At 44.3% G+C, this 71615-nt stretch overlaps 4 protein-coding genes and 1 long non-coding RNA gene across 7 annotated transcripts; 1 reads left to right on the plus strand and 4 right to left on the minus strand.

Moving 5' to 3' along the window:
- Positions 1-25003: 25003 nt before the first annotated feature.
- Positions 25004-25954, minus strand: LOC123110825 (uncharacterized). The gene is made up of 2 exons (XR_006453710.1): positions 25482-25954; positions 25004-25339 (listed from the first exon to the last, which is right to left on the minus strand). It is a non-coding gene; the product is annotated as an uncharacterized lncRNA (long non-coding RNA).
- Positions 25955-26035: 81 nt separating this feature from the next.
- LOC123110816 (uncharacterized) lies at positions 26036-27586 on the plus strand. The gene is made up of 2 exons (XM_044531435.1): positions 26036-27145; positions 27218-27586. Exons 1-2 carry the CDS (start codon positions 26275-26277, stop codon positions 27277-27279), a joined length of 933 nt encoding a protein of 310 aa, XP_044387370.1. The 5' UTR covers positions 26036-26274; the 3' UTR covers positions 27280-27586.
- Positions 27587-29796: 2210 nt separating this feature from the next.
- LOC123110829 (uncharacterized) lies at positions 29797-34210 on the minus strand. The gene is made up of 6 exons (XM_044531452.1): positions 33920-34210; positions 32780-33051; positions 31970-32621; positions 31678-31877; positions 31361-31605; positions 29797-31253 (listed from the first exon to the last, which is right to left on the minus strand). The coding sequence occupies exons 2-6, from the start codon at positions 33049-33051 to the stop codon at positions 30166-30168; spliced, it is 2457 nt and encodes an 818-aa protein (XP_044387387.1). The 5' UTR covers positions 33920-34210; the 3' UTR covers positions 29797-30165.
- Positions 34211-35147: 937 nt separating this feature from the next.
- Positions 35148-38170, minus strand: LOC123110836 (peptide chain release factor 1, mitochondrial). Of its 3 annotated transcripts, XM_044531462.1 has the most exons (11): positions 37944-38170; positions 37567-37667; positions 37295-37393; positions 37036-37219; positions 36876-36924; positions 36707-36785; positions 36504-36578; positions 36333-36410; positions 36058-36216; positions 35692-35787; positions 35148-35620 (listed from the first exon to the last, which is right to left on the minus strand). In XM_044531462.1, exons 1-11 carry the CDS (start codon positions 38089-38091, stop codon positions 35432-35434), a joined length of 1257 nt encoding a protein of 418 aa, XP_044387397.1. In that variant the 5' UTR covers positions 38092-38170; the 3' UTR covers positions 35148-35431. The 3 variants fall into 3 exon arrangements, with proteins under 3 accessions (XP_044387397.1, XP_044387396.1, XP_044387406.1); XM_044531461.1 differs by having other exon boundaries at positions 36707-36924; XM_044531471.1 differs by having other exon boundaries at positions 36707-36924; positions 37567-37779; positions 37944-38117.
- A 2374-nt stretch (positions 38171-40544) lies between these two features.
- LOC123087728 (BTB/POZ and MATH domain-containing protein 1-like) lies at positions 40545-42181 on the minus strand. The gene is made up of 2 exons (XM_044509828.1): positions 41924-42181; positions 40545-41823 (listed from the first exon to the last, which is right to left on the minus strand). Exons 1-2 carry the CDS (start codon positions 42106-42108, stop codon positions 40683-40685), a joined length of 1326 nt encoding a protein of 441 aa, XP_044365763.1. The 5' UTR covers positions 42109-42181; the 3' UTR covers positions 40545-40682.
- Between the last annotated feature and the right edge of the window lie 29434 nt (positions 42182-71615).

Here is a 71615-nt window from a genome sequence, read left to right on the forward strand (position 1 = left end):
TAACCATCTTTGATTAACGAGCTAGTCAAGTAGAGGCATACTAGTGACACTCTGTTTGTCTATGTATTCACACATGTATTATGTTTCCGGAAAATACAATTCTAGCATGAATAATAAACATTTATCATGATTATAAGGAAATAAATAATAACTTTATTATTGCCTCTAGGGCATATTTCCTTCAGTCTCCCACTTGCACTAGAGTCAATAATCTAGATTACACTGTAATGAATCTAACACCCATGGAGCTTTGGTGCTGATCATGTTTTGCTCGTGGAAGAGGCTTAGTCAACGGGTCTGCAACATTCAGATCCGTATGTATCTTGCAAAGCTCTATGTCTCCCACCTGGACTAGATCCCGGATGGAGTTGAAGCGTCTCTTGATGTGTTTGGTCCTTTTGTGAAATCTGGATTCCTTTGCCAAGGCAATTGCACCAGTATTGTCACAAAAGATTTTCATTGGACCCGATGCACTAGGTATGACACCTAGATCGGATATGAACTCCTTCATCCAGACTCCTTCATTTGCTGCTTCCGAAGCAGCTATGTATTCCGCTTCACATGTAGATCCCGCTACGACGCTTTGTTTAGAACTGCACCAACTGACAGCTCCACCGTTTAATGTAAACACGTATCCGGTTTGCGATTTAGAATCGTCCGGATCAGTGTCAAAGCTTGCATCAACGTAACCTTTTACGATGAGCTCTTTGTCACTTCCATATACGAGAAACATATCCTTAGTCCTTTTCAGGTATTTCAGGATGTTCTTGACCGCTGTCCAGTGATCCATTCCTGGATTACTTTGGTACCTCCCTGCTAAACTTATAGCAAGGCACACATCAGGTCCGGTACACAGCATTGCATACATGATAGAGCCTATGGCTGATGCATAGGGAACATCTTTCATATTCTCTCTATCTTCTGCAGTGGTCGGGCTTTGAGTCTTACTCAATTTCACACCTTGTAACACAGGCAAGAACCCTTTCTTTGCTTGATCCATTTTGAATTTCTTCAAAATTTTGTCAAGGTATGTGCTCTGTGAAAGTCCAATTAAGCGTCTTGATCTGTCTCTATAGATCTTAATGCCTAATATGTAAGCAGCTTCACCGAGGTCTTTCATTGAAAAACTTTTATTCAAGTATCCCTTTATGCTATCCAGAAATTCTATATCATTTCCAATCAGTAATATGTCATCCACATATAATATCAGAAATGCTACAGAGCTCCCACTCACCCTTTTGTAAATACAGGCTTCTCCGAAAGTCTGTATAAAACCAAATGCTTTGATCACACTATCAAAACGTTTATTCCAACTCCGAGAGGCTTGCACCAGTCCATAAATGGATCGCTGGAGCTTGCACACTTTGTTAGCTCCCTTTGGATCGACAAAACCTTCTGGTTGCATCATATACAACTCTTCTTCCAGGAATCCATTCAGGAATGCAGTTTTGACATCCATTTGCCAAATTTCATAATCATAAAATGCGGCAATTGCTAACATGATTCGGACGGACTTAAGCATCGCTACGGGTGAGAAGGTCTCATCGTAGTCAATTCCTTGAACTTGCCGAAAACCTTTTGCGACAAGTCGAGCTTTGTAGACAGTAACATTACCATCAGCGTCAGTCTTCTTCTTAAAGATCCATTTATTCTCAATCGCTTGCCGATCATCGGGCAAGTCAACCAAAGTCCATACTTTGTTCTCATACATGGATCCCATCTCAGATTTCATGGCTTCTAGCCACTTTGCGGAATCTGGGCTCATCATCGCTTCTTCATAGTTCGTAGGTTCATCATGATCTAGTAGCATGACCTCCAGAACAGGATTACCGTACCACTCTGGTGCGGATCTTACTCTGGTTGATCTACGAAGTTCAGTAGTATCTTGATCTGAAGTTTCATGATCATTATCATTGGCTTCCTCACTAAATGGTGTAGGTGTCACTGAAACAGTTTTCTGTGATGAACTACTTTCCAGTAAGGGAGCAGGTACAGTTACCTCGTCAAGTTCTACTTTCCTCCCACTCACTTCTTTCAAGAGAAACTCCTTCTCTAGAAATGATCCATTCTTAGCAACGAATGTTTTGCCTTCGGATCTGTGATAGAAGGTGTACCCAACAGTTTCCTTTGGGTATCCTATGAAGACACATTTCTCCGATTTGGGTTCGAGCTTATCAGGTTGAAGTTTTTTCACATAAGCATCGCAGCCCCAAACTTTAAGAAATGACAACTTTGGTTTCTTGCCAAACCACAGTTCATAAGGCGTCGTCTCAACGGATTTTGATGGTGCCCTATTTAACGTGAATGCGGCCGTCTCTAAAGCATAACCCCAAAATGATAGCGGTAAATCGGTAAGAGACATCATAGATCGCACCATATCTAGTAAAGTACGATTACGACGTTCGGACACACCATTATGTTGTGGTGTTCCGGGTGGCGTGAGTTGCGAAACTATTCCACAATTTTTCAAATGTACACCAAACTCGTAACTCAAATATTCTCCTCCACGATCAGATCGTAGAAATTTTATTTTCTTGTTACGATGATTTTCAACTTCACTCTGAAATTCTTTGAACTTTTCAAATGTTTCAGACTTATGTTTTATTAAGTAAATATACCCATATCTGCTTAAATCATCTGTGAAGGTGAGAAAATAACGATATCCGCCACGAGCCTCAATATTCATCGGGCCACATACATCGGTATGTATGATTTCCAACAAATCTGTTGCTCTCTCCATAGTACCAGAGAACGGTGTTTTAGTCATCTTGCCCATGAGGCACGGTTCGCAAGTACCAAGTGATTCATAATCAAGTGGTTCCAAAAGTCCATTAGTATGGAGTTTCTTCATGTGTTTTACACCGATATGACCTAAACGACAGTGCCACAAATAAGTTGCACTTTCATTATCAACTCTGCATCTTTTGGTTTCAACATTATGAATATGTGTATTACTACTATCGAGATTCAATAAGAATAGACCACTCTTCAAGGGTGCATGACCATAAAAGATATTACTCATATAAATAGAACAACCATTATTCTCTGATTTAAATGAATAACCGTCTCGCATTAAACAAGATCCAGATATAATGTTCATGCTCAACGCTGGCACCAAATAACAATTATTTAGGTCTAATATTAATCCCGAAGGTAGATGTAGAGGTAGCGTGCCGACTGCGATCACATCGACTTTGGAACCGTTTCCCACGCGCATCGTCACCTCGTCCTTAGCCAATCTTCGCTTAATCCGTAGCCCCTGTTTCGAGTTGCAAATATTAGCAACAGAACCAGTATCAAATACCCAGGTGCTACTGCGAGCATTGGTAAGGTACACATCAATAACATGTATATCACATATACCTTTGTTCACCTTGCCATCCTTCTTATCCGCCAAATACTTGGGGCAGTTCCGCTTCCAATGACCAGTCTGCTTGTAGTAGAAGCACTCAGTTTCAGGCTTAGGTCTAGACTTGGGTTTCTTCTCTTGAGCAGCAACTTGCTTGCCGTTCTTTTTGAAGTTCCCCTTTTTCTTCCCTTTGCCCTTTTTCTTGAAACTAGTGGTCTTGTTAACCATCAACACTTGATGCTCCTTCTTGATTTCTACCTCCGCAGCTTTCAGCATTGCGAAGAGCTCGGGAATAGTCTTGTTCATCCCTTGCATATTATAGTTCATCACGAAGCTCTTGTAGCTTGGTGGCAGTGATTGGAGAATTCTGTCAATGACGCAATCATCCGGAAGATTAACTCCCAATTGAATCAAGTGATTATTATACCCAGACATTTTGAGTATATGCTCACTGACAGAACTGTTCTCCTCCATCTTGCAGCTATAGAACTTATTGGAGACTTCATATCTCTCAATCCGGGCATTTGCTTGAAATATTAACTTCAACTCCTGGAACATCTCATATGCTCCATGACGTTCAAAACGTCGTTGAAGTCCCGATTCTAAGCCGTAAAGCATGGCACACTGAACTATCGAGTAGTCATCAGCTTTGCTCTGCCAGACGTTCATAACATCTGGTGTTGCTCCAGCAGCAGGCCTGGCACCCAGCGGTGCTCCCAGGACGTAATTCTTCTGTGCAGCAATGAGGATAATCCTCAAGTTACGGACCCAGTCCGTGTAATTGCTACCATCATCTTTCAACTTTGCTTTCTCAAGGAACGCATTAAAATTCAACGGAACAACAGCACGAGCCATCTATCTACAATCAACATAAACAAGCAAGATACTATCAGGGACTAAGTTCATGATAAATTTTAAGTTCAATTAATCATATTATTAAAGAACTCCCACTTAGATAGACATCCCTCTAATCCTCTAAGTGATCACGTGATCCAAATCAACTAAACCATATCCGATCATCACGTGAGATGGAGTAGTTTCATCGGTGAACATCATTATGTTGATCATATCTACTATATGATTCACGCTCGACCTTTCGGTCTCCGTGTTCCGAGGCCATATCTGCATATGCTAGGCTCGTCAAGTTTAACCTGAGTATTCTGCGTGCGCAACTGTTTTGCACCCGTTGTATTTGAACGTAGAGCCTATCACACCCGATCATCACGTGGTGTCTCAGCACGAAGAACTTTTGCAACGGTGCATACTCAGGGAGAACACTTCTTGATAATTTAGTGAGAGATCATCTTATAATGCTACCGTCAATCAAAGCAAGATAAGATGCATAAAAAGATAAACATCACATGCAATCAATATAAGTGATATGATATGGCCATCATCATCTTGTGCTTGTGATCTCCATCTCCGAAGCACCGTCATGATCACCATCGTCACCGGCGCGACACCTTGATCTCCATCGTAGCATCGTTGTCGACTCGCCAATCTTATGCTTCCACGACTATCACTACCGTTTAGTAATAAAGTAAAGCATTACATCGCGATTGCATTGCATACAATAAAGCGACAACCATATGGCTCCTGCCAGTTGCCGATAACTCGGTTACAAAACATGATCATCTCATACAATAAAATTCAGCATCATGCTTTGACCATATCACATCACAACATGCCCTGCAAAAACAAGTTAGACGTCCTCTACTTTGTTGTTGCATGTTTTACGTGGCTGCTACGGGCTTAAGTAAGAACCAATCTCACCTACGCATCAAAACCACAACGATAGTTTGTCAAATAGACTCCGTTTTAACCTTCGCAAGGACCGGGCGTAGCCATACTTGGTTCAACTAAAGTTGGAGAGGCAGTCGCCCGCAAGCCATCTCTGTGCAAAGCACGTCGAGGGAACCGGTCTCGCGTAAGCGTACGCGTAAGGTTGGTCCGGGTCGTCTCGTCCAACAATACCGCCGAACCAAAATATGACATGCTGGTAGGCAGTATGACTTGTATCATCCACAACTCACTTGTGTTCTACTCGTGCATATAACATCAACATCAATAACCAGGCTCGGATGCCACTGTTGGGTTTCGTAGTAATTTCAAAAATTTTCCTACGCGCACACAGGATCATGTGATGCATAGCAACGAGGGGAGAGTGTTGTCTACGTACCCAACGCAGACCGACTGCGGAAGCGATGACACGACATAGAGGAAGTAGTCGTACGTCTTCACGATCCAACCGATCAAGCACCGAAACTACGGCACCTCCGAGTTCGAGCACACGTTCAGCTCGATGACGATCCCCGGACTCCGATCCAGCAAAGTGTCGGGGAAGAGTTCCGTCAGCACGACGGCGTGGTGACGATCTTGATGAACTACAGCAGCAGGGCTTCGCCTAAACTCCGCTACAGTATTATCGAGGAATATGGTGGCAGGGGGCACCGCACACGGCTAAGGAATCGATCACGAGGATCAACTTGTGTCAACTTGCGTGTTTAGAGGTGCCCCTGCCTCCGTATATAAAGGAGGAGAGGAGGGGAGGCTGGCCGGCCAAAGAGGGAGGCGCAGGAGAGTCCTACTCCCTCTGGGAGTAGGATTCCTCCTCCAATCCTAGTCCAACTAGGATTCCTCGGAGGGGAAGGGAGAGAGGGGGCCGGCCACCTTCTCCTAGTCCTAATAGGACTAGGGGAGGGGGAAGAGGCGCAGCCACCTTGGGCTGCCCCTTTCTCCTTTCCACTAAGGCCCATGAAGGCCCATATGGCTCCCGGGGGGTTCCGGTAACCTCCCGGTAACCCGGTAAAATCCCGATTTCACCTGGAACACTTCCGATGTCCAAACATAGGCTTCCAATATATCAATCTTTACGTCTCGACCATTTCGAGACTCCTCGTCATGTCCGTGATCACATCCGGGACTCCGAACAACCTTCGGTGCATCAAAATGCATAAACTCATAATATAACTGTCATCGTAACCTTAAGCGTGCGGACCCTACGGGTTCGAGAACAATGTAGACATGACCGAGACACGTCTCTGGTCAATAACCAATAGCGGGACCTGGATGCCCATATTGGCTCCTACATATTCTACGAAGATCTTTATCGGTCAGACCGCATAACAACATACGTTGTTCCCTTTGTCATCGGTATGTTACTTGCCCGAGATTCGACCGTCGGTATCCAATACCTAGTTCAATCTCGTTACCGGCAAGTCTCTTTACTCGTTCCGTAATACATCATCTCACAACTAACATATTAGTTGTAATGCTTGCAAGGCTTATGTGATGTGTATTACCGAGAGGGCCCAGAGATACCTCTCCGACAATCGGAGTGACAAATCCTAATCTCGAAATACGCCAACCCAACATCGACCATTGGAGACACCTGTAGTACTCCTTTATAATCACCCATTTACGTTGTGACGTTTGGTAGTACCCAAAGTGTTCCTCCGGTAAACGGGAGTTGCATAATCTCATAGTCATAGGAACATGTATAAGTCATGAAGAAAGCAATAGCAACATACTAAACGATCAGGTGCTAAGCTAATGGAATGGGTCATGTCAATCAGATCATTCTACTAATGATGTGACCTCGTTAATCAAATAACAACTCATTGTTCATGGTTAGGAAACATAACCATCTTTGATTAACGAGCTAGTCAAGTAGAGGCATACTAGTGACACTCTGTTTGTCTATGTATTCACACATGTATTATGTTTCCGGAAAATACAATTCTAGCATGAATAATAAACATTTATCATGATTATAAGGAAATAAATAATAACTTTATTATTACCTCTAGGGCATATTTCCTTCACTGACGTGGATCATATTTGAATCAGCGTCATTAATCAACTCTTATGGTCACTTGGGGGCTTCCTGTTCACACATGGGTCGTATTCGAACCAAAGAGAACATAGCTGTCAATACCCACCTGATCGGCATTGCCAAAGCCACTGGGGGCTATATGATCGCATCCGAATCTTAGCTTAACCCCTTTGGAACGGTTTACTGATCGTATTCGAATCAGAAGCATGTTAGTTATTATCCATTATAAGCATAAATTATTTTGACTATCCCGAGACCTTGTGAAAGGCATTATGAGATGTTTTTTGTCTTTCCGGTTTAATATTGGTCACACCAGGTTGTTAAGTACCAGGTGAGCATCATATCAGCAGGAAAGATTATCAAGGGGATCACATGTATGTTATCATGGTTATGTTTAACAACCGTAGTCGTAAACCGGCTCGTATATGGTATCTTTGGTTGGTATTCCAGGTTGTCACTACTTTATGGGACCCCCGGTGCAATAAACCGCCAAGGGAATTTTTGCTTGTTTTTATGTGCAGGACAAGGTAAGCAAATTTAAAACGCCAAGGGCATAAACGATCAACATAAGCCAAAGGTATATAGGAACGGCGGCTTACGAAAATGTTAAGCGCTAGGAATATGCGTGAAGGCATGACAAACATTGAGAAGTTTTTCTACCCTATTACAAGACTCCCTGAGTCTGAACAAATGAAGCGTTGTTTTTTGTAAAACACATGACGCTTTACTCCTTCGGTGGGCTTGAAGACTCCGAGTTATCCTTCTCCGCCTCTCCGTCGGCTGTTTTGTCCTGGAAAGTTGACGAGGCCCAGTCAATGTCGCTCAAAGCTTCAAACTCAGCTTCATCATCTATAAAATTGGCTGGGTCCACTTCAGGAGCAAAGGTATGCTTACGAGTAGGAGGGATCAGGCTGACTTCATCATATGGAACATTTGGAATTCTCCGGTTCTCACTGTCATAGCCCGGAGAATACTTGGTGAGGTCGGTATCGTTCCCAATAAGGGTTGCCACGGGACGTATAACTTTGGCACAGGCGATGAAGTCATGATCATCAAATACAGTGCCGTCCTCCTTCCGACTGGGATATCCAAGAGCAAGGTCGGCCGGGTCTAGCTCTGGAAGCCATGCTTTGGCCCGGCTCAATGCGGCTACGGCTCCGGCTCTGGCGGATGCCCGCCTTAAATCCTGAATTCGCTGAGGTAGCACAACGAGATGCTTCAGCATGTCTTGCAAAAGGCGGGGAGTGGTGTTTGATAAGGCTACAACAGCCAAGGCACGTTGTGACCCGGAGTACAGCTGTTCCACTAGGGTGTAAACCGCCTTAAGCTTGATCAGCATGTTTTGCTTAAGGATGGTACTCCTGGGGCCTGTGTGTGCACAAGCATAGCAGTAAGCCGGAGGTAACTATTACAATAGTCATTGGAAGATCACAATGTTTGAGGTTTTGCACAGCAACTTACCGAAGATGGCTAAGACCATTTGAGATATCTGCCGTTTTAAGTCGGACAACTCGGTTGTTGCCTCTACAAGAGATGTTTCTGCCGTCTTGGCCTGAGTCACCAGAGAAGCCTTCTCATCAGCCCAGGCTTTCTTCTCTGATTCAAGACTTTTCTTCAACTTCTCATTTTCAGAGACAGTGAATTCAAATTTGGAATTGGCCTTTTGAGTTTCAAGTTCTTGAGTTTCCAACCGGCTCTTCAGGACAACAAGCTCTGACTCAAATTGACTTATAGTGGCCTGCATCGATACCGGGTTATGGTAAGACTCATGGTAAGATTATATTTAAAGTCCCAAGTACTTTTCAAGCAAAGGTTCTTGACACTTGGGGGCTAATGTATGCTGAAGAATTTTTCAAACCTCCCATGTCGGGTCATACATATTAAGTCTCAAGCACTTTACAAGTAAAGATACTTGACACTTGGGGGATAATGTGTATTGTAAATTTAAGCTATCATTTCACAACCGGTTAAATATATTCTCTTTCAAACCGAGCAAACTAACAGTGAAGCAGATGTCCAAGTCTACAGCATATTTATTCATAAGCAATAGACTTGGGGGCTGGTAGTAAATAAGATTCAGGAAAAAAGCATAAGTTATACCTCTGATTTGTGCTGTATTTGTTTTACCATATCAATTTACAGGTCACGGCTATTATGCACTTGATTCAGATAGCCCGAGACTACATCACCAATGCTTAAGTGAGTATAATCGGTAATATCCTGCTTGGCCTTTCGGCGTTTGACAAGTTCTTCTTTGGCAGAACATTTGGCGAGGACAGTAGGCCGCCCAGGTTCAACAAACTGACTTTTCACAAACTCAACTTCTGGTTCAGACGTCTTGACCGGGCTAGGAGCTTCCGGGTTATCGGAGCTATTGAGAGTATCTTCGACAGGCGGGTTAGAAGTTGGCACTGGAATGTTAAAGGCCGGTTCAGGCGGCTGATGGGTAGAGCTATCTGGAGCAGACGTACTAATCACCGGTTCAGTTACAATCGGGTCTTGGGACGGCTTATTCTTCTTTGCCCTCTTGCTGGGTTTCACTTGCATGCTGTTAACAAAGGCAGAAGGATGAATACTAAAGCATGGGTAAAGTAAAGCTCAGGGTACATAAGGTTACATTACCCGGGAGCAGTTTTGAAAGCCGGCATGTTTGATTGCATGGATTCGCCGGAAGAAGGAGAGGTATCCTGATAATTGGAGTCAGACGAATTGAGAGGTTGATGAATTAAGGCCGCTAAAGGTAAAACAGAACGTAAATCGGAGATAACCTCAGTCCGACGCTTCCTGGTTACGTCAGGTAAGCCGGAGGAGAGTTCTGCATCCTTGTTGTTCTGGGTCTGCCTCCGGTTCTCAAGCTGTTGTTGCTTCAAAAGAAATTGAGGATCTTGATAAGCAAGAGGATGTGAAAATCTTACTTTTCGGGTCACCCTTCGGATCTTTTGCTTTGGCAAAGGCTCTGAGTCGGAGGAGATTATAGTTACCTCTTCATCAGCTGCTTGACTGTTCCCCGTATCCTCCTGAAGGGATAGAATGTCAGTCAGGTAATGACAAGGGAATTAAGAAAATTTAAAGATTACCTCTTCATCATCCGAAGAATAATCATCCAATTTGAGTAAGTCGGAGGCGCTGGGTTTGTTCTTCTTTGAGGTTCCCGTCTTGGCGGCTTTCCTTTCGGTTTTCTTGGTCGTCCTGGCTTGTTTGGTAGCCTCATGATCATATTTGGCCTTCCAGAAGTTATCATCGGCATGTGGAAAAGGATAAGGAATTATGAGTACAAAAAAAGGGGGTATAACATAGCAAGGAGTATTTATTAAGATTGATAACTTACTACAGGGGCCGGATTATTCTAGCAAAAGGGGAGTAAGCCGAAGGCGTTACTAGTTACAGTGCCCTCCTTCAGCAGCGACTGGGTCGTAGCATCCACCACATCATCTGGTAAGTCGTCAGGACTATGGCGTAGCAGGTCATCCTTTTCGCCTGTGTAAGTGCACATTAAGCCGGAGCGGCGGCTTAATGGAAGTACTCGCCAAGTGACCCAGACTCGGACCAAATCGATGCCGTTTAAACCGTTTCCCAAGAGAGCTTTGATCTTCTTGATGGTGGGATTGAGAGGCAGACACTCAATGGCCGTCAGTTTGTCCGCTAGCGGATGGTTAGACTCAAGGCGCGGGGCACGGAAGCCAGGCAGAGGGCTCTCATCGGCTGGTGAAGTATCCTGACAATAGAACCACGTCTGGTTCCAATCTTTGGGATGACTCGGTAGCTCAGCATAAGGAAAAAGACAATCTCTTCGCCGCTGAATTGAAATACCGCCAAGCTCAAGACTAGGCCCGTTGGCAGGCTCATTCTGCCGGTTCAAGTAGAAAAGTTCCCTGAACAATAGCAGACTTGGCTCCTCTCTCAGTTACACCTCACAGAAGACTTGGAAATTGCAAATATTTGACACGGAATTGGGTCCAATGTCTTGAGGTCTAAGATCAAAGAAATTCAAAACCTCCCTGAAGAATTTTGAGCTGGGAGGAGAAAATCCCCGGTTCATATGATCCGTAAAAATTATTACCTCCCCTTCTTTGGGGTGAGGCCTCTCTTCAGAAGGGCCAGGGGCACGATAAGACATGACCTCCTTTTTTGGCAGATGGCTGGACTTTACAAATTCAGATAGTTTACTATTGGTGACTATGGATGGAACCCAATTGCAGGTCACAGGGGCCTTGGTTGCCTTAGGTGCCATGACAACAGTTGGCCTACGACAAAATTAGAAGTTCCGGTTCAATTTTAACCCGGGAGAAATATCTTAATTATTTAAGGTGGAGGCTTAATAAGGGGCCTAATGATATAAGGATAACTACGCAACGGTATTTAAGCCACCACAAATATCAAAAGCGGTTCCAACTTCTTAAAGTCATGAGAAGCAAGCAAGGTTCATAGTTCAGTGTCATTTATTTAAGCCGGCTACATGGACAGTTGTGTGGAAGAGTATTTGACAAAAGTAGTCTTCCGGGTGATACAAACAGGTTTTATAATCTGCTATTGATATTTGAGATCAAAAGGTGACACTGACAAGAAATTTTTCTAGACCTAAAACTGATGAAGATGAAGTGCAAGAGCTCGAATGGGGCCTCTGTGTAACAGAAAGGGATCTATCTACGTCCAAAGTAGGTGCGGAAAATCTACCATATCAGTTTCTACCATCTCTAAAGATCAAGAAAAGCGGGGTAATGGAATCTATGAAGGGGAACTGCTAAACATCGAAGAACGCAAGAACTCAAAGATCTTAATGTGGATCTAAGAGGCGGGAAAGAGGAGACTTACGGATGCAGGGTTGCAGCGGAGGCTCATCGCGTTTCTCTGGTCAAACCAGGTTGATGCAGCGGCCAGAGTTGGTGAAGACGAGATCTGCGACGGCGGCGGCGGCAGAGCTCGAGCGACAGCGAAGCAGCGAGAGGAAGGAGACGACTAGAAGGAGGAGAATGGGAAGACCTAGGTCGCGCCTATTTATAAGGAAAGGAAGACTGAGATGGTGCGAGAAACGAGGAGATAAGAATTATTATCCCACGGCCCCGACGCCTCGGTCTTCGGAGAAGTCAATAAAGACAGAGATCCGTTGAAGGATATGGTGGAATAAAAAAAGAGAGGGGAATTTAAGAAAAGATGACGTCACGACGGGTTAACACGGATCCAAAAGATGACGTCAGGGCAAGTTAAAGGAAGCCTTTTGCATAGTTAGAGGACTGAAGATTTATGTTTTAAGGTATTTTAAGATTGACATGAACAGGTTCAAATCAATCTGGGGCCTAATGTTGGGGATGTAACTATTTGAGTAAGCCGCCCAGGAGGGGCCGGGTTACGCAAAGAAGACTTACCAGAAGGAAGCCCAAAACCAAGCATGAAGACGGCGGTTCAATAAAGGGCTTAAGCCCACAGGCGACTTAAGGCCCGTTGTAGTAAACCGCCATAATGACATGACTTGTATCATAAGGCAGATTTAACTAGTCACCGAGTCGGACACTGTTTATAAGCCGGTCGGGACTCTGTAAGCCAGAGGGCGTCAACCCGTGTATATAAGGGGACGACCTGCTGGTGGTTTAGGGAAAGGAACAACTCATCGAGAGCCAGGCATAGCGTATCTCGCTCCCTGGTCATCGAGACATCAATACCAACCCAACTAGACGTAGGCCTTACATTCACCGTAAGGGGCCGAACTAGTATAAAAACCTCTCGTGTCCCTTGTCCTGATTAACCCCTTCAAGCTTCCTAGTTGCGATGGCTCCACAACTAAGTCCTTTCACGAGGACATCTGACGTGACAATTCCACGACAGGAGCCAAAGAATATTCTTGAGTATTAGCAGTTGAGTTGTCAATTCAACCACACCTGGATAACTTAGTATCTGCAGCAAGGTATTTAGTAGAAAAGTAATATGATAGTAATGGTAACAGTGGTAAAGATAAAGATAGCAAAAGTAATATTTTTGGGTTTTGTAGTGATTGTAACAGTAGCAACTGAAAAGTAAATAAGTGGAGCACAAGATGTGAAAAGCTCGTAGGCAATGGATCAGTGATGGATAATTATGTCGAATGCGATTCCTCATGTAATAGCTATAACATAGGGTGACACAGAACTAGCTCCAATTCGTCAATGTAATGTAGGCATGTATTTCGAATATAGTCATACGTGCTTATGGAAAAGAACTTGCATGACATCTTTTGTCCTACCCTCCCGTGCTGCGGGGTCCTAGTGGAAACTAAGGGATATTAAGGCCTCCTTTTAATAGAGAACCGGACCAAAGCATTAACACATAGTGAATACATGAACTCCTCAAACTACGGTCATCACCGAGAAGTATCCCGATTATTGTCACTTCGGGGTTGTTGGATCATAACACATAATAGGTGACTATAGACTTGCAAGATAGGATCAAGAACACACATATATTCATGAAAAGATAATAGGTTCAGATCTGAAATCATGGCACTCGGGCCCTAGTGACAAGCATTAAGCATAGCAAAGTCATAGCAACATCAATCTCAGAACATAGTGGATACTAGGGATCAAACCCTAACAAAACTAACTTGATTACATGGTAAATCTCATCCAACCCATCACCGTCCAGCAAGCCTACGATGGAATTACTCACGCACGGCGGTGAGCATCATGAAATTGGTGATGGAGGATGGTTGATGATGACGACGGTGACAAATCCCCCTCTCCGGAGCCCCGAACGGACTCCAGATCAGCCCTCCCGAGAGAGATTAAGGCTTGGCGGCGGCTCCGTATCGTAAAACACAATGAAACTTCCTCTCTGATTTTTTTCTCCGCGAGACGGAATATATGGAGTTGGAGTTGAGGTCGGCGGAGCTGTAGGGGGCCCACGAGATAGGGGGCACGCCCAGAGGGGGTGGGCGCGCCCCCTCCCTCGTGGACAGGGTGTGGGCCCCCTGGTCTTGATTCTTTCGCCAGCATTTTTTATATTTTCTGAAACTTGTCTCCGAGGATTTTCAGGTCATTCCGAGAACTTTTGTTTTCTACACATGAAACACCATCATGGTAATTCTGTTGAAAACAGCGTCAGTCCGGGTTAGTTTTATTCAAATCATGCAAGTTAGAGTCCAAAACAAGGGCAAACGTGTTTGGAAAAGTAGTTACGTTGGAGACGTATCAACTCCCCCAAGCTTAAACCTTTGCTTGTCCTCAAGCAATTCAGTTGATAAACTGAAAGTGATAAAGAAAAACTTTTACAAACTCTGTTTGCTCTTGTTGTTGTAAACATGTAAAGCCAGCATTCAGGTTTCAACAATATTATAAACTAACCATACTCACAATAACACCTCAGTCTCACAATTACTCATATCAATAGCATAATCAGCTAGCGAGCGATAATAATAAAACTCGGATGACAACACTTTCTCAAAACAATCATAACATGATATAACAAAATGGTATCTCGCTAGCCCTTTCTGAGACCGCAAAACATAAATGCAGAGCACCTTTAAAGATCAAGGACTGACTAAACATTGTAATTCATGGTAAAAGAGATCCAGTCAAGTCATACCCAATATAAACCAATAATAATGAATGCAAATGACAGTGTGCTCTCCAGCGGGTGCTTTTTAATAAGAAGGTGATGACTCAACATAAAAGTAAATAGATAGGCCCTTCGTAGAGGGAAGCATGGATTTGTAGAGGTGCCAGAGCTTGATTTTAAAATAGAGATTGAATAACATTTTGGGCGGCATACTTTCACTGTCAACGCAAGAACTATGAGATGGATGTATCTTCCATACTACATGCATTATAGGCAGTTCCCACGCAGAATGGTAAAAGTTTATACTCCTCCACCACCCACAAGCATCAATCCATGGCTTGCTCGAAACAATGAGTGACTCCAACTAACAACAATCCTGGGGGAGTTTTGTTTAATTATATTGACTTGCTTTGATCTTTTTGGATCATGGGACTGGGCATCCCGGTTACCGGCCCTTTCTCGTGAATGAGGAGCGGAGTCCACTCCTCTTGAGAATAACCCACCTAGCATGGAAGATATATGCAGCCCTAGTGGAAACATGAGCTGCTCGAGCATACAAAACAGAATTTCATTTGAAGGTTTGGAGTTTGGCACATACAAATTTACTTGGAACGACAGGTAGATACCGCATATAGGAAGGTATGGTGGACTCATTGGAATAACTTTGGGGTTTAAGGAGTTTGGATGCACAAGAAGTATTCCCGCTTAGTACAGGTGAAGGCTAGCAAAAGACTGGGAAGCGACCAACTGAGAGAGCGACAACAGTCATAAACATGCATTAAAACTAATTCACACCGAATACAAACATGAGTAGGATATAATCCACCATGAAAATAAATATCGTGAAGGCTATGTTGATTTTGTTTCAACTACATGCGTGAACATGTGCCAAGTCGAGTCACTCAATTCATTCAAAGGAGGATATCATCCCATCATACCACGTCATAATCATTCTAATAGCATGTTGGCATACAAGGTAAACCATTATAACTCATAGCTAATCAAACATGGCGCAAGCAACTATAATCTCTAAATGTTATTGCAAATATGTTTACTTCATAATAAGCTGAATCAGGAATGATGAACTCATCATATTTACAAAAACAAGAGAGGTCGAGTTCATACCAGCTTCTCTCATCACAATCAGTCCATCATATATCGTCATTATTGCCTTTCACTTGCACGACCGAACGATGTGTATAATAATGATAGTGCACGTGCATTGGACTAAGCTGGAATCTGCAAGCATTCAACTCAAGAGAGAAGACAAAATAATATGGCTCTAAATTAAATAAACAATCATGCATATGAGAGCCACTAAACATTTTCAGTATGGTCTTCTACTCTCAACCCCTCAAAGGAAAGAAAATAAAATAAAACTATTTACACGGGAAAGCTCCCAACAAGTAAAAAGAAGAACAAGAAATCTTTTTGGGTGTTCATTTTAATTTCTACTACAGGCATGGGAATTAAAGTGACTATTTTTTTGTTTTTTCTTAAGGTTTATCAAACTCACAAGAAGAAAACTAGAAAAAGAAAATTAAACTAGCATGGATAATACAATGAAAGAGTATGAGCACCGACGACTAGGATAGTGTGTGAACATGAATGTAAAGTCGGTGAGAAATACATACTCCCCCAAGATTAGGCTTTTGGCCTAAGTTGGTTTATGGCCATCGATAGCATGGCTGGTATTCGTAGTTGTAACTGGGGTCGTACTGCAATGCAGCAGCAAATGCCTCCTGACCTGCGGCATGTTGGCGAGCCGCCTCCGCTCTCCTCTCGTATTCAGCTACCTCCTCCCTGGTAACAACATATCTTCATTTTGCCTGATAATCAAAAAGGAAAGGAGCAGGAAGAGTAACATGGACAGAGCTATGTCTGTCAAAGATTAGTCGATACTGGAGGAATTGTTCATTCCCCTTAAGAAAATGATGATGGACCATAGCGTCATAATCTAAATAAGTAGGAGGCAACATCATATCCCCCTCTCGTGGGGCTATACCAAGATAATTTGCCACACGGGTCGCATAAATTCCTCCAAATAAATCTCCAGCTCTACCATTTTTATGCAACCTACGTGCAATTATTGCCCCCAAGTTATAATCTTTATAACCTAACACAACACTCTTGAGGACACAAAGATCAGGGACACACATATGACATGCTTCATCTTTACCGTTAATGCATCTACCAATGAAGAGAGCAAAATAATGTATGGCAAGAAAATGAATGCTCCCTATGGTAGCTTGTGTAATATCCCTAGATTCTCCTACAGTAATACTAGTAAGGAAATATCTAAACTCAGATTTGTGGGGATCATTAACACTTCCCCACTGCGGGAGTTTGCAAGTAGTAGTAAAATATTCTAAGTCCATGGTATATGATTTGTCATAAATATCAAACAGGACACTATGAGAATTACGCGAAGATGAAAATTTAAACCTTCTCATGAACGAATCAGTTAGATAGTAGTACCGAGGACACTTATCTTGTATGAAGTCCTAAAGATCGGCATTACGCACATATGTATCAAATTCATCCTTAATGCCTGCATTGACCATAAATTCTTCTGACGGCCATTCACAAGACCGCACTTCAGCTTCCCTTGGTGGCTCATCCTCTTGCTCACGCATAGCAAGCCTGGGTCCTTTCTTTACTGAGGAACCACCTTGGTACATTTTCCTGGACATATTTCTTTTTCTGCAATATTTTTGAAATTTTAGTAACTACAAAATAAAAGTGAAAACAACTAAACAAGATTGATAGCAACTACTCCTACAAGTGCCTAGAGCCTATATCATGCATTAGAATTACTTGGAACCTCATAAACTTAACATGCAAGCTCAAGAACAGGGTCACCAAGGCAGCAAGGATTTGCAATGAATAAAGCACTAGAACAAAAACTATTTGGACCAATGAAGGAGTCACATACCAAGCAACAATCTCCCAAAGCAGTTTTGTGATAGAGCTTTGAGCAAGGAGATCAAAAATCGCAGCAAAATGAGCTAGAACTCGTGTTTGAGTTGGATGGGGATTTTTTTGGGAAGAATATGAAGTGTGTGGGTGCTCACATAAGTGGAGGGGGGCCACCAGGGGCCCACGAGACACGGGGGCGCGCCCAGGGATGGTGGGCACGCCGTCCACTCTCGTGGCCTGGTGCTTGCCCCTCCTGCAGTAATTTCAGTGCCTAAAATCCTCAAATATTCCATAAAAATCATACTAAATTTGCAGGGCATTTGGAGCACTTTTATTTTTGGGATATTTTTTTATTGCATGGGTAATTCAGAAAACAGTCAAATAATACTATTTTTGCTTTATTTATTTTAAATAACAGAAAGTAAAAAGAGGGTACAGAAGGTTGTGCCTTCTAATTTCATCCATCTCATGATCATCAAAATGAATCCACTAACAAGGTTAATCAAGTCTTGTTAACAAACTCATTCCGAATAACGCGGAACCGGAGAAATTTCAAAGTGACACTAGGTTACCTCAACAGGGATATGAACATCCCCAATAATAAGAATATCATACTTTTTCTTGACAGTAGGGAGAGGAAATTCAAAACCTCCAATAATGATTGATGGAATTTTCTCAATAGAATTTATGCTGTGAACTTGAGGTTGTTTCCTCGGAAAATGTACCATGTGCTCATTTCCATTAACATGAAAGGTGACATTGCCTTTGTTGCAATCAATAACAACACCTGCAGTATTTAAAAAAGGTCTACCGATGATAATCGACATATTGTCATCCTCAGAAATATCAAGAATGATGAAGTCTGTTAAGATAGTAACGTTCGCAACAACAACAGGCACGTCCTCACAAATGCCGGCAGGTATAGCAGTTGATTTATCAGCCATTTGTAAGGATATCTCAGTAGGTGTCAACTTACTTAATTCAAGTCTACGGTACAAGGAAAGAGGCATAACACTAACACCGGCTCCTAACTCACATAAAGTAGTTTTAACATAATTTCTCTTTATGGAGCATGGTATAGTGGGTACTCCGGGATCACCAAGTTTCTTAGGTATTCCACCTTTAAAAGTATAGTTGGCAAGCATGGTGGAAATTTCAGCTTCAGGTATTTTCCTCTTATTAGTGATGATATCTTTCATATACTTAGCATAAGGATTTAATTTAAGCATATCAGTTAAGCGCATGCGTAAGAAAATAGGTCTAAACATTTCAACAAAACGCTCAAAGTCCTCATCATCCTTTGTCTTGGATGGTTTAGGAGGAAAGGGCATGGGTTTCTGAACCCATGGTTCTCTTTCTCTACCATGCTTCCTAGCAACAAAATCTCTCTTATCATAATGTTGGCTTCTTGATTGTGGGTTATCAAGACCAACAGCAGGTTCAGTTTCTTTATCATTGTTATTACTACGTTGAGCATCTTCATGAACATCATTATTAGCATTATCATCAGGTTCATGTTCATCTCCGGATTGTGTTTCAGCATTAGAGATAGAAGTATTATTAGGATTCTCAGGTGTTTCTACATTAGGTTCACTAGAAGCATGTAAAGTCCTATCCTTCTTCTTTTTCTTCTTCTTAGAAGAACTAGGAGCATCTAGATTATTATTCTGAGAATCTTGTTCGATTCTCTTAGGGTGGCCTTCAGGATACAAAGGTTCCTGAGTCATTTTACCAGTTCTAGTAGCCACTCTAATAGCAAAGTCATGTTTATTATTTAGTTCCTCTAGCAATTCATTCTGAGCTTTAAGTACTTGTTCAGCTTGAGTAGCAACCATAGAAGCATGTTTACTAGTGAGTTTAAGTTCACCTTTAACTCTAGCTATATAATCATTCAAGCGTGCTATCATATAAGCATTATTCTTCAATTGTATACCTACATGATCATTGAAATTTGCTTGTCTATTCATGAACTCATCAAATTCATATAGGCTCAGACTTTGAAATTTAGTAGATGGGATTTCATCCTTATCGTATCTATAGAGAGAATTTACCTTTACTACCTGTGTCGGGTTATCAAGACGATGTGATTCTTCAACAGGCGGTATATTAAGACCATGTATTTCTTCAATAGGAGGTAAATTCTTAACGTCTTCAGCTTTAATACCTTTCTCTTTCATTGATTTCTTTGCCTCTTGCATATCTTCATGACTGAGAAATAGAACACCTCTCTTCTTCGGAGTAGGTTTAGGTATAGGCTCAGGAGTTGGCTCAATTGGTTCAGGAATTGCCTCAGGAATTGGCTCAGGAGGAGTCCAATTATTTTCATTAGTCAACATATTATTCAATAGTAATTCAGCTTCGTCGACTGTTCTTTCCCTGAAAACACAACCAACACAACTATCCAAGTGGTCCTTGGAAGCATCAGTTAGTCCATTATAGAAGATATCAAGTATTTCATTTTTCTTAAGTGGATGATCAGGCAAAGCATTAAGTAATCGGAGAAGCCTCCCCCAAGCTTGTGGGAGACTCTCTTCTTCGATTTGCACAAAGTTATATATTTCCCGCAAGGCATCTTGTTTCTTATGAGCAGGAAAATATTTAGCAGAGAAGTAATAAATCATGTCCTAGGGACTACGCACACAACCAGGATCAAGAGAATTAAACCAAGTCTTAGCATCACCCTTTATTGAGAACGGAAATATCTTAAGTATGTAATAATAGCGAGACGTCTCATCTTTAGTAAACAGAGTGGCTATATCATTTAACTTGGTAAGATGTGCCACAACAGTTTCAGATTCAGTGCCATAGAAAGGATCGGATTCAACTAAAGTAATAATCTCAGGATCAACAGAGAATTCATATTCCTTATCAATAACAAAGATAGGTGAAGTGGCAAAAACGGGGTCATGTTTCATTTTAGCATTTAAAGTCTTTTGTTTCAGCTTAGCTAACAATTTCTTAAGATCTGATCTATCATTGCAAGAAAGAAAATCTCTAGCAGTTTCTTCATCCATAACATAACCCTCAGGAACAACAGACAATTCATAATCGTTCGGAAACTTTCATCATCACTATCATCAATAATAGCATCTTCAATAATTTTATTCTCTCTAGCCTTAGTAAGTTGTTCATCAAGAAATTCACCTAATGGCACAGTAGTATCAAGCATGGAAGTAGTTTCATCATAAGTATCATGCATAGCAGAAGTGGCATCATCAATAACATGCGACATGTCAGAATTCATAGCAGTAGCAGGTTTAGGTGTCGCAAGCTTATTCATAACAGAAGGAGAATCTAGTGCAGAGCTAGATGTCAGTTCCTTACCTCCTCTCATGGTTGAGGGATAAATTTTAGTTTTTGCGTCTTTCAAGTTCTTCACAGTGATCAACGGATTTAAATCCCAAGTGACTCAGAGAATAGAGCTATGGTCCCCGACAACGGCGCCAGAAATTAGTCTTGATGACCCACAAGTGTAGGCGATCGCAATAGCTTTTGAGGATAGAGTATTCAACCCAAATTTATTGATTCGACACAAGGGGAGCCAAAGAATATTCTTGAGTATTAAGAGTTGAGTTGTCAATTCAACCACACTTGGATAACTTAGTATCTACAGCAAGGTATTTAGTAGCAAATCAATATGATAGTAATGGTAACAGTGGTAAAGATAAAGATAGCAAAAATAATATTTTTGGTTTTTGTAGTGATTGTAATAGTAGCAAAGGAAAAGTAAATAAGCGAAGCACAAGATGTGAAAAGCTCATAGGCAATGTATCAGTGATGGATAATTATGTCGGATGCGATTCCTCATGTAATAGCTATAACATAGGGTGACACAGAACTAGCTCCAATTCATCAATGTAATGTAGGCATGTATTTCGAGTATAGTCATACGTGCTTATGGAAAAGAACTTGCATGACATCTTTTGTCCTACCCTCCCGTGGCAGCGGGGTCCTAGTGGAAACTAAGAGATATTAAGGCCTCTTTTTAATAGAGAACTGGACCAAAGCATTAACACATAGTGAATACATGAACTCCTCAAACTACGGTCATCACCGAGAAGTATCCCGATTATTGTCACTTCGGGGTTGTCGGATCATAACACATAATAGGTGACTATAGACTTGCAAGATAGGATCAAGAACACACATATATTCATGAAAACATAATAGGTTCAGATCTGAAATCATGGCACTCGGGCCCTAGTGACAAGCATTAAGCATAGCAAAGTCATAGCAACATCAATCTCAGAACGTAGTGGATACTAGGGATCAAACCCTAACAAAACTAACTTGATTACATGGTAAATCTCATTCAACCCATCACCGTCTAGCAAGCCTACGATGGAATTACTCACACACGGTGGTGAGCATCATGAAATTGGTGATGGAGGATGGTTGATGATGACGACGGCGATGAATCCCCCTCTCCGGAGCCCCGAACGGACTCCAGATCAGCCCTCCCGAGAGAGATTAAGGCTTGGCGGCGGCTCCGTACCGTAAAACACGATGAAACTTCCTCTCTGATTTTTTTTCTCCGCGAGACGGAATATATGGAGTTGGAGTTGAGGTCGGCAGAGCTGCAGGGGGCCCACGAGACAAGGGGCACGCCCAGAGGGGGTGGGCGCGTCCCCCACCCTCGTGGACAGGGTGTGGGTCCCCTGGTCTTGATTCTTGTCTCCGAGGATTTTCAGGTTATTCCGAGAACTTTTGTTTTCTACACATGAAACAACATCATGGTAATTCTGCTGAAAACAGCGTCAGTCCGGGTTAGTTTCATTCAAATCATGCAAGTTAGAGTCCAAAACAAGGGCAAAAGTGTTTGGAAAAGTAGATACGTTGGAGACGTATCAGCGGCGGCAGCTGCAGCTGGGGTTGCAGCGTCCCAGCGAACGCCGCGGAGGCTCCTGGATGCAGTGAGTACCACGGCAGGGCCGACGGCCCGGTGGCGTCGGTTGACGGCAGGGACGGTGGCAGCCCGTAGGGGCTGGCCAGGTACAGCCAGATCCCCTGAACGGCTGTGACAAGGTCGTTGAGGACCCAGGTGATCTCCTTCGGGGTGTAGGCGGTCGTCGATGGTGCGGTGGAGGGCGCCGGCATCTGGGCGGTGGCGGCGCCGGAGGATGCGACCAGCGGCGCGGACGGGGAGGGCAGCGACGCGGTGTAGATGGCCAGCGGCGCAGTGGTGACGGTCGGCAGCGGAAGCGACGGGGTGGGCGGCGGCGAAGACATGATCGGAACTGAGCTACCTGATACCAAATTGTTATGGCACTGCTAGAAGGAGGACGCGAGAGGGCCCGCCAGGGGCCTTTTTGCCCACGGCCCGGCAAGAGGGAAGGGATTTCCTTCTTAATGCTTGCTTGATTAGATTGATATATCTCCTCTCTTTATATAAAGAGGTTTACTTAACTCCCGAACAAGGCTTACTTGACCCCTAAGCAAGCGACCATTATCTCTAATTAATCTTAAGATTAAGGGGCCCATTAGGCCCATTACGTACTCTAACAGTATAATACAACAAGTTTGGCATGACTCCAGAGGCGACGATGATGAGGCGTCTTCGACTCACTCAAGTGATTATAGTCGTCGCTAAGTGATCTACGCACATCAATATAAGTTTGGAAACCGCTAGGCATCAGACTACTGCCATTTGCTACCTATCAGACTAGTCTATGGCCATCCGATTCGAAGCATGCACATCGTCCGATCCTGTAGCAGAACTCCCTGCGTGAGTCAATTTGCATGCAGGACTGGCATTAATATTGATTAATTTCTTTCCTATTTTTTCGTAACAATTTCTCCCCAAATCTAGGGATGATTAATTAAGCAATTTTATTGTTTCCATTCGTCAGCACCAATGCTTCCTAAACAAGATTGTTGCTTCTCAAAAAAAAAATTGATTTGCTTCCTAAAACTGGATAATAATTTTGGAAAGTACGATTATTTCTCGTATATAAATCCGGCAGTTAATTATGATCTTTTTTTGATGTATTTCTTTACTGATCGCACCATGATTTTTATGCCATGGAAGCATTCTTGTTGATGCATGGAAGCATCATTTTGGGAATGATGTCAAATCCCTTTTTTTTGTGGAAATAATTTGGTGAAGCACAATTATATCCGGCAATTAATTATGATATTTTTAAGATGTGTTTCTTTATAGATGGCAACAATATTTTATACCACAGAAGCATTCTTCCCAATGCACGAAAGCATCATTTCCTGGTGTTTGCAATGGGGACAAACTCTTTATAGTAGGAAAACATTTTGTCCTTTCCACGAGCATAGTTGTAAGGAAGCACCATTTTGTAGTGTGATGGAACATAGTAATAGCAAAAAAATCAGTGTGGAAGCGAAAGAAGCACAGAGAATTAAAATGGTATGGACAAAAAATTACAACTCTTTTATTTAATAAAAAATGGAACAATATTACAATGACAGTATTTCAACTTTCGCCCCAGCCGTCGTCACACTAAATGGGCTCATCAACAAAAAAACACTATGCACACCATAAGCTCCCTGTGGCCAACACAGAAGTCGTTGGCGAATAGCAGTCTCCGGTTCCATTCACCACGCTCGACATAAACATAGACTCATCGGCATTGTGTAGAAATAAGAATCATGGCTGAAGTCGGGTACAGAAAAATATCTACAAGTAGACAATGTACAGAAACAAGAAAGCGCACACTTGTAGTGGTTGAAGAACTCATGGTTCTAGAGAATATGTCTGTACAATAAGAAGCATACAATGGCAGTGGTTGATGCAAAATTTCACCATAACTGATACACATGTGTAAATAAACCGCGAAGCATAGTTGCAAGCAGTGGATATGTGAACAACAATTTCAGCCTTACTGTCAAAACATTGGATTATTCATGATGAGAATTAACGGAAGCAGATACTCATAGCGGTTGTCGTTAGATTTGGAAACCATGAAACCATGTGCGAGAAATAATGAAATATTGGGCAAAATATTTGAAATAGATGAGAACACAAGGCAATATGCAAGAAATAAAACAAGCACGCATTGCCAATGGTATTACCAGCAAGATAAACACCTGAACCATAGAAACATGTCAGGTGAAGGAAGAATATATATCACTGCGAGCAGCAAGACGTCTATACAACAGAAGCATACATACGAAGCAACGGAAGCACGGCCGCTGGAATAAAAAAGCTAGAAAGACCGAAGCATGTTTGGTAGTGGTTGAAGCAAATTTATTAAGCTAAACAAATATAAGATTGAATGGAACCATGATGCAACTTTAGGACACACACAATGCAAATATGCATGACTGAGTACTAGACATCGGCAGAAAGGATGGAAGCAATCTGCATAAACAAAAGAATCACTTGAACTGAATTCAGAAGCTCTCAGGAAGCATGAAATATGTATAGTATACATGAATCTGACTTGTCTTTTCAAGTATATAACATTGAACATAGAAACAAACTAAGATTGCGGCAACATGGGGATGCAAGTTTGGTTCACCTACATACAAATTTCACTGAATTTTGTTTACCTATGGAAGCATACTCTCCCCCGAGAAGCATGCGTATTACAATTTAAAATCACCATGGATAAGAAGCATGAAAAGAGTATGTTCAGAACAGAATTAGTGTTAATTGGAAGCATGATTCTGGCATAGCCTAGGGGCGGCGAGGGGGCTTGGGAGATCAAGAAACTGCGTCACTTGCTGGCTGCCAATGTCTGCTAAAACAAGATTATCAATAAAGTGAGGCCCTGATGCAACCAATTAGTCAAGTAACACTTTTTCAGAAGAATGAAAAACAACCTGAGGGTGACAAAATCGTTCGAAATAAGACATTGACGGATGCAAGGCGTAGTTTCCTACCATTAGTCGCGTTAGTTACCGCACCGTCACCACGGAGAACGGCTGCACGATGCAACCTGCAATTGCAATCACCAGCAGCCGCTATGTCGTTTCCTCGGTGCCTTGTGTACCTGTCACCCGCACTTGTCGCCGCTGGCGAGCCTCCCCGGCCATGTGTGATTGCCACGCGGTAGTGAAGGCGCCGCGGCCTCATATGTGAGCGATTGCACGAGGAGAGAAGGAGGAGCGGGGGACCGGAGATGGCCGGAGAAGGAGGTGCGGGGCGGAGCCGGGGGAAAGGGGATCTGGCGAGGGCCGCGAGGCGAGGTCGGGGTGGAGGAAAATCTGCGTCCCGATAGGAATCTGGGCAACACGCGGAAGTTACGGGGTGATTTATTTTATTTCCTTATTTACAAAGGCAAGACTACTCCCGAGCGTCAGATTTGGAGTAAATCAACGATGTTCGGCTGGTCTGGCGATGGAGTCTTATCAGACTATAGACACAAAGCGTTTCCCTATAAGTTTCATGATAAAAGAAAGCGAGTCGATCTACCGATACTGAAGCTTTCATGCAGCCCGTTCCACTCCTCCCACTCCACCGGCAATCCAAGCCTCCTCCCACCTACCTCCTTTGCTCGTGGTACCCCGTCTGATTCTGAACACCAAATTCCCCTAAGGAAAGAAAAAAGGAAGAAAAATCTCTCACCGAGGAGCCGTTCGGGGTTCGGCCGAGCCTTTCCTCCCTCAGAAACCCTAATCTTCCCCTCTCCTCCCGTCTCTCCTCCCTTCCCCTGTAAAGCCGCCGCTCGCAGCGATGACGCCCCCCTTCCGCCCGTCCCCCTCCTCCACCGCCCCCGCCCCCCGCGGCTGCGGCGGCGAGCGCTGCGCCTCCGGCCGCGAGGCCTGGCCGCTCCACCACGTCCGCCACAACGACGTCTTCTGCCGCCTCTGCTCCTCCTGCGTCCTCCTCTACCACCCCGCCTCCTTCTGCTCGGCCTGCCTCCTCCTCCTCCACACGGACGCTGCCGCCGCCGCCGCCGCCGCGCAGGACCCCCACTTCGACCCCGCCGTCGCCCCGCCGGGCCCCACCGCCGAGTGCTCCAATTGCGGCCTCTTCGTCGCCCATGTCACCTGCATCCCCGACCCCGTCTCCTTCGTCTGCCCGCCGTGCGCCGCCGAGGCCGAGGGCCGGCCCTTCACCTACGCGCCCGCCGCCCGCCGCGTGATGGACGAGCGCGCCGCGCGGATCCTCCTCATCGCGGCGCGCCTCGCGCACGAGTCCATCGGCCGCGCTGCCGCTGCCGCCCGCGAGGAGGCGGAGCGCCGCGTCCAGGAGGCGGCCGTCGCGCGGAAGCGCTCGCGGGAAATGCTGGACGCTGCCTTCCGGGCGCTCGAGGAGGAGGCCAGGGCCGCCAAGATCAAGGAGGAGGAGGCGGCGGCCAGGGAGGCCAAGAACAAGAAGGAGAAGCCCGCCGCGGCCCAGCCGCCCAAGAAGAAGACCCCTAAGAGCAGCGAGTCGAGCAGGGACAGGGATAAGATGCTCAAGTTCAATGCCATGCAGCAGCCGGCGCTGGCATTTGCTGCGGCAGCCGCCGCCGCAGCCAGCTCATGCGGCAGCTCAATGCCACCATTGTCAACCCCACCACCCAAGGAGGACAAGAAGCCGATGAAACAGGAGGAGCAAGGTGAATAACTACTGGAATACTTCAAATGGGCAGCCAATTGTTCTGTTCAATAATCTGTAATCATTCTTGCAGGTTCAACGGACACAGTAGCAGATGAAGATGTGAAGGGGTTGTTTGGGACCTTGCAATCATAACGTTGGGGTACCACAATCGCCCATCTGTTTGATCTGCCTCCATTTGTTTGTTGTTGCTAAGTGAACCGACAAGGAGGCTTTGCTTGAATTTAATGAATCCCTACCCCGGAACCTCCTCACCGTAAATTCTAGTCCTGTCATGTTAGATGATCCTCTTATTTATGTAGCTGCTTCACCTTCGTGTCCTTTCGTTATTATACTCTATTGGATGATAATTTATCGCAATCAGTCTTCAGACTTGTAGACCGAGGAAACCTAAGCGAGTCGAAACTTTATTATTCCATATACTACACAGTTCTTTCTTTTTTGTCATTTGGCATAATCTTGTTGAATGTGCAAGTTCCTCTGCAATAATATTGTGTAAATGCACCAACTGGTCGTAATCTTTATCCCCATTCAGTACACAGTGGAAAATCAAAGAAGTGGTGTGATAGCAGATTGAAAATTACCCAAAGCATAGTACCATTTCCTGAACATGACTTGGTATAATTGCAGGGTGGATATTTTCCAAAAATGAAATGTGTAGGTCTTGATACCCTTGCACAACTCATCCACCTTTTCTTGCACAACACATGCAAACTCTGTATTTGAGCACCCTTCCACATGTGCTAAATTTTGCTAACTGTTTACATGATTCTCCATGCCTCATGATCGAGCATGTCTATTGTTTGTTGTTTGTGTAGTTCTAATATAGTCCTACCTGATATGCTCATAAATGATGATGTTACTCTTATGGGTGGCTTCTGGAATAAAATTTTGGCAGTCATCCATAAGCCCCAAAAGAACTGGCCCTTACTTTGCTTAACTAAACTGTTGGTGAGGCTCAAATCGTATTGAGGCCCCACAATCATATATCCTGGTGCCACCTTTCCGCAGCAGCTTCACCTATGCTGCTCCCTCGGTAAGCTGACCATTGGTGTGGCATTGTCCTGTCACCATTGCTGCCACATGAGGCAAGAGGCATGCCATAGAGATCGATTTTTTTTTTTTGAAATCAGTGTTTTTCTATATAAAAAAAGTGGCGTGGAGTCAGTGTTTCAGGATATGCACATTGTGATCCAACAATTGGAAGTTGTAATTCATCTAAACTGAAAGCCCATATTTGATGAGTGGAAAGCTTGTTACTACTTTATTAAATAATCATCCGATTTTTAAAACATACTTCTGTCGTTGCCTTCCTCATCTCCCAATGGCCTTCCTCATCTCCCAATGGCGGACTCATGGTTCAAACCAGCAACCAGGGTGAACTAGTCCGCGCACAAGAATAGAATTGAACAAATTACATACCTGAGATACCTGTGGTTGGACCAATCAAATCAAACCATGAACAATTTTGATGCCTGAGATTATGGATGGTTGAACCAGTCCAAATCGAACCAACATCTCCAAGATACATGACCAACATTGCAACAACGAAATTGCTCCACACACGATGCTTTTGCCCGATCTATGCACGACCTGAAAATGCTCATTCATGCGCATGTCCGGCTGGATGTATGTGTCGTCTGTGAATCATCTGAATTTTGTCGTCCGCATAGCACTGCTGTTGCAACAAAATCATAGGGAAAGAGCCCAGAAACCCCAAGAGAATTTCTTGATGTCTGTGTCAACTCAAACCCCCCTATGGCACTACCCGAAACCCTTAATTTGGATACAGTGCACCATTTCCCTCAAAAAAAAAAAAAGAATACAGTGCACCAATAGCATCCCCAGTTTTTTTTTTTTTTTTGAGAATTCCCAATGGCATCCCCAGCTAACACACTCTGCCTTCTCTCCATCTTCGAATCTACTAGGAGGCTGAGCTCCAACGAACAAACATGTTTATGCCTACAGAACTCCACACTCGCTAGAAAGTACTCCCCACACACACACACACACACACACACACACACACACACACACACACACACATAAATTATGGTACGTGTTAAAAATAGATAACCCTTGCGGTTATTAGGGGATAATTCCAACTCCTTCTCACATGTTTGGTTGCACACTTCCAGCAACCGTCACGGCAGTTCCTGGAAAGGCATCTCTATGAACCATCGCGTCCCTCGGAGGCGACTGTTCCCATTAAGTGTTCATTCATCATCAACAAACGACTGCTCCCACTGTATATAAGTGTTCATTCATCATCAATAAAGAACTGTTCGAATCATTTGCTCCATTGTCTCTGTCGATACAATTCTATTCATCACAGTACAGGGGGAGTACTCCGCAAGTATTGGTTGAGGGAATTGTACTGATTTTGTTGGTGTTTGGGTTGCGGAGCTCGGGTAGAACAGCGCGAGGCTCGTGGTTTCACGCCCACGAAAGTTCAGTTATCGAGTCGTATCAGCTGAAATTTAATTTAGTACTGTAGATGTAATGCACTCTTGCCATGAAGCAGCTTCTTATTTCGATCGGGGCACGAGCTTGCTCGCTCCCAGTATGAGCTTGCTGCGGGAAGAGAAGATTAACATAACCTCCATCAGCAGCAATTCAGATTTGCCCATCATTTAGGGAAAATCGTCGTAATACAGGGGGCAAAGTAACAACCTCATGTGATTGTAAACCACGTACATGAGATTGTTGCGCTTTATTCACATGGTTCCCTGATCCGCTACAAGGATAAGCATTGGTTGCGTGTTGCCTGACTTCCAGATGCATTCATTCGGTAAGCATGAAGTTTCGGTGGCTGAAAATATACAAACCGCACAAACAAACTGGTGGTTTCAGACGAGAAAAGGAGAGGCCTAAGGCGTCCTGTCCCCATCTATCCGATCAGCTAATCTAACCTCGACAGAAGAAGAACCATTCAGTCCATCAGTTCCTTTGCACGGCTGCAGTTTCCTTGTCGCCATCGCAAGCTCGCACCGCCGCAGTTCCTTCATCGCCGTCCCAAGTTTATCTGCCCACTCTTTCCTGGTGAGCGGGACTATCCTGAGCACGATCAAGTTCCTGCACACAGGTCGCTTGACTGTTCTCACTTTCAGAAGGTTGCGTGATTTGCTCCACTGCAGTTTCTTCCTCGTCATCAGAAATTTCCAACACTGCAGTTCCTTCATCACCGTCAGCAGTTTCTCTGCGCACTCTTTCCTGGCAAGCAGGAGTATCCTGACAGTGATCAAGTTCCCGTACAGAAGTCGCTTGACTGCTCTCAGCTTCAGAAACCTGCGCGGCTTGCGTCGCTGCAGCGGTTTCCTCTTCATAAGATGCCCCTCTAGACTTCCTTCTCTTGCAGGCAGGACTGTCCTCGTCACTATCCTCATCAGCGGGAACTTCACTGCCAGTTTCAATGTTGGCTTCCCGAACATCAGGTTCTCTGGGTTCAGTGTCACTGGTTGATTGTGGACCCTTGAAAAGTGAGGTATCTGGAGAACTGCCGTTGGTGGCGGCAAGCAACGCATCTAACTGTGTTCTCACAGAAACTGCCACCGCGATTGCATGGTCGCATATCACAGAGTCACTGGGTGGGCAATGAACAACATTTGCCAGTGCCTGGTAGTAGCGAAGCAGCGCCAAAGATGGCGGCGCCAATCCCCTGTCACGGCAAACCTTAGCAGACTTCATTGCATGCTTGCAAAGGTTTCCCTTCCTTGACCAGCTACAGTCACACAATGCAAGCTCAGAACCTGGGTTCAGTATGGCATGGGACTTCTCCTTGTGCTTCTGGCAGACGACTCTAGCACAATTGCCTTCAATTACAATATCAGAATCCGGAATTTGCAATCCCTGCTGCCATGGGTTTGGGCCAGTTTTCCACTCACTCCTCCAGTAACGAGAGAAACTGTCCTTCCCAGAAAATTCATCCAACCAGTAGTAAGAGTGAACCTTCGTACCCAACTTATGAACCAACCAGTCTGCACGCTGGTAGATACTTTCATCTGCCTCATTCAACAGACGAAGTTTTAGCAGGTGATGGTACCTCTCAATTGCTGAAGCTACCTCAGCAGTAGCCAACGGGTTGGTCTTCAGGACGGCTGTCCATGCCCCTGGAAGATATTGAGATTAAACGGTTCAATAAGAGAACTTACCAAAAAAAAAAACTGTAACAAGTAAAATCCAAATATGGCCAGAAAAGCAAGGTATATGGACCAACCAAGTCTTGGAAACCATAGAGCTTTGAAGTAGTCCACAAAGCCAGAGCAATCAATAAAATCTTCCAGGAAGGCCTGAAATAATTCTGTATCACCATTTCCTCTGCAGATGCTGGATATTGCCTCCCCGAGTCGTTTAGCCATCATTGAACGCCTCTCAAAATCTGAACACTTGCTCATCAAATTTTTATGCCAAGCGTGACGGACACGCCATAAGGAAATCAACACCGGGCACTGAAACACTTCCCTGTTCAGCAAGCAATATACTCAGGCACCACAAACCCAGGAAGCAGTACACTGACACAGAAGCATTAGTTACCTCATAGTGCGCACATCGGTCAAGGGATCATCAATAATGAAGCCACCCAACTGCCATGTCGGGTCTTTTGTACGAACCCGATCATATAGAGCACCCATCCATCTATATATCTCACCGTGTGTAAAATTGGGAGTGATGATCCAAGCAACAGGAATTGCATTTTTCTGCTGGTCGAAAACAAGGATGCTATGTACAGGATACTGCAAAATGGCAAAGAACGATACTACTATGAAATCAAGCAAACTAAACTACTATGAAAAAACAAAAAATGAACCAGATGACATTGGCAGACCTTTAACTTGTTTGTTCCAAACTTTGAATCAGAAGCCAGTAAACTGCGGTTGCCATACTGAATCATCTGCTGTAGCTGCCAATCTGTCTGAATGCCCAAGACAAAGGTATCATTATCGGAAAAATCTTCATAGAAAAATACACAGTCCTGGTTATTTTCAACCCATTTGTTCATACTAACAGCATCGTCATCATCAAGTTCATAAACAGAACGCCGCATTTTTCTTTCCAGCCTCCTAACATATCTGTGAGTAAGAAGATCATCACGATTTGATGGTCCTCCTTGCTTTTCAACCATTTCAGTATGTCTCTGCATTATGGTCTCAACAGGAATACCAACATAGAGCAAAGACATAACTTCAAGGAGTAATTCATCCGATATGTAAGGTGCAAACATTGCCTTCGTCCCTACAGCCATCTTGTCCATGGGACCATGACATGGTGTGCCTTTCTTATCTACATGCTTGTTGTGGTTATATATCACAAGAGCCAATGATGGTTCAGCGATCAAACGCTTCACAATAAAATGGCAAACACACCCCCTCTTTGTATTAGGGCGACCAGCGGGTGTTTTCCTCTTTCCGCAAGAGGATCTGCTAGGCCGGACAGCACCACCCTTTCTATAATCATCCGGACCAAAAGAACACCAATACCTGCATGGAATGGTGTCGCCGTGTTCAAATATTCTGTTTAAATTCTAGCATCTCAACTAGTTAACAGCTAAAGCCAAAAGCATCAAGGACAAGGCACACAACCAGCCACTCACACAACATGTGATGCATAAACACTAGGCATGCTTCCATTTACTTACAGAATATACTCAAGTATCCCGTCGACTTTTGGTTTGCAGGTCATGGTTGGAGAACGCCTTCTCCGTGCCTCAACGTGGAATCTTGTCGGGCATGCTTTGCTGTTTGATTCTCCTCTGACAAAATCACCCACCCTAGAAAACGGAATGAGCGCAAGCCTGTCCATTGAGTCCTTCCAGCCCTCCACCATGGACCACGTGATATCTGCTGCTGAAAACTCTAATATGGTTGGGTTCTGAACTGGAAGGGTCAGAATTTCATCCCACCTAGTCATCTGCAAGCACAGAGTCATCATCCTTAAAAGTATGAAAACAAGTCTAAATAGCCGGAAGATCACAATGTCAGATCTATTTCTTTTCGCTGAGACATGGATGGGGAAGTTTTGGTCCATTCAGGAGAGGGACATCATGGACCTTAAGATGAACAAGCCATGCATGTTACAGTTAGCTGTGTCTTGTTCTACACGCGTTTTCAAGTGTAATTTGTGATCTAATGGAACAAGACCATAGTTGCATTCAAAATTCTAAATACAAGTGAGCCATGGCCTTCACGCACTGGATATGCATAAGTATGAAACTTCGGTCTAGTTTGTAACAACTTAGGCATGACTAGTGATCAACCATGTAGATTGTCCCTTTTCCTCCATCTATGTCAATAATAAAATGTTTGTCAGACACGGCAATCAAGGGCCAATCTCCGAAAAGTTGAGAAAAACAGAGATATGTGCAGAATTGTTATTCAACATGACTCTGTTTCCACATGGCATTCTCGCAAACAGAGGTACGATGCAAATCACACAACTGGCACAGAACTGGAATTACATCGAAACCGAATCGAACTGGGGCGTGACATCCTAAACAACACTAAGATCAATGCATGAATCAAACGGCGGTCGAGTAAACAAAACGTCTCTTCCTAGGTGCAAATTCATGAGGCGAGGCAGGATGGTACGGGATCGTCAAGATACTACAAGCTAAAGTCAACCAGGTAACACCTCACTGGTGCTGCTCAACACCTCTACCCTGAGTAACTAAACAAAATCTCCATAGAAGCCTCGCAAGAATCGTCTCGCCGCCCCTAACTAAAACCATGGCAACTGGAGACATTTTCAGCCTCGGGCGTGGGATTGGAAACCAATTTACCCTGGCGCCCGGAGGGGGGTGGGAGGTCCGCCGGAGTGCAGAGCGCGGATTTTGCAGCTTGCGCTGCCTGCGGGGCGAACGGCGCGGAAGAGGCGCTAGGCGACGGAAGGGCCGGGCGAATGGCGGGCTGCCGCCGCACCTCCGCGGTGTGTTGGCCGGGCCAGCGAGGAGGCCGTCCGGCCGCCCGAGGGGCTAGGGTTTGGGAAGGGGGCGTTTGGGGTTTTGTGTTTGTTTTCGGAGGCTGCGAATGATGCGGGGAGCAGGGGAGGGGAGGGAGCCGGAAAAAAATTATATGAGATCAGGTTCTCGTCTGTTTTGTTGGAGTGGCCCTCACCCTTTTTCAAGCGAATTTTTGCCAGCAAAACTATAGAGCTGGTAGACGTTGCTGTGCGGCCGCACTGATCAGGGCGAGTTCCTGGGCTCGCCCTCGATCACGTCCAAGAACATCACGGATCATACAGTTTTTGAAGCCCTGTCGTGTCGACAAGCTTTGGCCTTTGGCCTGTAGTTTTTTGACTGTTTGGAAGTAATCAGAGACGTCCAGGATAAGGCGGGAGGCCGCTACAGTAGTACTATTGTTCGGGAGATTGTCCAACGTGTACACCAGAGGCCACAACTTTGAAGCTGATATATTAAAGCTAGGTTGTCTACGGATCTGATTGCAACTTTTATTATTTCTAGTGTTCGTTATACTGTCACGATTAAAGATGAATAAATCAAAAAAAATCTCGCCAAAGAAAAAGATTACGGTAGTAAAAGTTGCATGATCATGTATCTGCACCTCTTAATATCATTGAATAACGGAACTACTGTGCGTATGATTTTATTCTGTCCGACTATACGATGCCTAGTCTAGTGGTGTGCTGCCATTTGGATCAATGCCTAGTCTAGTGGTGTGCTGCCATTTGGATCAAGAGTTGAACGGCTTGATCTGCTATGTCGTATGAAATCGGACAAGCAAGAGTTGAACGGCTTGATCTGCTATGTTGTATGAAACCGGACAAGCAAGAGTCGTACGCATAGCAAGACTCATTGAATAAAGTTGCATGATCCCTAAAAAAAAACAGTGGTAAAAGTTGTATGCGTAAATGTATTTTTATTTTTATTGTTTACAAAATCAAGGTAGGCACAACAAACAAATCCCCCATTGCCCAGGATCCTCTCTCCCTCGGCTTCCACATTAATTTAGTTTTTTAAGAGAATTTAGCATTTCAATTCAATTCAAAGGTGACCAAAGATCCAGGCAGTTCTTTTACCAAAGAAGAAACCGCAGAAAATCTGGGATTAACCCGAAAGAAAATACACAGGGAAAACATGAGAACCAACAGCTGGTCACAAAACAACGAAAGAAAGACCATAACCCAAGATAACAAGGATCGGAGAAACATGACAACTCAGAACAGACGAACAATACACTGTGAATCCTAAAGTTTCCTCTCTTCGTTGGTTCAGTGTTCTGTGTGTTTATGATGTGGTTTGTCGCTCCACGAAGAAATCCACAAAACTTAGGGCTCACGAAGCAAACGAAGCAATTGCATCCATCTCTTCTTGCAGCAGCAGCGCTTCGATGAAGACGTCCAGGCTCTCTCCCTCCATGACGTCCACTATGGAGTGGTGCGTGACCCCGACACGGTGGTCGGTGACACGCCCTTGTGGGAAGTTGTATGTTCTGATGCGCTCAGACCTGTCACCACTTCCAATCTACAACAAGGTTAGGCCTTAGTGATCCCATCAATTGCATTGATATGGGAAGCTAACGAATAGTGAGGTACCTGCTCTGATCGGAGCTTCGACCGGTCTGTATGGAGCCTATGCCTTTCCAATTCATATAGTCTTGCCCGGAGAACTTTGAGAGCCTTAGCCTTGTTCTACAGAGATATAAAATTAATGGAGCAGACTCATTTATCAACGCATAATCATGGACATGAGATGTACAGACAGTTCACTGGGAGCGAAGCAATCTTTTTAAGTCTATGCTAATGACATCAACGCTATGAATGGACAAGCCAAAAAAGATGACACACATCAACGCCATAGCAAACACAAGGTTGAAATGTAGAACTGAGCAACACAAGCATACATTTTCTGACTTAAAAGTGAAATCTATGGCAAAAGCAGATTAGTGTGTGTGTTCCAACCTGATGCTGTGATCTCTCATCTTGTATTGCAACCACTGTTCCAGTTGGAAGATGAGTTATCCTAACAGCACTATCAGTCGTATTGACAGACTGGCCTCCGGAGCCACCTGATCTGTAGGTATCAATTCTCAAGTCCTCATTACGCAGTTGGACATCAACCTGCTCTTGCAGAAGCGATTTTTAGAACTACTAGTCATGCCACAAATTGCAGAGATGAAAAAAGAAAGGATTTCAGAAGAAAAGGGGGCTATCGAAATGCGATAGCCAATTCCAACCTCATCCGCTTGAGGAAGAACAGCGACTGATACAGCACTAGTGTGCACACGTCCAGATTTCTCAGTTACTGGAACTCGCTGCCATGAATAGGATTTAGTCAAATAACTGAAAGGATGAGGAGACCAATGTGATGGATAACAGAAAAATGACTTGTTATCAACTTATCATACCTGAACTCTATGAATACCACTCTCAAATTTAAGTTTCCCGTATACCCCAGGGCCTGAAATGGTCCCACTAGCTTCCTAGTGTGGAAGAATAATGCAAGTTAGAACTTCAGAGAGATTCTGTGTGTACAAGATCATTGAGATATTTATGCTGTAGTGATTAACCATGTGCACATTCACAACAGAACACTGCCAACAAGTTGTACCTTGTATCCTCTTACAGCAGACTCCATTATGTCAATAGTATCAAATTTCCACCCATTATTTTGGGAATACTTCTCATACCTATAACATAGAAGAATCAAGTTAGTTAATAAGACAGACCAAGGGTCACAACAGACATTTGATCCGGCGAAACATGAACATCCACCCGACATTTTGAATATATCCATAGCAAACAAAGAAGCTTCTTCTCCTCCAGTTCCTGCAACAGTATATCATCATCAACCACTACCGGCCTGATAAAAATGAGCAAACACAAGCAGGCAACTAAAAGGACGGATTATATTGATGGAGAGGACAGGGTCTGTCTTACCTGCTCGCACCTCCAGTATACAGTCCCTCTCATCAGCTTCATCTTTCGGAAGCAAAGTTCTGAACAACTCATGCTGCAGTCGTTTCTCCTCCTCAACAGCCTCAAGGAGCTCCTCAGCTGCCATCTCACGCATGTCTTTATCTTCAACGGAGTTTGTCACCAAGGATGTTAATCCCTCAATTTCCTACTAACAATGAAGAGATGCTCACAACCCTTCATACCGTAAGCCAGACAATATACAACGTGATGGGATCTTCACCTTCTGCTTTGACCGCAGCTCCTTGATCAATTCAATTGTGCCCTCCAGCTTGTGGAACTCCTTGTTAGCCCTCGAGTATTCCTCCGGTGAGGCAGCCGGCTGACTTCATTAACACCACACCCAAATCAAACCAAAGATAGTCACAGTATGGCTGTGTTGGTTCTTACACAAGGATCAAGAACAACACTATTCTTATTTTGTCACCTTACCACCTTAGGAACAAACATAAGTGTACAAGAGGCATAAAGAGGAGGTCTTCCATCCAAAATTACCTGGTTGATTTGCTCCTGGAGGTATGCACTCTTCTGCTCTATAAATTTCATTCTCTGCTCCATGATCTGTACCAGGTTTGCAGGCAGCTGCTGGATCATGTCTGGTACAAAATTGGGGAAAACAAAATTAGTACTCAAATAAAAAAAGAAGTGAGAGGACCTATTGGACTTCTTTCCCCCTCCTCGAGCCAGAAAGGTTTTCTCCTCTTGAAGCTGCGGAAATGTCAAAAGAGAAACCTAAACATAAAATACGCAAATCCGTAGCGGATACACGGCGCAGTTCTACTATCGCACACAAACCCCAAGCTAAAGGGGTGGAGGAAGCGGAGATAGATCATACTGTACATGGAGCAAGGAGAGACGCGGGAGGTGCTCACCGGCGGTGGAGTAGAGGCGGGGAGTGTAAGGGCATCTCCACGCCGCCGTAGGAGGTGCAGCGGCGGCGGCGGTGGGATGAGGGAAGTGGCGGACCCGCCGGAGCGCGGCGAAGGCGACGGCGCCGCATCGCCGTATTTGGTGCTGCATCGAGGTGGCTGGGAACCTTTTTTTTTTTTTTGACGGGGAGGTGGCTGGGAACCTAATGCTGCCTGCCTTTCTTTCTCGCCCTTTTCCGGGGGTTTAGACTTAGAATTCCGTCTTCTACATGGCGTTTACGTAGTTTGTGCGATCTCTTTCGATGCCGCTTTCAAAACATTCTCCTCATTTCTTTCGGGACTAATAAGTTGATGACTTTATTTCTTTTGTGAGGAGATATTGCACCATATCAAAGGAAAAGAAACAAGACCATCCGAACTTTAAAATTACAGCAATGTATAATACACCGTCTGTCAATTAAATCTCAATGTTCTTCGATATCTCGATAAAGAATTCACATATAAGACTATACATGCATAAGAAAAAGCAACTTTAGTTTGGTCTTCATATCAGACCGATCAGCATAATAATCGTTATTATGATGATTTTGATTGAAAATGTCGCAATTGTAGAATCGTCATACACCCCTCTGCCTGCATAATTTATAAAGGGCGCTTTAAATCGAGTCCACGAGCCTTCATATTTAGAGGTGAGGGTGTCAATATGGAGTGACCTCCATCTTGAACCATTTGCACGGGAGAAAAGTTTCAGCCCGACCACTTCCTTTTCCGCGCAACCCAGTTAATGGTGCAGCCGCTTGTACAACAACCACTTTCACCCCTGCCAATGCCGCAACCATTTTTCCATCGAAAGCCAATTAATGGTCGACATCGCGTTTCACATCCATTCCCCTACCAGTATGTGGCAAATCCACCCATGTTCCCCGCTGGAGCGCACCCATCTGCGGGTACATTAATCCTCATCGCTCCCATCGCCGGCGCCACCACACTCACCCTATATTTCCTCATTGTTGTCGCTGCCACACTCACCCTCATCGACCATGTTAGTATGACAGTGCCATCCCCGCGGATCTTTCCTCGGCGAGATGAAGAGGACTTCACCAAGAGAGAGTTATGTGAGAGGGCGTGAGACTACTCCGAGTGGGTCGAGGACAAAGCGCATCATAAGGGCATAAGGATTAATCAGTTGGCGGCCGCTCCTCGCCTCCCCGCCTACTTCGACCGCATCTCAATGACCGCCTGTGTAGAAATGGAAGTCACGCTCATGTCGGCCTTATCCTGCATCCGGGACGCACATGCGTTTGTCTACTGCGTGATTGTGGAAGTTGCGGTAGCCAAAGCCCTAGCCTGGCCTACGAGGTCACTTTCAAGAGAAGAGCGAGCCCGTAGTTCAATTAGTAGAGAATCATAGTTTTAAAAATGTTCAAATCGTAGTTGTTATCTTTTTTAAAAATCCATGATTGAGGTGGGCAAATTTATTGAGGTGGGCAACAAAGATATCTTCTAGCCACTAATAAACGGGTCCCACAGGGAAAATTTTATGGAGCACACTTTATGTCGATTCAGAGTTTGCGCGTTGCCTCTCCAACCTTCAAATGCATATGAAGCGCATTTTATATGCATTATGACAGTCGTAAATATAACGACTCTGCTAGAGTTACCTCCAAGGCTTTGAAAAGCCGCATCAGTTGTCCATCACAAAGGTTGAGAACTTTAGACTATTGAACGCAGCATGGTCGGTGACACACCTCTTGCAATGATGAGGACAACACAACCATGAATACAGCCACAATAATTTCTTCTTCGACTATAGTTGATCAGGACATGATGGTCAAGTGATGAGATGGACTTTGGTTGTGTTGTCCTCTCCAACATCGCTTTGGATCTAAGAGAAACTAGTTTAAAATTTGACAACTACAAATGTTAACATTTTATTATCAATTTGCAAGCAGAAATACCAAAATAAGCACATGAGCTTGCGAGTAACACCATGGCAAATTTGAGAAACTGTCAGTGTATGATCCTAACATATACCTCAGCAAAGCTGAAAGTTCAGTATTAAAGGCATATATAAGAATGATCGTTATGGCCAACCAAAGCATACATATTATACACCATCTCTGAAGAACATAGAAAGATCGCTATGGTTATTCCTAGTTCAAGAACGTAGAAAGATCGCTACGGTGATAAAGGCCAGATGAGAAATAGATCCGCACATGTAAAAAAAGCATCACCATCTCAAAAGTTTTTCCAGACAAAATTGACATCAGTCATCTGTGCTCTTAAAATACACCAGACCGAAAGTCATGTTTTTAGTAGAGGGCACGACACCTCCCCTTGCATGGCACACATCACCAAAGGAAAAATATTAGGCAGAGGGGAAGCTTGCTGGGTACTGGATCGAGATTTCCAGAATTGCTGTAACCAGAAATCTTGGTGACTCTGTTTTCTTTGAACTGAATCGACGTTCGCTGCGTTTTCAAAAAACATCTATAGAGGTAGTACATGAGACAATGCGCCGAGCAATATATATGAGAATAAAAGTATAAAACGACTGCTAGGAAACTTGCACAGTGTGGCAATGCAGATCAATATAGACGCTTATACCTGAATTTATAAAATCATTTATATCAACCATATTGACGCTTATACCTGAATTTACAGGATCATTTATTCCACGACCACATGTCATGAATCAAAAGTAAGACACACAACCTATGACCGGAGTATTATCAGATGTAATTACGCTTTCGCAGCAAGCATGGCAATGAGCTCGTTCAAAACAGAGGGATATGTGACTGTAATATGCTCCCAGTCACTGGTTGCCATTACTTCTTGCAAACTGGAGGGGGATACTCTGAGGAAATTCAAGCATGCCTCCTTCAAATATTGGCAATGGTGCTTCTCAGCTATCACAAGTGTGGACGTCACCGAGCTCACATCCATGCACTCAGACAACCCCTCTTCACAGCAAAACTTGAGCCGTTGGATATCATATCTGTCCGCAGCTACAAGCAAGTCTTGCATCCATTGCATCCATGTTGCATAAAGTACTTCATCCACTTCTTGTTCTTCCTCAACTTCTGCCTCATCATTCTCCATCTCGGGAAATGAGTCTGTGTAGATGAAACTAAGCATAGCCCTGAACACATTTGCTTCCATGTCTTCGATCTGTATGTCACACGTTGCAGCCCCCTCCATGGGACCAAAGAGTTGTGCCATGAAGACTGGAGACCGGGCTGCAAGCACACATCGGTGTGCAGCGATTGTCTCGCCGCTGACATTGAATGTCACATCAGCACCTACCTTAGTTTCAAAGAGACGGTTCAAATGCTGCTGTATGTCAGGCAGCGGCACCTCGGTGGCACCGGCATCCACGGTGTCGAGATCCCTGTAGACCATGACACCACACCGTATGGTGAAACTATCACCCTTGAGATGCTTTGATTGTTCAAGGGCATCTTTTCTCACAGCATCATCGAAGCCCCTAATAGAATCATGGCTGGAGAAGCTGTGTGTTTGAGTTTCACGAATGTATATTGGATTTTGCCACTCAACCTGATCAATGAAACTAAACCCGAACCGCACCTTCACAGCCTTGGCAACATCGTCATCAAGAAGGACAAGATGGAGAGAAACACAGTCAGCACTGTAGGAGCTGTCACCGTTTGGTGCGTAACTGATGCACCAGCGATGGCCTCCTACGACGAATGGGCGAGACATGATGTGCTTGCCATTGGATACCATCTCTTTTGTTTGCGAGTAGCCCTCCACCACAAGCAGGTGGTAGCCGCTGGCCGCGCCGGCGTCGACGTCCGACGTGGTGGAAAGGCACAGCTTGCCGTTGGTGATGACAGATACGCCGGCGAATGGCATGACGGATCTGCAGATCAGAACAGATATAGCTCGAGTGAAACTAGTGAACTGAACGTTGGCATTTATTAAAATTCCAGAGTTGAGATCGCGGATTTGAGGGGCCAAACCTGATCACGTCCCGCCGCCGCGCAACGGAGGAAGTTTCCGCTTGCATGCTCCGGCTTGCACTTGCCGCGTCCCGCCCGGTGGCAGCACGAAGACTCTGCGCGGCCCCCGAGCCCCCGGGGCCGCCGGAGACACCAAGACGCCCGCGACAACGCGCCGCGCCGCTGGTCTGCTTTCTCTGCACCATGCTGCCCCGGTCGCTGCCCCGCCGAGAGCCGCCAGGGGCTCGTGGGTGCTTGCTTTTTTATTTTTTGAGGGCAATCGTGGGTGCTTTTTTTTTTTGAGGCAAATCGTGGGTGCTTGCTGAGAGTTAGGGTTTTGTCACTTAGCAGGTATTTGGGCTGATATGGACCTTGCAGTCTTTTTGTGCGGCCCATTTGCATTAAGCCTACAGATATTGTGTAATTACTGATTGTGTGAAGCTTTTTTGCTTTTGAAACTGTGAAGATTTTTTCTTTGGCAGTTCCTTTATTAAGTTCAGTGCGTCAAAATGCCAGCCCACTTGCAGTCCAATTTGTTTTCGGTTTCTTTCTAATCTATTTTACATGAACACTCTTTAAGATATGTGAATTTCAAAAAGTGTGCGAACTGAGCGTAGCTCAGATGGCAAGGTTCCTTGTGGTGAAACAGCCCACCAGGACTCAAGTTCTAAACTTACTCGCATATTCATATATTTATTTCAGACTTTTCGGCGATGTATGTTCAGTGGGAAGGGACATTTGACGTCTTTGGTGACTTTATCAATCTCAAGATATTGTATTAGCTCAATATCTTGGGGGTAGGGATAGAATGTGTGTGTGTGTGTGCACGCGTGTTCATACAAGTGAGTGTGCATTCATGTATGTGAGCATCTGCGTTTGTTCTGTGTCAACAAAATTCTGGAAAAAAATCTACAAATTTAAAAATTCGATTTTTTTAAATTTTGTGATTCTCTAAAAATATTTAATTTTTTAGAAATTATTAATTCATTTTTAAAATGTTCGCGTCAAATAGTTCACACATTTAAAAAACCCTCCACATATTTTGTGAAATTTGTCATCATTTCTAGGAAAATGTTCATGCATTTTTAAAAGTGTTCTCGTCTCTTTAAAAATAGTTTACACATTAAAAGAATACCCTCCACATATTTTTTGAACATGTTGATAGTTGTCCAAAAAAGTATTCGTGTGTCATGAAAAAATATTCAAGATTTTAAATGGAAACTAGGGTCCCACCACATATTCCTGATTTTTTGAACACGTTGATAGTTTTTGAACAAAAGAAAGAAACCAAATGGCATACGAGCAAACTGGAAAAAAAATTTAAGCAGAAAACCAAATGAGCACTCCCGTAACGAATTTAAATGCCGAATAGGGTTGGCCTACCACATCCGCTTGCACGTTTTATCAACTACCTACCTACCGTAGTGAGAGGTAGATAGGAGCTTCCTTTTCAGGTGCGGGCTTTGGGTGGCCGAGCTTCAGGGAGATCGTTTTGAAAAACCAAACTTCTACAGTGCGAAAAAATTTGATTTTTTTTTTGCGAACAATCACACACTGACACACATGTGTATTACGTATGTGCGAAAATTCATAACCATATACTTTCACATATGGCATACAGAAAAAGCCAAAAGCGTATTTGTAAGATGGGCTGATTTTTGTTGTTGTTGGGCCAGAACTTTTTTTGTACAGCCAACAAAACACAGAAAAATCAAATGATTATTTCTCAAAAAAATCAAATGATTTTTCATGCGTTCGTGCGGAAAACGTATATGTTTCTATGGAAAAAATAATTTTGAAACCTTGAAAATGACTTTCAAATTTTTTAAAATACCGAGCTCCCTGGAGACAAGGCCTCCATTGGCATTTTCCACTTCTTTTTCAGCCTTTAGTGGAAGTTCTTTTTAAAGATAAACTATGTGTCATTCATTTAACAGTTGGATTATGAACCCACACGTAGTCACGATCTAGAGGCAACTAGAAGATCAGATGCACAACACCTTGCAGAAAGTACCCACAAAAACTGAAAGTACAACTCTAGGGGACCTAAATGCAAGAGTCGCCATTGTTGCCCATACCTTTTTCGGACAGAAGGGAGACACCAACTTGCCCAAAACGAAAGAAACATCATATAAGAAAACATTGAGTTGTGAGCCGATGAAACGGGCCGCTGTGTGACCTGAGACCTTGTGGCTCGTCGGTCGAGGATCGTGTTGGGGAACCTTGCATGGAAAACAAAAAATTCAACGCACATGCAAGATCTATCTATGAGATCCATAGCTACGAGAGGGGGAGAGCATCTTCATACCCTTGAAGATCACTAAGCGGAAGCATTATCAACGCGGTCGATGTAGTCATACACCTTCACGATCCGTCCCGATCAAGTATCGAACGTTCGGCACCTCCGTGTTCAGCTCGCGTTCAGCTCGATGACGTCATCTCCTTCTTGATCCAGCAAGAGGGGTGAAATAGTAGATGAGTTTCGGCAGCACGATGGCGTGGTGATGGTGGTGATGAAGAACAATCTCCACAAGGCTTCGCCAAGCACAACAGAAACTATGATGGAGGATGAACTAGAGGGAGCGGGGTTGCCAGCGCACGGTTTGGTGAATCTTGATGTGTTCCAGGTGCTAGCCCTGCCCCTCTATTTATATGTTGAGCCCTAGGGTCGTTTCTTGGAGCCTCCTCAAAGTCGGATTGGCTCGCAAGGCAAGAGTCCTTCTCGGACTCTAGGACCAGACGCTAGGGTCCTCGGCGTCTGACCCTATACGCCAAGGTCCCAGGCATGTGGCCCCTGGCCTCTGCAAAACTTCCTTTTGCACCTTCCTAAAACCTCGTGGGCTTTACCCCTTGGCCCAAATAAAGTGTTTTCGTACCCGAACATTTCAGGAAACATCCGAAACCCCTTCTGGTGAATTCCGGAACCCTTCCGGAGACCAAACATTATTTTCCCATATATCAATTGTTGGGCAAAGTTGCATGGAAAACAAAAAAAATTCTACACACACGCAAGATCTATCCATGGAGATGCATAGCAACGAGAGGGGAGATTGTGTCTACGTACACTCATAGACTGTAAGCGGAAGCATTTAGTAATGTGGTTGATGTAGTAGAACTTCTTCGTGATCCAACCGATCGAGTACCGAACGTACGACACCTCCGCGTTCAGCACACGTTCAGCTGTGTGACGTCCTCGCCTTCTTGATCCAGCAAGACGGGCAAAGTAGTGGATGTGTTCCGGTAGCACGACGATGTGGTGATGGTGGTGGTGATGCTATCTCCGCAGGGCTTCGCCTAAGCACTACGAAAATATGACCGAGGGATGAAACTGTGGAGAGGGGCACCGCACACGGCTAAGAGATTGTCGTGGGCTATGTGTGGTGCCCCTTCCACATGTATATAGGTGGGGGGAGAGGGGAGGCAGCCAGAAGGAGCCTCAAGTGGGGATGAATCCCACTTGGGCTCCTTCCCCAAGCCGCACCCCTTTCCTTGTTTGTGTGCAGGAGGAAGGCAGGGGGAGGTGGCGCCCCCCTTTTCCTTTCTCTCATGAGGAGGGAAAGGTAGGAGGGGCCAACCCTCCCCTTTCCTTCCCCTAGGGCCGGCAGCGAGGCAGAGGAGTGCGCCAGCCCCCTTGTGGGTTGGTGTGTCCCTCTTCTTGGCCCATTAGGCCAATAGACCTCCCGGGGGTGTCTGGAACCCCTTCCGGTGATCCGATGACTACCTGGTGCACTCCAAAACCCTTCCAGTGTCCAAAAAGTATCGTCCTATATATCAACCTTTACCTCCGTACCATTTCGGAGCTCTTAATCGTGTCCGTGATCTCATCCAGGACTCCGAACAACATTCAGTCACCAAATCATATAACTCATATAACACTATATCGTCAATGAACGTTAAGCATGCAAACCCTATGGGTTCGAGAACTATGTAGACATGACCGAGACACCTCTCCAGTCAATAACCAATAGCAGAACCTGGATGCCCATATTGGTTCCTACATATTCTACGAAGATCTTTATCGGACGAACCTTATGACAACATACGTAATTCCCTTTGTCTGTCGGTATGTTACTTGCCCGAGATTCGACCATCGGTATCTTTCGACCTAGTTCAATCTCGTTACCGGCAAGTCTCTTTACTCATTCTGTAATACATCATCTTGTAACTAACTCCTTAGTCACTTTGCTTGCAAGGCTTCTTATGATGTGTATTATCGATAGGTCCCAGAGACACCTCTCTGATACACTGAGTGACAAATCCCTAATCTCGATCCATGCCAACTCAACAGACACATTTGGAGATAGCTGTAGAGCATCTTTATGATCACCCAGGTACGTTGTGACGTTTGATAGCACACAGGGTATTCCTTCGATATCCGGGAGTTGCATGATCTCATAGTCAAAGGAATATGTATTTGACATTGAGAAAGCAATAACAATAAACTAAACGATAATATGCTAAGCTAACGGATGGGTCTTGTCCATCACATCATTCCCCTAATGATGTGATACCATTATCAAATGAAAACACATGTCTATGGTTTGGAAACCTTAACCATACTAGATCAATGAGCTAGTCTAGTAGAGGCTTACGAGGACACGGTATTTGTTTATGTATTCACACATGTATTTAAGTTTCCAATGAATACAATTCTAGCATGAATAACAAACCTTTATCATGAATAAGGAAATATAAAATAACAACTTTATTATTGCTTCTAGGGCATATTTCCTTCAGTCTCCCACTTGCACTAGAGTCAATAATCTAGATTACATTGTAATGAATTTAACATCCATGGAGTCTTGGTGCTGATCATGTTTTGCTTGTGGAAGAGGCTTAGTCAATGGGTCCGCTACATTCAGATCCGTATGTATTTTGCAAATCTCTATGTCTCCATCCTTGACCTTTTTCATAAATGGAGTTGAAGCGTCTCTTGATGTGTTTGGTTCTCTTGTGAAACCTGGATTCCTTCGCCAAGGTAATTGCTCCGTTGTTGTCACAATAGATTTTCATTGGACCCTATGCACTGGGTATTACACCCAGATCGGATATGAACTCCTTCATCCAGACTCCTTCATGCGCTGGTTCCGAAGCAGCTATGTATTCTGCTTCACACATAGATCCCGCCATGATGCGTTGCTTGGAACTGCACCAACTGACAGCTCCACCATTCAATACAAATATGTATCCGGTTTGTGACTTGGAGTCATCCGGATCTATGTCGAAGCTAGCATCGACGTAACCATTTACGATGAGATCTTCGTCACCTCCATAAACGAGAAACATATCGTTGGTCCTTTCCAGGTACTTCAAGATGTTCTTGACCGATGTCCAGTGATCCACTCTTGGATTACTTTGGTACCTCCCTGCCAAACTTATGGCAAGAAACACACCAGGTCTGGTACACAACATAGCATACATGATAGAACCTATGGCTGAGGCATGGGGAATGACTTTCATTTTCTCTCTATCTTCTACAGTGGTCGGGCTTTGAGTCTGACTCAATTTCACACCTTGTAATGCAGGCAAGAACCCTTTCTTTAACCGATCCATTTTGAACTTCTTCAAAACTTTGTCAAGGTATGTGCTTTGTGAAAGTCCTATTAAGCATCTCGATCTATCCCTATAGATCTTGATGCCCAATGTATAAGCAGCTTCTTCGAGGTCTTTCATTGAAAAATTCTTATTCAAGTATCCTTTTATGCTATCCAGAAATTCTATATCATTTCGAATCAACAATATGTCATCCACATACAATATTAGAAATGCTACAGAGCTCCCACTCACTTTCTTGTAAATACAGGCTTCACCGTAAGTCTGTATAAAACCATATGCTTTGATCACCTGATGAAAGCGTATATTCCAACACCGAATGCTTGCACCAGTCCATAGATGGATCGATGGAGCTTGCAGACTTTGTTAGCACCTTTAGGATCGACAAAACCTTCTGGTTGCATCATATACAACTCTTCTTTAAGAAATCATTAAGGAATGCAGTTTCGACGTCCATTTGCCAGATTCCATAATTATAAAATGCGGCAATTGCTAACATCATTCGAATAGACTTAAGCATCGCTACGGGTGAGGAAGTCTCATCGTAGTCAACCCCTTGAACTTGTCGAAAACCTTTTGCGACAAGTCAAGCTTTGTAGACAATAACATTACCATTAGCGTCAGTCTTCTCCTTGAAGATCCATTTATTTTTAGTGGCTTTCCAATCATCGGGCAAGTCCAGCAAAGTCCATACTTTGTTCTCATATATGGATCCTATCTCATATTTCATGGCCTCAAGCCATTTATCAGAATCTAGGCTCATCATAGCTTCTTCATAGTTTGTAGGTTCGCCATGGTCTAATAACATAACTTCTAGGATAGGATTACCATACCACTCTGGTGCGGAACGTGCTCTGGTCGACCTATGAGGTCCAGCAGTAACTTGATCTGAAGTTTTATGATCATCATTAGCTTCCTCTTCAGTTGGTGTAGGCATCACGGGAACGGTTTTCTGTGATGTGCTACTTTCCAATTCGAGAGAATGTATAATTACCTCATCCAGTTCTACTTTCCTCCCACTCACTTCTTTCGAGAGAAACTCCTTCTATAGAAAGGATCCATTCTTGGCAACAAAGATCTTGCCTTCGGATCTATGGTAGAAGGTGTACCCAATTGTTTCCTTAGGGTATCCTATGAAGACACACTTCTTTGATTTGGGTTCGATCTTATCAGGCTGTAGCCTTTTGACATAAGTGTCACATCCCCAAACTTTAAGAAACGACATCTTAGGTTTCCTGCAAAACCACAGTTCATATGGTGTCGTCTCAACGGATTTAGATGGTTCCCTATTTCACGTGAATGCGGTTGTCTCTAATGCATAACCCCAAACCGATAGTGGTAAATTGGTAAGAGACATCATAGAATGCACCATATCCTATAAAGTACAGTTATGACGTTCAGACACACCATTATGATGTGGTGTTCCAGGTGGAGTGGGTTGTGAAACAATTCCACATTGTTTTAAATGAAGGCGTAACTCGGAACTCAAATATTCGCCTCCGCGATCAAATCATAGAAACTTTATTTTCTTGTTACGATGATTCTCCACTTCACCCTGAAATTCTTTGAACTTCATACATCGGTATGTATTATTTCCAATAAATCATTAGCTCGCTTCATTGTTCCAGAGAACGGAGTTTTAGTCATCTTACCCATGAGGCATGGTTCGCAAGTATCAAATGATTCATATTCAAGTGATTCCAAAAGTCCATCCGTATGGAGTTTCTTCATGCGCTTTACACCAATATGACCTAAACGGCAGTGCCACAAGTATGTTGCACTATCATTATTAACTTTGCATATTTTGGCATCAATATTATGAATATGTGTATCACTACGATCGATATTCAACAATAATAGACCATTCATCAAGGGTGCATGACCATAAAAGATATTACTCATATAAATAGAACAACCATTATTCTCCGATTTAAATGAATAACCGTCCCGCAGTAAACAAGATCCAGATATAATGTTCATGCTCAACGCTGGCACTAAATAACAATTACGGAGGTCTAAAACTAATACCGAAGGTAGATGTAGAGGTAGCGTGCCGACAATGATCACATCGACCTTGGAACTATTCCCGACATGCATCATCACCTCATCTTTAGCCAATCTTCGTTTAGTCCGCAGCTCCTGTTTTGAGTTATAAATATGAGCAAGCGAACCAGTATCAGATACCCAGGCGCTACTATGAGCATTAGTAAGGTACACATCAATAACATGTATATCAAATATACCTTTGTTCACTTTGCCATCCTTCTTATCCGCCAAGTATTTGGGGCAGTTCCGCTTCCAGTGACCATTCCCTTTGCAGTAGAAGCACTCAGTTTCAGGCTTGGGTCCAGATTTGGGCTTCTTCCCGCGAGTGGCAACCTGCTTGCCATTCTTCTTGAAGTTCCCTTTCTTTCCCTTGCGCTTTTTCTTGAAACTAATGGTCTTGTTAACCATCAACACTTGATTCTCCTTCTTGATTTCTACCTCCACGGCCTTAAGCATTGCGAAGAGCTCGGGAATCGTTTTCATCATCCGATGCATATTATAGTTTATCATGAAGCCTTTTTAGCTTGGTGCCAGTGATTGAAGAACTCTGTCAATAACACTATCAACCGGGAGATCAATTCCCAGCTAAGTCAAGTGGTTATGATACCCAAACATTTTGAGTATGTGTTCACTTACAGAGCTATTCTCATGCATCTTGCAGCTATAGAACTTGTTGGAGACTTCATATCTCTCAACCCGGGCAGTTGCTTGAAATATTAACTTCAACTGTTGGAACATCTCATATGCTCCATGACGTTCAAAATGCCTTTGAAGTCCCGCTTCTAAGCCGTAAAGCATGGCACACTGAACTATTTAGTAGGCATTAGATCGAGCCTGTCAGCCGTTCATAACATCTATAGTAGCTCTTGCAGTAGGACTGTCACCTAGCGGTGCATCAATGACATAATTCTTGTGTGCAACAATGAGGATAATCCTCAAGTTATGGACCCAGTCCGTGTAGTTGCTACCATCATCTTTCAGCTTAGCTTTCTCTAGGAACACATTAAAATTCAGGGGAACGGTAGCACGGGCCATGATCTACAACATAGATGTGCAAAACTATTAAGACTAAGTTCATGATAAATTAAGTTCAATTAATCAAATTACTAATGAACTCCCACTTAAATAAACATCCCTCAAGTTATCTAGGTGATACATGATCCAAATAAACTAACCCATGTCCGATATCACGTGAGTTGGGGTAGTCATCAATGGTGAACATCTCTATGTTGATCATATCTACTATATGACTCATGTTCGAGCTTTCGGTCTCCAGTGTTCCAAGACCATGTTTGTACATGTTAGGATCGTCAAGTTTAACCCAAGTATTCTGCATGTGCAAAAATGTCTTACATTTGTTGTATGTGAACGTAGAGTCTATCACACCCGATCATCACGAGGTGCTTCGAAACGACGAACTTTGGCAATGGTGCATACTCGGGGAGAACACTTTTATCTTGAAATTTAGTGAAGGGATCATCTTATAATTCTACCGCCGTTCTAAGCAAAATAAGATGCGTAAAGGATAAACATCACATGCAATCAAAATATGTGACATGATATGGCCATCATCATCTTGTGCTTTTGATCTCCATCTCCAAAGCATTGTCATGATCTCCATCATCACCGGCTCGACGCCTTGATCTCCATCATTGCGTCAGGATCGTCTCACCAACTATTGCTTCTACAACTATTGTTAACGCATAGCGATAAAGTAAAGCAATTACATGGCGCTTGCATTTCATACAATAATTAAGAGACAACCCTAAGGCTCCTGCCAATTGTTGATATTACAAAACATGATCATCTCATACAACAACGTATATCACATCATGTCTTGACCACAACACATCACAACATGCCCTGCAAAAACAAGTTAGACATCCTCTACTTTGTTGTTGCAAGTTTTATGTGGCTGCCACAGGCTTCTAGCAAGAACCGTTCTTACCTACGGCAAAAACCACAACGGTGGTTTATCAAGTTTGCTATTTAAACCTTCTTCAAGACCGACCGTAGTCAAATTTGATTGAACTAAAGTAGGAGAAACACACACCCGCCAGCCACCTTTATGCAAAACAAGTTGCATGTCTGTCGGTGGAGCCGGTCTCATGTACGTGGACATGTAAGGTTGGTCCGGGCCCCTTTGTCCCACAATACCGCTGAATCAAAATAAGATGTTGGTGGTAAGAAGTATGACTATCACCACCCACAACTCTTTGTGTTCTACTCGTGCATATCATCTACGCATAGACCTGGCTCATGATGCCACTGTTGAGCAACGTTGCATGGAAAACAAAAAAAAATCTACGCACACGCAAGATCTATCCATGGAGATGCATAGCAACAAGAGGGGAGAGTGTGTCTATGTACCCTCATAGACCGTAAGCGGAAGCGTTTAGTAACGTGGTTGATGTAGTCGAACTTCTTTGCGATCCAACCGATCGAGTACCAAACGTACGACACCTCCGCATTCAGCACACTTTCAGCTCGGTGACGTCCTCGCCTTCTTAATCCAGCAAGACGGGCGAAGTAGTGGATGAGTTCCAGCAGCACGACGGTGTGGTGACGGTGGTGGTGATGCTATCTCCGCAGGGCTTCGCCTAAGCACTGTGAAAATATGACCGAGGGATGAAACTGTGGAGAGGGGCGCCACATATGGCTAAGAGATTGTCGTGGGCTATGTGTGGTGCCCCTTCCCACATATATATAGGTGGGGGGAGAGGGGAGGCGGCCAGAAGGCGCCTCAAGTGGGGCCGAATCCCACTTGGGCTCCTGTCCCAAGCCGCACCCCTTTCCTTCTTTGTGTGCGGGAGCAAGGCAGGGGGAGGTGCCCCCCTTTCCTTTCTCTCATGAGGAGGGAAAGGCAGGAGGGCCAACCCTCCCCTTTACTTCCCCTAGGGGCGTCGACCAGGGAGGGGGGCGTGTCAACACCCTTGTGGGATGTTGTGTCCCTTCTCTTGGCCCATTAGGCCCACAGGCCTCCCGGGGGTGTGTGGAACCCCTTCCGGCGATCTGATGACTACCCGATGAACTCCGAAACTCTTCTAGTGTCCAAATAGTATCATCCTATATATCAATCTTTACCTCCGGACCATTCCGAAGCTCTTCATCATGTTCGTGATCTCATCCGGGACTCCAAACAAAATTCGGTCACCAAATCATATAACTCATATAACACTATATCGTCAACTAACGTTAAGCGTGCGGACCTTACGAGTTCAAGCACTATGTAGACATGACCGAGACACCTCTCCGGTCAATAACCAATAGCGGGACCTGGATGCCCATATTGGTTCCTACATATTCTACGAAGATCTTTATCGGTCGCACCTTATGACAACATACGTAATTCCCTTTGTCTATCGGTATGTTACTTGCCCGAGATTCGATCGTCGGTATCTTCATACCTAGTTCAATCTCGTTACTGGCAAGTCCTTTACTTGTTCTGTAATACATCATCTTGTAACTAACTCCTTAGTCACTTTTCTTGCAAGGCTTCTTATGATGTGTAACTGAGAGGGTCCAGAGATACCTCTCTGATACACAAAGTGATAAATCCTAATCTCGATCCATGCCAACTCAACAGACACCTTAAGAGATACCTGTAGAGCATCTTTATGATCACCTAGGTATGTTGTCACATTTAGTAGCACAGAAGGTATTCCTCTGGTATCCGGGAGTTGCACAATCTCATAGTCGAAGGAATATGTATTTGAAATTAAGAAAGCAATAACAATAAACTGAACGATCATATGCTAAACTAACGGATGGGTCTTGTCCATCACATCATTATCCTAATGATGTGATCTCGTTATCAAATGACATCACATGTCTATGGTTGGGAAACCTTAACTATCTTTGATCAACGAGCTAGTGTAGTAGAGGCTTACTAGGGACACGGTATTTGTTTATGTATCCACACATGTATTTAAGTTTCCAATCAATACAATTCTAGCATGAATAATAAACCTTTATCATGAATAAGGAAATATAAAATAACAACATTATTATTGCCTCTAGGGCATATTTCCTTCATCAATCTTTACCTTTGGACTATTCTGGAGCTCCTCTTCATGTCCGTGATCTCATCTGGGACTCTGAACAACATTCGGTCACCAAGATACATAACTCATATAATACTATATCGTCAACGAACATTAAGCGTGCGGACCCTACGGGTTCGAGAATGATGTAGACATGGCTGAGACACTTCTCCGGTCAATAACCAATAGCGGGACGTGGATGCCCATATTGGTTCCTACATATTCTATGAAGATCTTTATCCATCGAACCTTTAGGACAACATGCGTAGTTACCTTTGTCTGTCGGTATGTTACTTGCCCGAGATTCGGTCATCGGTATCCTCATACCTAGTTCAATCTTGTTACCTGAAAGTATCTTTACTCGTTCCGTAATACATCATCTTGTAACTACTCCTTAGTCACTTTGCTTGCAAGCTTCTTGTGATACTGTATTACAGAGAGGGCCTAGAGATACCTCTCCGTCATACAGAGTTACAAATCCTAGTCTCGATCCATGCCAACTCAAATAGACACCTTCAGAGATACGTGTAGAGCATCTTTATGATCACCTAGTTATGTTGTGACATTTGATGGCGCACAAGTAATTCCTCCGGAGTCCGGGAGTTGCATGATCTCATGGTCGAAGAAAGATGTATTTGACATTAAGAAAGCTGTAGCAATAAACTGAACGATCATATGCTATGCTAACGGTTGGGTCTTGTTCATCACATCATTATCCTAATGATGTGATCCTGCTATCAAATGACAACTCATGTCTATGGTTAGGAAACCTTAACCATCTTTGATTAACGAGCTAGTATAGTAGAGGCTCACTAGGGACACAGTATTTGTTGATGTATCCACACATGTACTTAAGTTTCCGGTCTATACAATTCTAGCATGAATAATAAACCTTTGTCACGATTAAGGGAATATAACAATAACCATTTTATTATTGCTTGTAGGGCATATTTCCACCAGATCATCCCCACGGTGTTTGGCCCATGGACCTGCTACCCTCAATCGATACCATAACCATCGAAGAGGAGACCTGGAGCCGCCATCCAGCAACCAGCCAGGATGTACGGAAACAACAATCTTCCAGATGAGGTTGTCCGCACCGTACTTGAGAGAGACATCAACAACAACCCCGCTACATCCAAAACAAGGCTACCAATCCCGACCATGGCTATGGAGCAGTCGTCGTCGCAACAATGGGATCAAAGCATGCATAGCCTCCACAAAGTAGTTGTCATCGTTGCCCTAACCTTGCTTGAACACAGAACCAACTAGATCCGACACCGATAATAGAGGATGTTGCACCAGTGAAGGATCTGTAGACAATTTATTCCCCACCGCCATCGCTACCACCAAAAAGGAGACCACGGACGACTGAACCCTAAGCAAACTAGCGAGACTACGTCTACTACACCTCGCACGTAGGGTCCTGCAAAGATTTGTGGCAAAGCCCCTCAAGCACCAGCGCAAGTGCGCAACCCATGGTTCTAGGTTTTTTAATTTATTTATTCAGGTGTGCATCTTTACTATTAACTAGTAGAATGCCCGTGCGTTGCCACGGGCTTTTGAAACATTTTACTGAAGATATGTAAACATAATGCATGTTAATTTTCTCATGTAGAGAAAAGATAGCACGACACAATCGGGTAATAATTGAAGCCAACTTTATTTGCAATGTAAATTGATTAAAAAGGTAATTTGTTGATGTATAAATATAGTACGATTATCTAACAAAAAATCTGTTACAAATGAAAATCTACTTGATGCGCTTACGAAATTCTCGCACAATATCAGAAATGTTGTCTATCCAATTTTTTTAGCTTATGTGCCCAGCCTTATCCTGACCTCAGCCACTCTCTCACCGCACCCACACCTCTCACTCTCTCACCCACGCACCCCTCACTCTTTGTCTTTCCGTGTCGATAATACATAAACGATGAAAGTGATCGTCATGAACTACATTCTTCCTCATCTCTCCATCCAAATAGATTTTCCTAACATAGTTTCACCAATTTCTTCTATTTATGTGATGAAATGTTGTAAATGAAATGTTGTAACATTTTGTGTCGGACATCTCTCTAAATACTGCAACCTCCGCCACCTGATATGTCTTGCACCCCCCCTTCAAATCCGTTAATCCCCTGCCCCTTCTTAGCCAGGGATGACCCACCTCCGGTTCTTCTTCTTCCTCATGTCGCCACTGCGTTTCTATCTGACCACTCTGTCGACCCACCCACCTCTCCCTGCCTAACCACCTGCCACCCTACGACGAGCGAGTGTTGCCGCACGTTGCCCCTTGCTTGAGTCACCACCTCCATCAATGCTAGTCATCCCTCTAAAACCTACCACCATATTTGGTGCCCACGATCTCCCGCACCTCACATTTGAGACCGTTAACCTCTTGTCTTTCCTCCACCGCCAACACCCCCTCGTATTTGAGACTGTTAACCTCTTGTATTTCCTCCACCGCCAACACCCCCTGGTGCGACTACTATTCTTATTCCTGCCTACGCCTACCTTTTCTTTGCCCACTCTATTGACCCGCCTACCTCTACCTACGAAACCTCCCCCACTGCCATCCACTAATAGCAAGTGTTGTCACACACTACCTCATCACACCCTACCCAAGTCATCACCTCCGCCACCGGCCAACCCTCTAATCATGCCAATCTCGAGCATCAGTGACCTTCGACACCACAATCTCAATGATTGGCCATAGATGAAGAAAAAAGAAGGATCGAGATGGTTCTTGAAGAAATCATACCATGTGTTGATGCACATCATGTTCATGGGTCATAGGCATACTCTCTTCTCTCGCCTTCATTATCATCTAATTATTGTTAGCCAGTAATTAGTGTCAATGCGAATAAAATCCTTATAAGCAACTAAAAAAGTACCAATGCTTAATCTTCTAATTAGACCAGTTATTTCTGTCAATGAGAATAGAATTACTATCAGCAGTAAAAGGAGTTGCCACATAATATTGCTTCATCCTTGGTCACACAATTTCAGAGTTTTGAAACTGCTTTCAAAAATAAGTTCAGACTGGCCTTGAACTTGGCATGAATAAACTATAAAAAGAATACAATGTAAATTAGTTAGTTCACTTGTTGGAGGAGTGGTTCTGCTTCATGGTGCACAACGCATCCACCTCCGTCACTTTGAGCTGAAGAGTGGAGAACCTCACAGTCATCTTGTTTATGTTAGTACGTACATGTCCTCCATGCATGAGGCTGAACCGGGTCTAGGCATTGGTCACCTTCCCGTTAATCTCCACGTACCGGCGCTGCAGCTCCAGCCGCAGTGACGGCCGAACGAACCCCCATTCAGACACACTCTACACAACATCTTCCACCAGCCTTTCTACCTCCGGGAACCACTTTGTCAATGGACATCATCGACGCAAAATCCTGAGCAGAACCATTGACACAGAATTAGGAGCCATTGGTTGTTGAACAAGATCAAGATTGCCATGGTGTTTAGACCTTTATACATCTCATATATAGACATGTCATATAGGCATATGTTACCTTTGCTCCATGTGGAAAACTCGTGACAAACCATGTGGACTATTTCATCTATGAAACCAATTAAAAATCATGGTTAAAAAATGAAGAAGGTTATAAATGGCTAATGCAGTTGTGTTAAAATATGATAAGTCAAGGGAGTAACCATTGTGTCGCAACCTAAAGGATTCCATCAGAGATAATCTTTGCACCTACTAAAATTTGAAAAGAGCAGAACATCACTCAAGCAAGGAGATAAATGGTACTCTTACTTAGAAATTGAACAAATGAAAAAAAATTGAGCAATGAAATAACGAAATGAAATATGATAACTATCATTTCTGATACTGGGAAGCTACAAAATAGAAAACTACATTTAGATGGGAACAATCAAATATCCTAAATCGTGGAAATATTATAGCTATGTTTTCCTCTATTTTTCTCTTCATGTCATTATGAACTCTTGTAACTCTCCTATCTATTGTGCTCAGTTGCTTCTAGGTTTGTTGTGAATTCCAAGTTGAAACGGTGTTATCTTCTCCAATAGCTCCTCCATGGTTTCGTACCCCCTGATGATCAGAAAATTGTAAGGAACCTATACTAACTTATCGGCGATGATGGTAGAATGATTAGGAAGATCGTTAAGCATGTGGCACCTGGAACAGATAGGAATGCTTCGGATCACTGAGCCATCTCTGAATTTCCTCTCATTCATGTCAGATGCAACCTTTACTTCTCCCACATTCTCACCTTATGTCTGTTAGTATAAGTTAAAGTGAAACTCAATCCCTCTGCCCCAAAAATTGCATACCCAACATTTTAAGACGATGAAGTTAATATAAATGTTTGGTTACGGAGTTCAAATCCAGCATGGATAACCTCATCTTCCATGTGACTTTTCAGTCATAAGCCTATATTCATATGACGAATCAAATGAAACCTTGACCAAATTCAACGAAATTAGTATCTGTTATTCCTTGCATGAAAATTGCCAGAACTTGTAGGCCTAGAGACAACATCGTACACCATGATCAGTTTTTTGAGAGTTCAATTACAGTATGAATGAGTACATGCCTGAATTCCAAACGCCAATACACACCAGGTGAGTAAAACAGGCAGTATATTTTTGACTACACATGTAGAACGTTAAGATGTATACTACCCAGATAAATATGTAAAGCATCAAAATTGTGTACCTCGACAAGCTTGAGAGCTGGAATCACTCTGCAAAGAAAACCCCAAATGAGAACAAACTACTTAGTGCAAGTTAGTCAGGCAGACCACATGCATAAGAAGCAAGTAGAACTCGTGCAAAAGAAGCTGTATAAGGACGTACGTACCCAACGACACGACGGACGCCGTCGAGCACAGGTAGCAGTTGAACGTCCGCCGCAACACGTGATCGTCTGCACACATCTCCTCAAATATGAAGGCAGCAGGTGGCGGGTGGAGACGGAAGACGACCGAGATGAGCGGTGGTGCGGGGTGGTTTTTATGGGTGTGTGCGTGGGGGTGGGGACAAAAAAACGGACGAAAGTGGTGGGACGAAAAAAAACCATGGAGACTATTCTACCAACTGAGACATTAGGAGTAGAGATTAATTAGGATATAATAACTCGCCCACGAATTTCAGCAAGGCTGTTGGTGAGTTCATGGACATACGAGTGATACAAATACATCCTAGAAGCCAAAGCATCAATAGTCCTCCTGTTGAGATTCTTCAAACGAGCAATGCTAGCGTTTGCACATGCTTTAACCTGAAGAGAACATTAAATTGGTATGTTTCACTAATGATGACACAGTGGAGGAAATTCTTGGACGTACCTCATCATATTTCTTGTGATCTATAAGGAAAATTAACACAAGCAGGTAGCAGTATATTTCAATCTTCGGGAGTCCATACTTGATTGAAACTTGAGCCGCTGGAGCTGCAACATCAACATCCATCTCACTGCCATCTTCCTACAAGAGGTAACACCATATGAATATCGATCACCTCTGAGCAAGCGAATACTCTAGTTTCAAAATATTGACGTGTACAAAATTAAACAAAAGCAAGTTCTAATCCCCTATGCACCCAAGCATGAGATTGCCAATTACCAATTAAGCATCAGAACAGAAGGAACCTGGTTCGACATAAACTTCAATAGTGAAACTCAATTGCAAAATATGGAATTACTCGAGACTCGTACTGCATCACCATACAATAACAGTTGCTTTGTGGTTGCAGCAATGATCTCGATTATGAATTCTAATAAGCCAGGTAATCCAGAACGATCTGAAGTCATAAATAACACGAGATACCCAAGACTGTCAATTACCAATTAATCATCACAGAACCTGCTTTGTCGTGAACTTAAACAGTGGAACTGAATTGGAAAATCTAAAGGCTCGCATTGCATCACCACACATTGCCGACTAACAATTACTCTACTACAATGGCCTAGATTATGAGTTCCCATTTACTTCTAAAAGGCCTATAAATCCAGAATGATATACCATGTCAATCAGTAGCCAAGACACATGTAACACATGTAGATTAACAAACATAGCATTAGATGCTCACGTCCTTGACACTGTCATCAGATTCAGGCATAATTGCGTGTTTATTCCGAATCACGAGAGCTCTGAAGTTGCAGGCAGAAAAAGGAGGAGTGGGGAAGGCGGGTGAAGGCCTCGGAGGAAGGGGCAGCAAGAAGGCAAGGAAGGCCGCGACGTCGAGGGTGGCGAGGCAGCAGCAGAGGGTGATGGTGAGGCAGACGGCTCGGGAGATCCGGTGGACCTCCTTGGTTAGCGACCCTGCCTCAACCACGAACGCGATCTCCTTCAGATCTATAGGCACCACGAGGCAAACACACGTGAGCTACCGCCTGCTAAGCACCCACGGCGCCCGAAGCTGAGCTAGGGTTTTGGGGGACGGGGGGATAGGGGGGCGAGAGGGACAGTCTACTCACGCTGCAGGGTGGAGAGAGCGGGCGCGGGCGCGTCGGCGGCCAAAGGAGCGGCGGCGAGGGCGGGCTTGGCGGAGTCGTTCATCTCAACGTCCTCTGGCATCGAGGCGTCAGCGACGAGGTCGAGGTGGGGGGAGGGGCAGTGCATGCGGCGCAAGAGGGGGAGTGAAAGGAAGGCCGGAGGAGGGTGTATTGTCAGGGGTAAAATGAGTAGTAACAGATCGATCAATATGCGTGTTTTCTCCGGTGAATCGGCAACCAACTCGATGGCTTTTTTATTCCAAACTAATCTTTACCTACTCCTTTATGGAAGAAAACATGTATAGTTGGAGAAAATAAATGCGTGGAAGGAAAAATCAATCGGGGCATAAAAGGAGGGTGGAGACGAAACGAACGACGTAGGAAGGAGTAGAAAGAAGATTAGTAATTTGGATTTGTTTTCTTAAAGTCTGTTATTTCTTTACTTAAAATCTTTTATTTGTTTCCTATAGCAAAATTGCATTGATGAGATGGATTGGTTGATTGGGTAAGTTAGGAAAGTAAGATCTGTGACTTTTTGTACGGTAGGAAAGTGTTTGTTTATAAGGAAATAGTGAAGAAAAAATAAACTGGTGGCGTGGTGGGAGCGGAGACAGAAAAAACCAGCAAAAAACTGGTTGAAAGTGGTGGGACGAAAATAAACCATGGATACTATTCAACCAACTCACACATTAGGAGTAGAGATGAGGAGTTGATAAGGGTGCTATACCCTCTTGTTTTAAATATCAATGGACCCAACTCTCTTCCTCGACAAGGCATCCAAGCGTATCAATGCTCCATCCAACCCTCGTGTCTATGCTTATAAACTTCAAAAAAACTACATCTAAGAGCATCTTCAATAGAAGATGTAAATTTGAAGATGTAAAACGGGAGATGTAAAAAATTACACCTCCAAAAGGTGCCTTTTGTATCTCCAAAAGACCAACTTCAACAAATTATGCAAAACAGAGATGTAAAAGTGCAGCTCCAATAGGTGATGTAAACTAGATATGCAAAACCAGCCGTCAGCCACTGTAGCTGTTGTACAACCGTTGTACAGCCGCTGTTCAGCCGCACAAATTTAAGTAAAACATCTGATAATCAACTTAAAAATTGCACATGTCCACAATATCAACTTATTACATAGTTCATCAAACCCACAAGATCAAATGCAACACACATACAACATAGTTTTGCACAATACACGAACAAATAAATTAAACTAGGCGCCTCTCTTGCTGTATTTCCAATACTCCAACAAATCCTTCTGAAGTTGATTGCATGCATCAGAGTCTCTAATTTCCTTGTACACCTGCATGAAGAATTTGATTTGCTGCTCTCTTCTCATGGGCATAACACGTATGCCCATCAAGTGATAGAAGGTCTAATCTAAACTCTGTCCACGCTCATTCTCAATGATCATGTTATGCATGATCCCACAAGCAGTCATGATATACCAAAGGTTGTTTGATCTCAGAATCTAGCTAGATGGTCCTCGCACAATAGCAAATCGGGATTGCAAAATCCCAAAAGCCCTCTCAACATCTTTCCTAGCCGCGGCTTGTGCATTGTAAAAGATGAGTTCTTTCTTACCTTGGAGTTTTGCAATTTGCTTGACAAAAGTACTCCACCTAGGGTAGATGCCATCCGCAAGATAGTACCAATAGTTATATGTGCGCCATTTGCTTCGAAGGTCACCGGTGGTTCTTCTCCATTTGCTAACTTGGCAAAAAGAGGTGACCGGTCGAGCACATTCGTGTCATTGCAAGATCCAGGCATCCCAAAATATGAATGCCAAGCCCATGTTTCTTGATTGGCAACAACCTCAAGAATGATAGCGGCATCCTTCCCATGATCCTTGAACTATCCATGCCATGCTTTTGGGAAATTTTTCTACTTCCAATGCAGGCAATCAACGGACCCTGGCGTACTTGGAAACCCACGAGCTTTGTTCATCTCCAATAGCCTCTGAGTGTCTTGAGCATTGGGAGCTCTCAAGTACTCTGCACCAAATACTTCTACAATAGCCTTTACAAATTTTTTGACATACAAGATAGAAGTGCTCTCTGCTATCGCCAAGTTGTCATCAATGTATTCTGCAGGAACACCGTAGGCCATCATGCGCAATATGGCAATGACCTTCTGTTCGGTGCTATGTCGAAGCAACCCTGCACAATTCCTACTATGCTAGAAGGATCGAGCATGCTGCTTCACAGAATTACAAGTGTGGATGAACAAGTCTTTGGACATTCTGAACCGGTGTCGAAAGTACCTCTCCGAAAAATGGGTGGTGAACCGAAGTAGTTGTGCATCAACCCGTTCTCTCCGAATGAACGCACGGCCATACACGGAACCACTGTGCTTTGGCTTCTTCCTCTTGTGCATTGCCACTAGCATTGTGATACGTCTCCATTGTATCTACTTTTCCTAACCTTTTGCTCTTGCTTTGGACTCTAATTTGCATGATTTGGATGAAACTAACCTGGACTTATGCTATTTTCAGCAGAACTACCATGGTGTTGTTTTTTGTGCAGAAATAAAAGTTCTCAGAATGGAACGAAACTTTTTGGAGAATTTTTATACAATAAAATAAAAATACTGGAGCCAAGAACCACCGGAGGCCCCCCCTGGGTTAGCACAACCCACCAGGGTGCACCCCCTCCAGGCACGCCCAGGTGGGTTGTGCCCACCCGGTGGCCCCGCAAACCCTGATTCCAACTCTATAAAATCCTATTTTTGGAGGAAAAAATCAGGGAGAAAGAATTATCACATTTCACGAGATGGAGCCGCTGCCGCCGCCTGTTCTTCATTGGGAGGCCAGATCTGGTGTCCATTTTGGGCTCCGGAGAGGGGGGGGGTCTTTGATCTTCATCATCACCAACCCTTCCCCATCGCCAATTCCAGGATGCTCCCCATCAGGAGTGAGTAATTCCTTCGTAGGCTCACTAGTTGGTGAGGGAGTTGGATGATATTCATCATGTAATCGAGTTAGTTTTCTTAGGGCTTGATCCCTAGTATCCATTCTGTTCTGAGATTGATGTTGCTATGACTTTGCCATGCTTAATGCTTGTCACTTTGGGACCGGGTGCCATGATTTCAGATCTAAACCATTTATGATTTCACCATTATATCTATGTTCTAGATCCTATCTTGCAAGTTATATGCACCTGCTACGTGTGATGATCCGCAAACCCTGGAGTGACAATATTTAGGATACTTTTTGGTGATGACCATAGTTTGAGGAGTTCATGTATTCACTATGTGTTAATGCTTTGTTCTGGTTCTTTATTAAAAGGAGGCCTTAATATCCCTTAATTTCTTTATGGAACCCGCTTCCATGGGAGGGTAGGACAAAAGATGCCATGCAAGTTCTTTTCATAAGCAAGTATGACTATTTACGGAATACATGCCTACATTATATTTATAAACTGGAGCTAGTTTTGTATCGCCCTAGGTTATAACTATTATATGATGAATACCATCCAACAAATTCACCGATCCAACGCCCATGAGTTTTTCACATATTGTCCTTGCTAAGTTACTATTGCTATTGCTACTACCACAACTGCTACAAATTAAATCATTGCTATCACTGTTACTGTTACCGTTACTATTACCACTGCTACCAAAACTATCATATTACTATGCTACTGATCACTTTGGTATAGATAATTAATCTCCAGGTGTGGCTGAATTGACAACTCTGCTACTAATACTTGCAAATATTTTTTGGCTCCCCTTGTGTCGAATCTATAAATTTGGGTTGAATACTCTACCTTCGAAAACTATTGCGACCCCCTATACTTGTGGGTTATCAAGACCTTTTTCTAGCTATATTTGTTGAGTCACTTGTGATTAGTATCAAATTATCATTCTGAAGAATTTGAATTATACAAAGACTAAGATTCTTCCCTCTAAGATGAGGGGAGGTAAGGAACTGCCATCTAGCGCTGCACTTGATTCACCCTCTATTTTGAGTAGACTTGCAACACCACCACATGCTATTAGTCTTGATATATCGCAAGTTATTGATGATGCTATTTCTATTGATGCTACCCATGATGATGCTAGTACCTTGCTTGATGATAGGGTGCCACTAGGTGAATTTTTTGATGAATAAATTGCTAGAGCTAAAGAGAAAGAAATTATCGAAACTGATGAGATCACTGAAACTGATGAAGTGCTTGAAACACCTGTTAGACCTAGCGCTCCTAGGTATGAATTGCCTAAGGTACCTAAAGGTTATGTTATGGATGAGGAGATATCTATAGACTTTCTTGCTTGCAATGTTAGAGATGATCTAAAGAAATTATTATGCAAACTGAAAGAAAAATATATTTGAATGCTAGAATGAAATGCGTCCTCAGTTTGCTACCTCACCTATCATTGTTACTGATAAGGATTGTGAATTCTCTATCGACCCAGAGTTAATTACTCTGGAGAATATGATCCTTTCCATGGTTATGAAACTCAAGCTGTAGTGGCACATCTTCCTAAGTTAAATGATATAGCCACCCTCTTTGCTCAGGATGAGAAAATTCGCTACTATTATATTCTCAAGTTATTTCTGTTCTCATTAAAGGGCGATGCTAAGATATGGTACAATACTCTTGCTCCTGGTTGTGTGCGTAGCCCCCAGGATATGATTTACTATTTCTCTGAAAATTATTTTCCCGCTCATAAGAAAAAAGCTGCCTTACAGGAAATATTTAACTTTATGCAAATTGAATAAGAGACTCTCCCACAAGCTTAGGGGAGGCTTATCCAATTGCTTAATGCTTTGCCTGATCATCCACTTAAGAAAAATGAAATACTTGATATCTTCTATAATGGACTAACCGATGCTTCTAGGGACTTCCTAGATAGTTGTGCTGGTTATGTTTTCAGGGAATGAACTATTTTTTTGACCATGAACAATAGGAAAGGCTCCTACTGTGTTAATATATTAAAAATAATGGGCACACTATACAATGGGTATTTACATGGGGGAGGAGGAAGAGTACAACTTGTCAACTTTGTGACAAGTGAACTAAATGTAACAGGGAGCAACAACTATAGCGAGTGTACAAAGTTCAGCACAAAGGGCCTACGCTCCTCTTTGACTCTATGTTGAACAAGCCCGAAGTCTTTCTTGAATCTGTCCATCCAGGAGTTGAAGGATGGTGTTATTGCTCTAAAGTGTTTGTTATTTCTCTCCTTCCAAATGCTCCAGGCTGCCACAATGAATTTATCCAAGAACATAGGAGTGGGATGGCTGTTTTTTGAGCCTCAACAGCTTGCAAGCGACCATGGAAAGGTTCCCAATTAATCCCAAGTTTATACCAACATAGCTTGCTGAAAGAACAGTTGAAGATCATGTGTTCCACCGTTTCCTCGATATTCATTCCACATAAGAGGCAATTGTGGTCATCTCCTATGTTATAGTGCCTTCGTTTCAGCATGTTCCTCGTATTGAGCCTGTCATGGAAGAGCAGCCAGGCAAAAACCTTCAATTCATCGTGCATTTTGATTTCCAGATCCAGCAGAACACTTGGTGAACCTAGACGTCTTTGAAGAAAAATCTATAGTAATCAGTTGATTTATAGATGGTCTTGCCCCACGTGTAGTGCCAAATGTCTGAGGCCGTCGTGGAGGGCTGTAGTTCAGCCACAATTGTTTGCATGTCTCTGATCTCCGCAAGCACTTGGGGGGTCAAGGGTAGGTGAAACATTCCCCCCAGTGACGTGATCCCCAAGAAATCTTTGACAGAAACATCTTCGTCCAATGAGTGGGAGAAAGCACGAGGATGGGAGTCTTGAATAAGTTTCCCTGCCCACAAATCTTTCCAAAACAGAGCCATGGTGCCACACACAATATTAACTTGAGAAATCCCTCTAAGCTTAGGAGTGAGCTTGAGTACGTCCTTCCACCAGAACAAGCCAACCGGCTCACAAGCATGTGGAATTTTTTGGGCGTAGTACGAATCCCAAGTGAGTTGCACCCAAGGGATATCCATCTTGTTGTAGAATTTATGCAGGAATTTCAAAAGCAATGCTTCATTCTGTATTCAAAGATTGAGAACTCCAAGTCCTCCCTTATTTTTAGGTTCACAAACCATGTCCCAGCACTACAAAAAAGACACATCCGTGACATTTTGGGCCGAATGAATTTTTTTGTCATACTTATGACACTTCTATGACGATAACTGTGACAAAACCCGGTATCATCATAGATGTGGTGGGCTCTTACTTCTATGACAAAAAATCATGACAGAAAATGGGCTTTTCATCCTGGGCGGGCCAGAGACGCAGTTGCATGACATTCTTTGGGCTGTCCACGATGGAAAAAAACCATGGTAGAAGCAAGGGCGAGGAAAATTTTGGCGATTTCCCGGTTACGATGGGAGGTCGAGGACGAGCGATGCACGTTTCTCTCGTACACGTACGCGTGTGTGTGCGAGGCGTTGGCTCTAACTGAACCCGAGCGAGGCGTTGGGCTCTAACTGAATCCGAGCGATTGCACTGCAGGCTACGCATTACTGAACCCGAGCGATCGATCGATGGCTGTTAACTGAACTCGATCGAGCGATTCCTTCGCTTCTGCTGCTAACTGAAGCAGACCAATGCTGCATCTGTATGAACAGTGAGCATTACAGGGGGGTTTGGATGAACAGTGAGCGGTGGGGGTGGATGAGCAGGACCCCGTGGCCTTGCCTCTGGATGAACAGGACCCCGATCGATCGAGCTGGTTGGGGCTGGATGAACAGGACCCCGTGGAGGCCTGGATGAATAGGACGACCCCGTGGAAGGCTAGATGAACAGTAGACAGTGGAGGTGTGGATGAACAATAGCCTGTGGAGGGGTGGTTGAACAGGAGCCCGTGGAGAGGGGTGGTTGAACAGGAGTCGGTGGAGTAGCGCAGTGGAGGCTGGATGAACAGGAGCCCGTGGATGAACAGTCGCAGGTGGAGCCTGGAGGAGGTCGGCGGTGGATGAACAGTAGCCCATGGAGGCTGGAGGAGGTCAACGGTGGAGATGAACAGTATCCCGTGGAGTCCCGCTTTGTAGTATGCCACACCCCTCCCATTGAACAGGACCCCCATTTCGACCATAGCGCTCCAACACAAGTCTGTTTCGTCCGTTTTGCGGTACACCACACCCCTCCCGATCAACAGGACCCCTGTTTCGATCATAGGAGGTCCGTTTCCTCCGTTTTGCGGTATGCCAGACCCCTCCCGATGAACAGGATCCCGTTTCGAATGTGGCCGGTCGAACACAAGGCCGTTTCCTCCGTTCTGCGGTACGCCAGGCCTCATTTCCATCGCCTGTTCCATCCAAGCCGGTTGGCTCCAACGCGTTCCGTTGCCTCCTGATGAACACGACGCATTCCGTTGCCTCCCCATGAACATGACGACGACGCAGTTTCTCCGTTCCAACCCAGCCATGTACACGAGCCTTGGCCGTACGTATGCGCGAGTAGGCGTTCGAGACCCCGCCCGTATGTACGTGCGTGGCCGTATTTACTTTCTGTCACCATGGCCGTTGTATGTACGTGTACATGCTACGTGCGCGCCTCTACTACAACATGTGTGCGCCTCTATATCAACCAGTATGTACATACATGTTCGCGAACAAAATAACAATGCTACATACGCTTCGACCAGGTGGGTCCTGACTGTCAGGCATTTCCTTGCATGCGAAGATGTAGCTGGTGGGTCCCAGCAGTCAGGGGGGTGAATCGTTTTTTTGCCCAGACGCACTTCCTTGCAAGCGAAGATGTAGCCGGTGGGTCCCAACAGTCAGGGGGCGAATCATTTTTTGCCCATAATATGGACGCACTTCCTTGCGTGCGAAGATGTAGCTGGTAGGTCCCAGCAGTCAGGGGGAAACGTTTTTTTTCACGAAATACGGTGGCCCGACCGGTGGGTCCCTGCTGTCAGGTGGAGGGATAATTATTTTGCGCGTACTAAGGAGGCACTTCCTTGCGGCTGCCGTGGACCCAACAATCAGCCTCTCCATGTACAATACTCTTTCGATGGAAGTCGATCGTTGACCACGTTGACCACAATGGTGGACGACGGTGAGGCCTAGGAAGGGGACGACACGGAGCCTGGGAAGACGCGGCAGTGGATGCCCACACGGAGAGGAGTACGAGGGTCCACTGGTTCGGCTGCGGTGTGAGGCTGCCATCGCCGCAGAATAACAGGGGGTGTGGGTGAGTAGAGGGATGGCCTGGCTAGCGGTGGGAGTAGTAGGAGGCGGTGAGGCCTCCGCGGCATCACAGCCGACCACGGGAGGTAGGAGCATGCAGCATGACCGGCGCTGCTTTGGGCGGCTGGAGCAAGAAGACCAGAGGTTGAAGAAGCACTACAACCGTTGGATGGACATCATACGGTCACTGGAGCTAGAATCATTCATATCGACTAAAGTTGACAAAGGACTCCGTCCCAGTCAACTTAGTAGGCCCACAAGTCAGCCTCCCACCATGGTGGGTCCCAGCTAGCAAGGGGAGTATTTGTTTTTTTGTGCATAATAAGGAGGCACTTCCGGTGGGTCCGACCTGACAGCGGGGGGAATGTTTTTTCGCGAAATACGGTGGCCCGTCCGATGGGTCCCAGCGGTCAGGGGGAAATGTTTTTTTTGCGAAATACGGTTGCCCGTCCGGTGGGCAGCAGTCAGGGGTGAAACATTTTTTTCGCGAAATACTGGTGGCCCGTCCGGTGGGCAGCAGTCAGGGGTGAAACATTTTTTTTCGCGAAATACTGGTGGCCCGTCCGGTGGGTCCCTGCTGTGAGGTGGAGGAATAATTATTTTCCGCGTAATAAGGAGGCACTTCCTTGCGGCTGCCGTGGACCCAGCTGTCAGCCTCTCCACGTACAGTACTCTTCCGATGGAATTCAGTCGTTGACCACATTGACCACGCCGCACCGAGAGCACCACGGCGGTGGACAACGGCGAGGCCTAGAAGGGGACGACGCGGAGCCGGGGAAGATGCGACAGTGGATGCCCACGCGGAGAGGAGTACGAGGGTTCACTGGTTCGGCTGCGCTGCCATCACCGCAGAATAACAGGGGGTGTGGGTGAGTGGAGTGGAGGGATGGCCTGGCCAGCAGTGGGAGTAGTATGGGGGCGGTGAGGCCTCCGCGGCAGCACAGCCGACCACGAGAGGCAGGAGCAGGCGGCACGGCCGGTGCTACTTTGGGCGGCTGGAGCAAGAAGACCAGAGGTTGAAGAAGCACTACGGTCATTGGATGGACATCGTACGGTCAGTCGAGCTAGAATCGTGCATATTGACTAAGTTGACAAAGCCCTCCATCCCCGTGAACTTAGTAGGCCCACTATACTGGGTCCCAGCTAGCAGGGGGAGTATTCATTTTTTTGTGCGTAATAAGGAGGCACTTCCTTGCGTGCGAAGATATAGCTGGTGGGTCCGAGCTGTCAGCGGCGGTAACGTTTTTTTCGCGAAATACAGAGGCCCTTTTGGTGGGTCCCAGATGTCAGGTGGAGGAATCATTATTTTGCGCATAATAAGGAGGCATTTCCTTGCGTGAGGCCGTGGACCCAGCTGTCCGCCTCTCCACGTACAGTCCACTTCAGATGCATGTCGGTTGTTGACCACGTTGACCACACCACGCCGAGAGCACCAGGGCGGTGGACGACGGCGAGGCCTAGGAAGGGAACGACACGGAGCCAGGGAAGACTCGGTAGTTGTTTCCCACGCGGAGGGGAGTACGACTGTACGGGGGTTTACTGGTTTGTCTACCGTCGCTGGAGAATAACAGCAGGTGTGGGTGAGTAGAGGGATGGCTAGGCCAGCGATGGGAGTACGGTGGGGCGATGAGGCCTGTGCGGCAGCATAGCCGGCCATGGGGAGGAGGGAGCAGGTAGTCCCGCCGGCGCTTGTTTGAGCGGCTGGAGCAGGAAGAGCAGAGATTGAAGAAGCACGACGACCGTTGGATGGACATCCAACAGTCACTGCTTGTGCATCAACCTTTTTTTAGGAAAGCCTCAAATATGTGAAAACAGCATACATGCCATCTGCCATTATTTCTAATAATTTACAGACCATTTGCTAATTCTTACGGTTTTTTTGGAGCCCATGTTCTTTTTGTTAGCATTACAGCCCATATTGTGGCCACAGTTAAAAAATTATACGAAATTTTGCATATGTCGGTGTGGTCTGAACTGTTTTTAATCCTGAAATTTCGAGTCACATTCAGACTGATTTAAAAAATAAATGTATATCAATATAAAATCCAATAAATTGTCCACGCATAAAAATCAATGCAATTTAAAATCTCGAAATGAAAAAAAGATATTTGAAACTAATTGCCGGTTTGATGTGTTTTAAAAATGTACAACCCATTTCTCATTACTAATAGGCCATTTTCTCGGCCAGCCGAATGAAGCTCTCCTCGTCTTGAAAGATTTGCAGCCCAACAGGCCTGATAAAGCGACTTACTTGACAAATCACAAAAAAACTGGGCTAGCCATTTTCAGAAAAAAAAACTACTGGGCTGGTCTGTGGTAAACATAAAAGAAAAGGCTGTCTAGACAGGCCAGAGTGTTCCACACAGCCCAGTTGACACCCTGCTTCCGTCTCAAAAACAAATTAGATAAATGCCACTCCAATTATGGCGATTCATAAAAATGCCACTGCAATTTCCAAACTTTGAAAAATGCCACTGCAATTTTTGCAAACTTTGAAAAACGCCACTGCAGTTTGCAAACTTTGAAAAACGCCACTCCAGACTTCGAAAAATGCCACTAGAAATGGCATGAAATGGCATTTTTCAAAGTTTGGAAATTGCAGTGGCATTTCTCGGAAACACCAGATTTGGAGTGGCATTTATCAAATTAACCCAATACAAAAATAACTGGGCGAGCTGCTGGGTCCCTGGTGTCAGCCGCTCGTTGTGCAATTCTCTCGTTTATTGACTACGTTGACAATGGCATGGGACCCAGATGTCAGAAATCCACTAGGAGGAGCCATTTTTTATTGGCTTGAAATAAGGAGGCACTTGCTTGCGCACTGCCTTGACCTTGGCGTGTCCCTGCTGTCATCCTCTCCACGTACAATCATCTCCTGATTGTGCACATGTCAACTTGGTAGGCCCACAAGTCAGCCTCTAAACCCGTGGAGGACAAATACAACCCATTTAAAAAAATAACAACCCATTCCATACGTTCAAACGGAAAGTTCAACATTCAGAGCAAAGTAACATGTCTGATTCACATATAGAGTACTAAACTTCCACGTTGACAACCATCATAGCCAAGTTAACTCTCTACTCCCACTAATACTCTAGTAGCATACAAGTACTAACTTACTCTTAGCTAACTAGACGATGCCGACCGCCATCTACAGTACACGCTAAACGCCGGCATTGGCATCCCGCGCCTCGTCTCGGACTTGCCATAGGTGCGACAGGGCGTGTTTCTCGCGCGCGTTGGCCCTTTCCATGCCGGCGTGGTCCACCGAAGCTTCGGCTTCCAAGCGGGTAACCCACTTGACGAGCTGGTAGTAAAAATTGGCGCCACGAACGCGTGCGTGCCTGACAGCCTCCAGGGCTATTTGCCCGGCGCCGGCCTCCATGTAGTCGGCCCAGTTGCGAGTGCTCT

Source organism: Triticum aestivum, chromosome 1B, assembly GCF_018294505.1.
Source record: "Triticum aestivum cultivar Chinese Spring chromosome 1B, IWGSC CS RefSeq v2.1, whole genome shotgun sequence".
Lineage (NCBI taxonomy): Eukaryota > Viridiplantae > Streptophyta > Magnoliopsida > Poales > Poaceae > Triticum > Triticum aestivum.

Excerpts from the sequence above, each read along its gene's own strand:
- LOC123110816 (XM_044531435.1), top strand. The coding sequence starts at position 26,275 with ATGACGCCCCCCTTCCGCCCGTCCCCCTCCTCCACCGCCCCCGCCCCC. Across the intron at positions 27,146-27,217 it reads GATGAAACAGGAGGAGCAAG|GTTCAACGGACACAGTAGCA; the intron begins GTGAATAACTAC and ends TCATTCTTGCAG.
- LOC123110829 (XM_044531452.1), bottom strand. The coding sequence starts at position 33,051 with ATGACTAGGTGGGATGAAATTCTGACCCTTCCAGTTCAGAACCCAACC. Across the intron at positions 32,622-32,779 it reads GGGATACTTGAGTATATTCT|GTATTGGTGTTCTTTTGGTC; the intron begins GTAAGTAAATGG and ends CATTCCATGCAG. Across the intron at positions 31,254-31,360 it reads TCTATGGTTTCCAAGACTTG|GGGCATGGACAGCCGTCCTG; the intron begins GTTGGTCCATAT and ends AATATCTTCCAG.
- LOC123110836 (XM_044531461.1), bottom strand. The coding sequence starts at position 38,091 with ATGCAGCACCAAATACGGCGATGCGGCGCCGTCGCCTTCGCCGCGCTC. Across the intron at positions 37,394-37,566 it reads TCCAGGAGCAAATCAACCAG|CCGGCTGCCTCACCGGAGGA; the intron begins GTAATTTTGGAT and ends TAATGAAGTCAG. Across the intron at positions 36,217-36,332 it reads TTCTTCCTCAAGCGGATGAG|GTTGATGTCCAACTGCGTAA; the intron begins GTTGGAATTGGC and ends CTGCAAGAGCAG.
- LOC123087728 (XM_044509828.1), bottom strand. The coding sequence starts at position 42,108 with ATGGTGCAGAGAAAGCAGACCAGCGGCGCGGCGCGTTGTCGCGGGCGT. Across the intron at positions 41,824-41,923 it reads CGGCGGCGGGACGTGATCAG|ATCCGTCATGCCATTCGCCG; the intron begins GTTTGGCCCCTC and ends TCTGATCTGCAG.